At 35.3% G+C, this 66,510-nt stretch overlaps 3 protein-coding genes across 6 annotated transcripts; 1 reads left to right on the forward strand and 2 right to left on the reverse strand.

The window, feature by feature from the left end:
• Nucleotides 1-2,737: 2,737 nt before the first annotated feature.
• Nucleotides 2,738-60,007, forward strand: LOC118064500 (chymotrypsin-2-like). 3 transcript variants are annotated; one of them, XM_035079144.1, is made up of 9 exons: nucleotides 2,738-2,766; nucleotides 2,853-3,020; nucleotides 16,858-17,212; nucleotides 17,298-17,433; nucleotides 58,431-58,561; nucleotides 58,872-58,960; nucleotides 59,034-59,350; nucleotides 59,433-59,678; nucleotides 59,741-60,007. In XM_035079144.1, exons 3-9 carry the CDS (start codon nucleotides 17,196-17,198, stop codon nucleotides 59,882-59,884), a joined length of 1,080 nt encoding a protein of 359 aa, XP_034935035.1. In that variant the 5' UTR covers nucleotides 2,738-2,766; nucleotides 2,853-3,020; nucleotides 16,858-17,195; the 3' UTR covers nucleotides 59,885-60,007. The 3 variants fall into 3 exon arrangements, with proteins under 3 accessions (XP_034935035.1, XP_034935036.1, XP_034935034.1); XM_035079143.1 differs by lacking the exons at nucleotides 2,738-2,766; nucleotides 2,853-3,020 and adding an exon at nucleotides 16,327-16,599; XM_035079145.1 differs by lacking the exons at nucleotides 16,858-17,212; nucleotides 17,298-17,433 and having other exon boundaries at nucleotides 2,744-2,766.
• On the reverse strand, nucleotides 50,411-52,479 carry LOC118064499 (uncharacterized). 2 transcript variants are annotated; one of them, XM_035079142.1, is made up of 2 exons: nucleotides 52,151-52,479; nucleotides 50,411-52,060 (listed from the first exon to the last, which is right to left on the reverse strand). In XM_035079142.1, exons 1-2 carry the CDS (start codon nucleotides 52,404-52,406, stop codon nucleotides 50,460-50,462), a joined length of 1,857 nt encoding a protein of 618 aa, XP_034935033.1. In that variant the 5' UTR covers nucleotides 52,407-52,479; the 3' UTR covers nucleotides 50,411-50,459. The 2 variants fall into 2 exon arrangements, with proteins under 2 accessions (XP_034935033.1, XP_034935032.1); XM_035079141.1 differs by having other exon boundaries at nucleotides 50,411-51,466; nucleotides 51,542-52,479.
• LOC118064501 (uncharacterized) lies at nucleotides 52,704-53,476 on the reverse strand. The gene has a single exon (XM_035079146.1). The coding sequence runs from the start codon at nucleotides 53,474-53,476 to the stop codon at nucleotides 52,718-52,720; it is 759 nt and encodes a 252-aa protein (XP_034935037.1). The 3' UTR covers nucleotides 52,704-52,717.
• Nucleotides 60,008-66,510: the final 6,503 nt, after the last annotated feature.

Consider the following 66,510-nt stretch of genomic DNA (forward strand, 5'->3'; position numbering starts at 1 on the left):
TAACTTCCCAATTTACCAGCTAGCGGTTCCCCACAAAGGGACAATGATTCTCTTCTTGTCACAATTATCCCGGGGCGGCCATTCGTACAGGAGGGGGGGGGGAAATGCGGATAAGGGTCTCCCCGAAGTGACCAACGACCCGGCGTATAATGAAGTAAAGCTCAATGACCGTCATTGGTACTAGGGCATAGGGTAGCCTCACAAACAGTCATTACATGCCGTGTCTCAGACATTGCGTCTGAGTAACTAGATATGAACCAAAAGAGATTGGACCTTGAAGAGGTCATAGCTTATTTCATAAGGATTACCTTATACTTTCATTTGCAACTTATACCCGATCATGCGCAGAAGGCGCTCTGAGTCTATGAGAATGACGATCGATCACATGACCTTGAGTTCTATACTCCAGAGGGAAGACATCAATGATCACATAAAAGCGAGTACAAGCAATATATAGATGTTACATAAGAACATCTGTTTTTAGAAATTATTACTTTCAAGTCTTCGCGCTGTTTGTAGAGCAATTCCCTTTGACCGTGGGCGAGACCTTTATCATTTCAATATATATTATAGCAAACATTCTATGTAAGAAAAATCATATTTTTTACTCTGACTGGAGGAGTCCAGAAGGGACATCCAAAAATTCATTGTCATTTTAACTTTTTATTAAGAAACGAAAAACATTACTTAAAGTGGATATAATAATCAAAAGCAATGCAATTTTCAGGGTGTGTAGGTTTACAAAGGAGACAAACGACTGATATCTTTGAAACACACATATATTATGATTCGATTAACATTAATATGAATGAGATCAACACATACATAGTATCTTATAATGCTTAATATATTTAAGCCATAAACTAAGCATCTCAAACAAGTTTTAAAACCCATAATGATTTTAGTAAGAATTGTATCCCAGAATATGGCAGCATTGCTCAACATAAAAACGTATACTGTGAACGAATAGCGATCAGTAGGGTCACCGACCCAATCAGCATCTGGAAATCCTACAACTGGTTAACATGATTTAGTATAGACAAGGCATAAATTATTGGTTCCAGCTAGATAACTTAATACGCTTTTCGTTTTAATAATATGCCATTTTTTTGGGAAACTTCTGAACTGAGCCAACCTGTCTAACGGTATGCAAGATTTTCATTTGAATCATCATTTGAGCCATTATTTGATTAATAAAATATCAGTTCAGATGGTGGAGCGACAATATTACGCTTGCTCATTACAAACTTTTCTATGATATCTAAGATTTAGTTTCTTCGATTGACAACTGTTGTATTTTTGATCTGACTTATCTCAAGTCCTAAACAAGACTCCGCTAACCCCAGATCCTTAACTCCGAACTTAGCTGCAAGTCCTTGCTTTATTTCTTCTATCCATTCTATACTTTTAAAGGCAATAAGTATTATCATCAACATAGAATGGTAGGAATAGTACATTATTATCTCGACTTGCTTGATAAGGACATGATTTACCTATAGTTAGAATTAACTTGAGACTCTTTAACTTGGTATCTATACCAAAGGAAGACCCATAGAAGCCCAGGGCAATAGGATTTTATGTCGCAGTAGAACGCTCAGTACTAACTGTGACCACAGATGTCGCAGCAGTCCAAATGAGTAGGCTGCAGATGAAGTGGCCAGCAGTCAATGACCAAACGTCAACCGAACCAGTTATGAGCCAGCATGTAGATGAATGTTTTAATTTTTAGGTAATTTAGATAGCAGACAAACAATGATAATATAGATAAGAAAATTCATTAAAGAAGCAACTAGGTAAGCCACTAATGAGGGTCCGGTTACATTTTCTAAATTCTTGACTGTTTCAAATCAAGATATCGCTTTTTAAAGAATGCAAATTTAGAATATATGATAATGGAACATAATTTTTCTATTTTTTAAAATTAACAACTTTTTCTATTATTAAGGTGAAAGCATAAAAATTGGCAGCATTATACAGAACAGTCTGATGTATAATTCTGTATAATTGAAAGCCGTGGATTGAGCCCTCGGGCAATTATGAGAGCGTCAATTTTAGAGAAAAAGGTACTTAAACCATGAAGTTTTTACCTTTTAGAATTGATATTTTAGATCATTCATGTTGGTCGGTAGAGGTCAAAATGTTCTCCTGAATGGTGTATATATGATAGCTATTTTTCTCCAACAAATGCATCTGTTTCGCGAGAAATGAATAAAAATACTATAGAGCTTTGCGTCAGAGAACTGTCTGACTCACCAATGAGGGCCTACTTCCATTCATTTTCTACTTTTTAGTTTTAATTTTTACAGAAGTGTTTCATCGTTCTAGCCGATTTCAATGGAAGTTTTCGTCGAGACACTTCAAATTGTGGTCGGACGATTGATTTTTGCAATTTTCCATTTCCATACCTGTCCATTTCACCAGGTCCTATAATTGTTCGCTACGTGATTAGTTATTTAAAAATAGTTCATTTGGTCCTACTGTTAACATCGGTTATCAATTATTTAGTTAATGTTATGTAGTAGTAGTCAATCAAACAATACTTATTGACTTTCTTTCCTATTTTTTTTTAATTTTCTGTTTGTTGTGTTACGTCTATAAATTGTAATCATCTTAAGCTGAATTAATATTTATTTTCTCTATTAGTCTCCTTAGTAGCCATTAGGAAACAGACTGTCGTCAGACTTACGTATGTTGCTGTCTTTTGGTTTCTTAACGTAAGATCGACGTTAGACGTCATATGCTGCTGCAAAAAGGAAGCAGACTTACGTAAAGCTGTCGATAATTCTGACGTCAGATCTTGACTTCTAGAACTATTTCTACTACAATAACATTTGTGTATGTTTTATTTAAAGAGAAATAAGTCTTGGATCGAACGATGTGGTAATTCCAACTTCGCAACCCTGGAGCTCAAAAAGTTGCGCATCCGCCAAATCTGTTCTACGCATTTTGAAGACAGTGATTTTAAACTTGGCCCTCGAAGATTGCTGTTTCCGGAATCTGTTCCAAAAATTGCAGACAATGTAAGTAATGCTGCACATATTACTCAAGGAAATATCAGTATTGATCCGCGGAAGAGTTTAATGAAGAAAATGCAGAATCGAGTCCGAAGGCTTCCAATCCATTAGTAAAAAAATATAAATCAATTATTACGCGTTAAAAAAGAAAATGCACTCTTGACATCGTCAAATTTCAAGATTGAAGAAATCTTAAACCAATTTTTCACTCAAATCAGCCAAACAATATTTTAATTTTGCTGCTCCCTGAATTTTTGCAAATAATAAGACGTTACTTAACAATATTGACGTTACTACTGGATTGAATCCTGCATTTTTCTCTCTTCTCCGTAATAAAGTCGAAAGTATGAGTGAACATGAACGTGAATGTGTTTTGATGTAGGATGAAATGGCCATAAAAGAATCGTTAGAATTTGATGTCAAAAAAGACTTTGTGCGCGGGTACGTAGATTTAGGTTCATTAGGTCGCATGAATAATATTGCAAAATTAACCTTAGTTTTTATGTAACGCGGATTAACTTCATCGTGGAGGCAACCGATAGCTTTTTTTGCGTAAAAATGTCAAAGGTGATATTTTAAAATCCCTTGTAAATAAATGCATTGAAAATGTATTTTCGGTCAGTTTAAAGATTAAATTCATGATATGCGAGCACAGACCAATTGCAGTGTGATTAAGTTATCAGGGATATCATTAGATAAATTTCAATATGAGTGGAATTATAAGAGAGGCTATGATAGACCTCATATGTGGAAGTGTTTCCGTAATTTATTATATATACACGATTTTATTTTAAATGGAAAAATTATTTCATGGGGTGCAATTGGTGAATTATTAAATATCGAATAATACAACGTCGCAAGAGCATGCCATAAATTAACTATTCGTCATCTGGATCCGGGCCCGATGGTAAAAATGAGTGTGAAATTAGCAACACACGTTTTCAGCTATATAGTAGCGTCAGGCTTGAAAGCTGGCTGTTGTATTGGCGAATTGAAGCATCCCGCATGTTAAGCGACCGTGGAATTTATTGAGAGAATGAATTGTATAATTGATTGTATGAATGCGACAAGTATATGTGATAATCACATGTATCGTGCCGGGTTATACAAATCGTGTGATTTCGTTGGAGGATACTTGATAAGTTCGTGTAAATAGCTTTCAAATTTATGTCTGGGTAACGCTGCCAAAGCTCCTTCTTTTTTTTACCAATATGATAATCACCATTTATAGTATCTTCCAAGAAGATAAAAATGAATAGTTGCTAAAAAATACAGATATTGATACGCCAATGGATGTATTGTAGCTCATAGTGATGTAATTTATTCCGATATGCTTTGCGATAATGAAGCCTTTAATGATACGAAAAAGATTTTACAGATTGATTAGGACTTTCATTACATTTGTGTGCTATACAATACGTTGCGGGGTATCTTGCTTATCGCCTGTATAGACAGCAAAAGCGTGAATTAGGAGTAATAAAAAATAATAACATGACTCGGTACTAAAAGGGCAAATCAGTTTACGGAGTTGAGCATGATTCTCCAAAAAATATCGAGCTGAATGCACTTTATACAGTTGAAGATGATTCAACATTATCTGAAATTAATAAGGACAATAAGAACAAGTGTGGTTGTACAGTTCGTCTAATTCGAGACAACAGCAATCTAGAGGTAGCATCAGAAATTCTGATGAACTAGAGCGATGAAACACTTCTGTAAAAATTAAAACTAAAAAGTAGAAAATGAATGGAAGTAGGCCCTCATTGGTGAGTCAGACAGTTCTCTGACGCAAAGCTCTATAGTATTTTTATTCATTTCTCGCGAAACAGATGCATTTGTTGGAGAAAAATAGCTATCATATATACACCATTCAGGAGAACATTTTGACCTCTACCGACCAACATGAATGATCTAAAATATCAATTCTAAAAGGTAAAAACTTCATGGTTTAAGTACCTTTTTCTCTAAAATTGACGCTCTCATAATTGCCCGAGGGCTCAATCCACGGCTTTCAATTATACAGAATTATACATCAGACTGTTCTGTATAATGCTGCCAATTTTTATGCTTTCACCTTAATAATAGAAAAAGTTGTTAATTTTAAAAAATAGAAAAATTATGTTCCATTATCATATATTCTAAATTTGCATTCTTTAAAAAGCGATATCTTGATTTGAAACAGTCAAGAATTTAGAAAATGTAACCGGACCCTCATTAGTGGCTTACCTAGTTGCTTCTTTAATGAATTTTCTTATCTATATTATCATTGTTTGTCTGCTATCTAAATTACCTAAAAATTAAAACATTCATCTACATGCTGGCTCATAACTGGTTCGGTTGACGTTTGGTCATTGACTGCTGGCCACTTCATCTGCAGCCTACTCATTTGGACTGCTGCGACATCTGTGGTCACAGTTAGTACTGAGCGTTCTACTGCGACATAAAATCCTATTGCCCTGGGCTTCTATGGGTCTTCCTTTGGTATAGATACCAAGTTAAAGAGTCTCAAGTTAATTCTAACTATAGGTAAATCATGTCCTTATCAAGCAAGTCGAGATAATAATGTACTATTCCTACCATTCTATGTTGATGATAATACTTATTGCCTTTAAAAGTATAGAATGGATAGAAGAAATAAAGCAAGGACTTGCAGCTAAGTTCGGAGTTAAGGATCTGGGGTTAGCGGAGTCTTGTTTAGGACTTGAGATAAGTCAGATCAAAAATACAACAGTTGTCAATCGAAGAAACTAAATCTTAGATATCATAGAAAAGTTTGTAATGAGCAAGCGTAATATTGTCGCTCCACCATCTGAACTGATATTTTATTAATCAAATAATGGCTCAAATGATGATTCAAATGAAAATCTTGCATACCGTTAGACAGGTTGGCTCAGTTCAGAAGTTTCCCAAAAAAATGGCATATTATTAAAACGAAAAGCGTATTAAGTTATCTAGCTGGAACCAATAATTTATGCCTTGTCTATACTAAATCATGTTAACCAGTTGTAGGATTTCCAGATGCTGATTGGGTCGGTGACCCTACTGATCGCTATTCGTTCACAGTATACGTTTTTATGTTGAGCAATGCTGCCATATTCTGGGATACAATTCTTACTAAAATCATTATGGGTTTTAAAACTTGTTTGAGATGCTTAGTTTATGGCTTAAATATATTAAGCATTATAAGATACTATGTATGTGTTGATCTCATTCATATTAATGTTAATCGAATCATAATATATGTGTGTTTCAAAGATATCAGTCGTTTGTCTCCTTTGTAAACCTACACACCCTGAAAATTGCATTGCTTTTGATTATTATATCCACTTTAAGTAATGTTTTTCGTTTCTTAATAAAAAGTTAAAATGACAATGAATTTTTGGATGTCCCTCTCCAGCCTCTACTTCTACTTCGTCTGGCGCTAACAGAAGGACATCCGAACCTAAGACTACTGTCTCTATTGCTGTTATATGTGCTGATGCTCACCTTGTGCAATCAGCTGTTGCTGCCAAACGCAAGCTCGGCAGGTTGTCCTCATTCATGCTCAACTGCGCAAAAATACCACCGGATGCCATCCCGATGTCTTCTCGAGACTTCGAGGTCTCAGTTAATGAGCTGCTGCCCTCCAGGACGTTTCAGTTACTTGGGAAAGCGAAGGCTACTCTTAAGCAGATTGGCTTTAATTATGTATGGGTAAAAAACTCCATTGTCTGCGCCAAGTTCAAGAGTGAGGATATCACACATGTCATAAACAGCCATGATGACATTGCTAGGTTGGCAACGATATACTCATCATCTACCAGTGACTAACTCATATGGCTTCACCCTAACTTACTCTTCATGCCCTTGTCTAGAAAACCTCTAGAAACGCAACCTAATCAGCAATCTTCAGCAGTTCTTAGATGACCATACTACCTATCTCTACATCTACTTTTATATTGCACACACTGAAATTCGGCCCTGTGTGATATCTTTCAATGTACTTATTTTGAAGGCAAATATCTGTGACTTCACTTAGCTGTCTTATTATATAATCGTTTATTGTCTGCATCTATAACTATTTTACTGTCTCATGTAACTTTTTGTTTGATCATCTCTCAATTTTTTTTGAAGAAACTCAATATGGTACGGCCCAATAGACACTCTCAAGAATACTACGTCACATTTTTTGTAAAACAATATACATATGATACGAATCAATTCAATATTGTAATTAAAACAACTCATATCTTGGAAATAAATGCGTTTGGACTATTCAAATATGTATCAATTTTTTTTACATTTATTTATGTCTAGCGGCTGTTATAACAGAAAATATTTCAACTATTATTAACTTCCCAGTGGGAAGTTGTCGTAATGGGTCCGATTTCGCGAATCCCGAATTTTGACATATCTCCACGTTTTAAGGTCTCCAGAGTCGAATACGATCGTTTTCCAGTGGACGTCTGTGTGTGTGGATGTGCGTATGTACGTATTTGCGTTTGGAATTATTTTTCGCCCCGATTATTTCGAGAACAAAAAATGATATCGACGTGGAACCAATTGCATTTGACACGTAATTGCGCAACTTAGAACTAATTAGGTTTCCAACAAAATTGGTCTAGCCATTTTTTTTGCGGAACCAAAAAACTAGCAAAAATAGAAAACGACCTGGATTTTGTAATTTATAAATTATACCATTTTTTAGACAAAATTTCAAAATCTTTTAAAAAATATGAATATTTAATGATAAGAATACTTGTATGACAATATGATGACAATATTTCATCGAAAAAAAAAATTTCAAAAAACACAATCAGCAATGAAAGAATTTTAAACTCGAATCAGTTTACTTCTAACGCACAATTTTTTCTTTTACTGAAATGAAGTAACTAACCATATCAAATAAATAAAAACACACTTATTCGTTTATAACAATTCCATTTGTTATAACGAATGGAAACGGGTTCTATTCGAGGTGTTTTTTCATTTCTTCCACTGGGAAGTTGGTCGCGTGGACCTTTCAGGTCGCACCCAGACCACTGCAGAGCACTGATATTTATAATTATTAAAACTTTCAATTACGGAGTGTCGTTGTTCAGTGTGTATTCAGATTTTTAAAGCAAAAGATTTGTTGAAATACTTCAAAATTAGTCATAAAAATGATCCGAATGTAGCATATTGATGTATACAAAATAATTGTGGTCGAATGTATTCACTATTCATTAAAATGTCATCAAAATCTTATTGAATATGTAGAAAATAGTGCTGTCGAAAATGAAAAATTTGATGAAGACATGATCGAAATTATACGAAATAATAGAAGTGAAGATTATCACAATGGCGTTTCAAAACCTAGTTGTAATAAACCTAAATAACGAAACTTGTATGATAACATCATAAATGATAAAATTTGCACAATGATCCAACATTGGCGCTTTCAAAAGCAGAAAATATTATAAAAAGATTTTATGATCTCGTTGACAACAGCTTACTTATTTCATTAAATAAATTTATCGATAGTTACATTAATAATTCGAGTATAAACGAGAAATTTTCGTGTGAATTTTAACGAATTTGATAAAATTTTTCTGATAAAATGAGTGAGCATGAAATAGTCTGTGAATTAGAAAAACAAAATTATTATTTTAAGCCTCAAAGATTCGTATTTCAACGTTATCCAAATATCATATCAATAAAAAAATTTCGTTCTGGAGGATCTTTAGCTTCATTACCTTTAGTGTTTAAGAAATTTTTTGAATTACCACAGGTCTATAAAAAAACAATTGATTACATAACTAAATTAAAAAATGATAGACAGGGATGAGGGGATCTTTAATAGAGAAAGTGAAAACGTGTGATTTATATAAAAACAATAACAAAATTTATTAAATGAAAATTATTGAAAAATTATAACAATAATTCAATTGTTACCAACAGATGATTGCTTTTACTGGTCGAGACGAATTACAATTAATTGGTCCTTAGTCGATGCTCCAGTCAGCGCAATTATTCACTACTACTTGAGAATTAATTTGAATATCAATTTAAAAATAATTTGACGATCAAATAAACTTCATACAAAAATTTACAAACTTTGAAATATTATCAATACAATGTTCAAGACAAAACAAGACTTACGATTTCAAGAAATGTTCCACGACGATCTGATCTCGATCTTACTTTTTCGACAACTGACTGATGCATCAAACCTTACGTATTTATTTAGCCGAATGTGACATAATTAGAAGTCCCTTGCTTCAGGCGCGCACAAGTCCCTTTGCATTGTTTTTTCCTTTTCTAGAAAGGCGAATGCTCTTCTTACGTCACGTACTCTTTTTTTAAAGTTTTATTGCTTTTCGCCACGTGGGTTTTCCAAAAGCAATAAAATATCTAAAAAATGATTTCCTCAACTATTCTTCGAAATCCTTTCTATTTTAACGAACTCTTAGGAAAACTCAAAAAGATAACTTGAGTAATAATCGTTAACCTCAATCCTTGAGTTTTATAGCTATTTATTTTTAGCTTCTCTTAAAATATATTTTAAATAATTATGGGAAATAATTAAAATACATTCAGACATTACAACTGTATGAAGATGAATTCGAGTGCGAAAATCCCCTTGGGTCACAAAACCGTCAATAAAATGACGGGAGTTTATGTTTCTATCCCATGTTTACCACCTAACATTCGCTTAAAACTAATTAACATCTTTTTTGTACAAATTTTCTTATTCTTCCGATAGAGAACAGTGTGAATCAGGAGATATATGTATATCAGGGAATGATAAGTCAATTTAATGAATTAGCTTCCAAGGGTATTACTATAAATATTTCAGGGAAATTAATGTAAACTTTCATTTAGCACTCATAACAGGTGACAATCTAGGCCTGAATGAAATTTTAGGATTTTAAACGTATTTTAATGTAGGTACAAATTTTTATAGATTCTGCAAAAGAGAACATAATACAAACCCTCATGGATATACATTACGTAACTGTATTATACGTACAATTAGAAATTATAATGAAGATATTCAATTGAATGATTGTCAACAAACAGGAATAAAAAAAAAGTGTCATGAACAATATCAGCCACTTTCATGTAATAGAAAGCCCATGCGTAAATCTGATGCATGGTGTTTTAGAGGGTGTAGCGCGATTTGAAGTGGAAATTATTTTAAATAAAATTATTCTAGAATATAAGATGATAACATTACATGACTTGAATGAAATATTGAATGACTATCATTTCGATCATCAATTCAATAAACCTCCATTTATAACGACATGTGACTTACAAACGACAAGTATTAAAAAGACAGCAGCATAAATGGAATGCTGAAGGCTGTGTGAAGTTGGCGGCCAAAGTGGGGAAAAAAATTTTTTAAAAATAGCAAATTATAGCAAAAAATGCGTACATTATTGTACCCTAACTATTTTTTTTGTACCTTTTTTGTTCGAAAAATATTCCGAAAAAACATGTTTTTTTGAAAAAAAAGCATTTTCTCAAAATTTTTTTGGCATTAAAAGGGTGCAAACGATTGTACCCTTAAAAAACTTGATTGTACCGTTAGAAAAATTCCAGAATAATTGACCAAGCGGTACATGATTAACAGAGAACAAGTTAACTGCATCGAAACTACGTGTCTATTGAAGAATACCGGATACATTGACCCGTTAATGACAGAAAGTAGGAAGAATATAGTTGTACCATATCTACGCACATGGAAGAATACTGTACTGTGTCTAAACAGTTTATTAATCATAGATATTGACTGAATCAGTCTAATCGCAATTAAACCATAATAATCGTGAAATTATTGATAACTCATTTTTGCTGGGGAAGTAGAAGGTTTAAATCTAGTACTGCATCATCTCCTACGGAACAGTAAAATTATGCTGCTTCAGAAAACTTTGTACAAACACCACGTTTCTCGAAAAAAGCCTTATCGCACATCGATAACAGAAAAAAAAGGAAATCAAAAACTTATTTCCTGAACAAAAGTACAAGTTTCAAATCCAATTTGTTTTGTCTACGACCAGCAACAAACATCCTACCATCTTGAGTACACTAGTACGAACGAACATACTCATCGACATAGCTCAGATGCAGTTAAATTGAAAAAAATTAGGACGATTGATGATAAATTGTTTATTTAAGAAGTGACAGGTTTATGCGTCGCACTTTCTTGTCTGCTAACAAAACTAACATTGTACCTCCTCTAAATAGCGAGTACAAACATAAATTCTCATTGAAAACGGCCGTTTTACACTTCCATAATAGAACAAAATGCAATCGTTGATAGCACATTTTCTGAATGAATGTGCACTATTCAGACAAATCTGTTTTTGTCTACTAACGATTACAAACGTTGTACGATTCAAAGGCAACTGGCACAAACATTAATACGTATCAAAATGGCCTGAAACGCAGTTCAACCGGGAGAAAGATAAAAACTGTTGACAATTGATTGTTTACTAAAAAGTATATACATAACGCCTTTCGCTTACACACCTACTAACAAAATTAAACATTGTACCTACTCCAAATAGCTAGTACAAACATTAATTGTCATTGAAACGGCCTAATTACACATCTATAATGAAAAAAAATGCAATTGTCGATAGCCCAGTTTCAGAATGAATGTGCACTATTTAGACGAAATTTTTTTTTCGTCTACTAACGATCACAATTATTGTACGATTTGGAGGCAACCTTATCACACCCCTATCAATTTTTTTTTTTCATAAAACAAAAATTTATTTTAATGATTTTTTTTTTGAGATTCAAATAGAGAAATGTTATTAAATATATAAATGAAATAGAAATCGCATATGAAAGTACACCATTTAAAATTGTATGTTACGGGAGATTCGAACTTATGACCTCTAGTTTCGTAGTAACGTCCGTCGCCTAAACCGACTCGGCTATCGGCTTATTGAGATATGTTTCACTATTTTCATTATTTGAGCGTATATATGTATATAGTTTTCTGAATTACTAATATCAATCATACATGCAATTCAAATAGGAAAATAATAAAGCACTTCATTACATAACTGAGAAAAATGTATGTATAAAAAATATTTCTTTCACAAATATAATATATTTGTATACAAGTTTATGCCAATACAGAAAATCAAAGTTGTATGAAAATAGTTTATTTATATTTAATGAGGGCAAAATATCTGAAAGTATTTTTGTTTTTAAAATGATTTAATTATAAAATTTGAAAAAAATATTGATAATTATTATTAGTCTTCATTGTGAAACTTACATATGTTAACATATGTTTCTAATAGTTTACTGATTTAAATAAGTCAATTTTCTATTAATATAACCATATATAATAATAATTACGCCAGAATGTAATTAGGCTGATTGAGAGTTTTTCTATAACAATTACGATAAGGTAATCACAGCAGCTACTGATCGGGATGAATAGGATTTTCCCTAGAAAAGTATTATATGTGTTGCAGCTTGGAAATAACTATGGAAGTTGAACCCTATCAGTTTTAAACTAGTAGTGAACTAGTCTAAAACTTGCTGTAGTACCTTATATATGAAAAAACTCTATTATGTTACTGATTCCCAACATCGCTAATAGGGATAACGTTGATGAATTTAGGCTTATCAATACATTACTTATAATTGAAGAAGTAGTAGAAGAAGTAGCAGAAAATCAATTATTAGAGTTTTTTGATAGAAATAACATTCTTGAAAGTCAACAGTGAGGATTCAGAAGCAAGCATTTGTGTGAACCTTACTTAATGATGTCTTAAGTAGATGGAGGAGGGTTTTTGATAAGGGTGGTATGGTTAGAGTTTTTTTTAATGATTTTGAAAAGGTATTCAATACGATTAATAGGAAGATTCTTCTAGAAAAAATGTTTAATTACGGTATAAGGGGTAATGTATTTAAATGATTTAGTTCATATCTTGAGAATAGGACTCAATAGACTAAAATTAATAATATGTTATCAGATAAGCAAAGAGTATTACATGGTGTACCTCTAGGGTCCATGTTAGGACGTTTGTTATTCATTTTGTATATCAATGATGTAATTGAGAAATCAAGATCTGATGGTTGTGAGTGCAGGTTGTTTGCTGATGATCTGATAATTTCTAAGAGTGATAGCTATGCTAACATTGAATCATATTCAAATAAAAGTCTAGTCGTGTTAAGTAAATAGATGAAACCAAATACTTCAATAACTAACATTAAGAAGACTGTGTTTATGTTAATATGTGATTATCGGCTACTAACAGTTACAAACATTTTACCATCTTGAGGCAACTGGTACAAACGCTCGTACTCATCGAAACAGCCTGAATGCTGTTCATTAAAAAAAAATATCAGAGCTATTGACAATTAATTGTTTCTGAAGGCATATAAAGTTTATGACCTGTATTCTCATATTTATCAACAAAATTAGACATTGTACCTTCTTAATGTAGTTGGTACAAACATAAATTCTCATTAAACCAGCTTTATTGCACTTTAATGACAAAAAAAAAAAACAACGACATCACATTTTTTGAACGGATGTGCACGATCCAAAATTAGTTTTGTATCGTCTACTAATCAATACAAACATTATACTATCTTGAGAAAACTGGTACAAACTTTCATAATCATCGACACAGCCTGAATGCAGTTTAATCGAAAAGAATTTTGGACTTATCAATAATTCATCGTTTTCAAATAATTATAGAGTTTATGCCTTGTATTTTTTCTTTCTACTAACAAAATCAAACATTGTACTGTCCTTAAGTAGTTGGTACACACTTAAATTCTCATAAAAACAGCTTTTTTGCACTTTTTTTTTCGAAAAAAAAACGTCTTCGATCGCTTATTATTTTAATGAAAGTGTACGTTCAAAATCAGTTTTGTATCCTCTACCAACAGTTACAGACATTATACAATCTTGAGACAACTGGTAGATACGTAGAGATGATCATAATCGGACTGATTACAAAAACTTCCCACTAGGAAGTTAAAAATAGTATTGAATTCGACTCTATGTGCATTATCGCTATGACATAAGTAGAATTCGAGAAAGTGCTACAACACTCTTAAAACAGCGTAGGAATACAGAAAATATGACATTCAGTTGAGAAATATATAAAGAATCAACGGAAACTCATCAATAATAAACATAAACTTCTTACTTACAATTGAATTAATAACGAATGTGCAGATGAAAAAAAAGAAATATTGGGTCAGAGTTTTATGACTAAAATAGTTAAGGCAGCCGTAAAGCTGCCGATAAGAGTGAATACTTAAAGCTACTGAATAACAGAAATTTTTTTTCCAATTTTCAGATCGATTGAAGTATCAAAGGATAAACTTTAATAATTTGAAAATTAAAAGTATCATCATCAGTACGATTCTCACATCTATTCGAACTCCAAGAAACGAATGTCCGCACTGTAAATCATAGTGTTTGAAGACGAAACACCACGATATTATACACCTTCGGGCTATGTTGATGAGTACGACTGTTCCTACCAGTATATTCATAATAGTACAAGATTGGTTACTGTTTGTAGATAGAAGAAAACTGATTCCCATCGTTCACATTCATTTAAAAAAGGTGCTAACATTAGTTTTTTCTTCCGTTATTTAAGCGTAATAAAGCTGTTTCAATGAGAATTCATGTTTGTACCAGCTATTTGGAGTAGGTACAATGTTAAATTTTGTTAGTAGACAAGGAAGTGCGAAGCATGAACCTGTCACTCATTAAATAACCAATTCATCATACGTCCTCATATGTTTTGATTGAACTGCATTTCAACTATGTCGATGAGTATGTTCGTTCGTACTAGTGTACTCAAGATGGTAGGATGTTTGTTGCTGGTCGTAGACAAAACAAAATTCATTTTAAATTTGTTCTTCTGTTTAGAAAAAAAACTTTCAATTTTTTTTTCCCTATCATTGACGTTCTTTTAGGCTTATTTTACGAAACATGGTATTTGTATACCATTTTTAATAGTCCATACAAACTATTTAGTATTGTTTAGTAATAGTTTGTATAAACCATTTAGAAACAGCACAATTCTAATGTTTCGTAGGAGATGATGCAGAACTAGATTTAAACCTTCTACTTCCCCAGCAAAAATGAGTTATCAATAATTTCACGATTATTATGGTTTAATTGCGATTAGACTGATTCAGTCAATATCTATGATTAATAAACTGTTTAGACACAGTACAGTATTCTTCCATGTGCGTAGATATGGTACAACTATATTCTTCCTACTTTCTGTCATTAACGGGTCAATGTATCCGGTATTCTTCAATAGACACGTAGTTTCGATGCAGTTAACTTGTTCTCTGTTAATCATGTACCGCTTGGTCAATTATTCTGGAATTTTTCTAACGGTACAATCAAGTTTTTTAAGGGTACAATCGTTTGCACCCTTTTAATGCCAAAAAAATTTTGAGAAAATGCTTTTTTTTCAAAAAAACATGTTTTTTCGGAATATTTTTCGAACAAAAAAGGTACAAAAAAAAATAGTTAGGGTACAATAATGTACGCATTTTTTGCTATAATTTGCTATTTTTTAAAAAATTTTTTCCCTACTTTGGCCGCCAACTTCACACAGCCAATGCTCAATCCTTCATTTAGGTGTATTAATTGGAAACTTAATAGAACCATTACCATGTTATCATCCTTTGTACTATTATGGGCAAATATATATTTATTTACGAAAAATACTATGTCTAACATTACAAACTAGTATTACACAAAATGATATTCGTCAAATGAAACAATTGATCAAGCAGCATCATAAATTGCAGTACTTGGTGTATGCGTTTTAAGTCTAAACTTTCTTCTTTAAAACAGTTTGCAACAATCAGTAGCAATAAGATAAATGTATGTAAAACAATTATAAGTAAGTAACAGCTCAGATTGAGTTATTTATTTATAAAAAATGAAAAATTCATTATTCTTTATAACTTTATAATTGGTAAACTAACATTGTGTGTTATTGGTCTTTTTACCCCTTAGGTCATTCGACCCTCAAAATTTTTATAATCATCTTATTGTATCTAAATGAATAGAATTCAATCATCCTGTAAAGGGGAACTTAATCATAATTCATAATTAAAATAAATAAGGCGAACGTGGGGTAAGTTTTTTGTAATAAACATTCATTTGAAATTTAAAAATTTTATTCCAAATTTAGCATTTTTCTTTTTATTTGAAGTCAATATATAGAGCAAAGAGCATGGTTACACTCTGTTAGATGCTAACCTTCTCCAAGTCCTGTAACAGCATAACTTCATGATGAATTTAATCATCATTACCATTCAAGAAATTATGAAGAATCATCGACTCAGTAATAATTTCTGTTAAGCCAGTGAAGGATGTTCTACCGTAACGATGACTTAGGTTGATGTTAAACGAAGTTGAGTATCATCTAACAGGGTGGGCACTCTCTCTCTCTGACGAGTCACTAGTCTAAAGCTTGCTCTAGCTACACCCTATAACGAAAATAAAAAAAATTGAAAATCTATCAAGCAAGTGAAACAAATTATTTGTTTAAGGCGGAGGATGTCGAAAACATTTTGCAAAACATTTATATTGAAATATTTTGTAAGCATAATTTTACAAAAATTTTTTATTATATTATCGAGTTCATTAAAATAAAAATAAATTTGAAGCTTATTAGTTATACTAGTTTAAAGAAAGAATTGTATTTCATATGTATGAAATCATAGATTTTATTATCATTATCTTTATAATTGAAAATTGATTATTGTATCAATCTATCATTATCGCAACTGCAGTAAGAATATTTTAATATATAATGCATTATTTTAATAGTTTATTTATATTTTAAATCGAATCTAGAGCCGCAATATGCTGTGTTGGAGCCATGCGTGGAAAAAAGGGTCGAATGATGGGCTGATCGTACGAAGAAACAGTGCAAATCCTGATCAAGTCGCAATATGCAAAGAAATTGCTCTTGTCATTTCAAAATAGATGAATTTTATTAATTCGAACCCAAAGAATGCTGAAGTCATCCATTTTAATTTCATACTAATCATTGAGTCTAATTGAAACCACAATTGCAGTTTTAGTACACCCATATCAAGCAGCGAAACTAACACCTTCTTGGTTCTTTATTGAAATCATGCCGAGTTCTCATGAGGATATTTTTGGGTATACTAAAAGCAAAATTATTTTAAATGCAGCTGAAGAGTTGGTAAGGAATGCCAGTTAAAATAGCCGACTTTCTTTGTACAGAACTCATGCTGGATGGCTGTTAATTAGAGATATTATGATTTTAGGAACTGCTGCTGTCGGAAGGGCTATTTCCTAGGCTGCATCTGTTATGGAGAAAATTTTCCAAGATCTAACAAAGAACTAGAGAGTGAAAAAGCTCGTGAGGATGCTTTTACTTGGCAAGTTAAATTAGAAAGACGTGTAAGAGCACTCTCAGCTATGCATAGCTTTTTATTGTACTGTCTTGAACTTATTAATGATAATATTATTCGAGTTGATTACTATTTCCATAGTCTAGTAACCGTAAATTTGAGCCCTATGCAATCGTTCATTAATTATAGAATGATAATAAAAAATTTCTGGTTATATATTCTTGTAGGGGATGATGAGGAGAGTATTTGTGCAAATTTTTATTACTCGGAAACAATAAGTACTATTGTTTATCGAATGTCAAAGTTTGGCAAATTGCGTTCCACCTTTCGTCGCTTACGTAGCGAGAACGAAAAAAAAAATGGAAAAAAAGTTAACATCTTTTTTGTAAAGAATCGAATTCTCTACAGAAAAAGCCACGAGAGCACCTTCTATCGTGGACAGGTGAAAAGGTACAGCGCCATGAAGGCATGCTAAAAATCGAGCATCTTGGGCGCTCTGGCAGAATATGCCGTTAAGCGTCTTTTTAATTAACATTAAAAAAAAAATATTTCCAACATCTGGAAAAATTCTGGAATGTTTTGAATCGTTTTCTGAATATTTCCCAATCAAAATTAAAGAAAAAGATGAATTTCTCAATTTTTTATAGTATCTGAAGCGTCTTCTTTTTTTTTTTCATGAACTTTGCACCCTTATATTTTTTTTGTTTATGGGCACATTTTATAGCCAATTTAGAAGCAGATAGGATTTTTCCCGCTCTATAAAATGGCCATCTCAGTTTTCGAAAAAAAATTTTTTTTTAATACTGAAAAGAATCCAAATGTTGTTTTTGGATTCTTTCACCCTTATTTCAGGGGTGAAGTTCCTTTTCAATATGCAAATTATCTACAGAAAAGTTTCATATCTTTACGTAAAAAGTATGAAACAATTTAAAAAAAATTTTTTCTTTTGCATTTGTTATAGATAAATTTTATAAACAAATGCGTAATTTTTAATTATTTGAAATTTTTTTGATTTCAATTCGAAAGTTTTTTAAAAACAATTATCAACAAAATGTTAGATTCATTAAAAATTGATTTGTAGTATGTTAATTTTCAATCGTTTGTAAAAAAAATACTCCCAATAACAATTATGGTTATTGAACAATTTATTTTTCAATAATAAACGATGCTCTTTTTATGATGCATCTGAAAAAATTATAATATTTTTTTTTAATTTTTGTTTAAACATTTTTTTTTGTTATTAACAATTTTCTTTGGTTAATGTATTTTTTACAGTTACTCAATCATTATTGCAAACTATCTGTCACTTCTTTATGTTTTAAAAAAAATTTTTTGTAATTACTTATTAGTAATTATAATAAATTTTTCGAAATTTTTTTAATTTTTTTGAATTGGTAAATCATTTTTTATAGTTTTTCATGGAAAAAATGAATTCTACGTACTTCTCTCAGGCGATTTGGTACATTGTACGTCTTTTTTCAACAATTTTTCCTCAATCTAGAGTATTTTTACGTTTTTCAAATATTTAATTCTACACGTTGCAACAGTTATTGCTAACGTGACCTTCCGCACTAGAAGACCCCGCCCCTTTACAATTGAAACGTGTAGAATTAAATTTTCAAATGGTATAAGATGTCACATATTTTTAGTTATATAGTTAGAATAAGTACTTTAGGATATTTTTGAGTTAGTTTTTTGTAGATTCTCGTGAAGAGAACATCATGAGGAAATTCTTGGATGATTACCTTCCTATAGTCCTCATTAAAATAAAGACTCCTTTAAAATTTAGATATCAACAATCTAAATATTTTTTTAGTTACCTATTTCCCACTATCACCCTATGGTTATATTCTTGAAGTTGACCTGGAATATCCCGAAAGGTTGTATTATCAACATAAAGATTTACCGCTTTGTACTGAGCATTTTCAAGCACCTGACTCAAAGCAACTAATGACAACTTTATATAATAAAAAAAGTATGTTCTCCATTACAGAAATTTACAGCAATGTACATCGTTAAGATTAATTACAGCGAAATTCATAGAGTATTCGAATTTAAGCAATCTCAATGGATGAAACCATATATAGATTTACATACAAATGAAAGAAAAGAGGCAAAAAATGATTTTAAAGAAAAAATTTTTCAAATTAATGAATAATGCTGTGTATAATGTGCGGAAACATAGAGGGACGGCGGAGGTTGTACAGAAATTTGTGACTATCCTGTGCCACTATTGTGTGAGATGGATTTACAGGATCTACGCGCAAGATCTAGCGTAGAGAGTAAGTAAGAAAGTAGAGAGTAGACAAAAGAAGATGAAAGTGAGTAGATATACAAGGAGAGTTCTAGATCCACCTGTAATACCAGCTGAGGTGAAAAGTGGGTTCTGATCCGCACTAATTACCAACCGCGGTAACTTTTGGTGGTGAGTTATCGACTTAGCGATCGCGATAAGTTATCGACAGCGATTTTTACCGATCCTGATTGGTGATAAATTATCTTTAGCGATAATACCGATCTCGATTAGCGGTAAATTATCTTTAGCGATAATACCGATCTCGATTGGTGGTAAGTTATCGCCAGCTATAATACCGATCTCGATTGGTGGTAAGTTATCGCCAGCTATAATACCGATCCTTGATTGGCTATCATTCTTCTTAATTTGTAATACTGATTTTTTTAGGAAATTAATGAAAACGATGTTGTATACACAATTTTTTTATAACAAAAAAAAAACTACATTTGATTAATATATCTATAGTCTATTATTCGATCATGTAAGATTAAACAATAAGCTGATATGTTAGCAGGAAAAGCTTTTGATGATTCGAACTCCAGTCGAACATTAACTGATCCTGATTTTAAGGATACATTTTGTTTAGAACAATCGATTACTACAAGTGGTGCTATTTCAATAAATTGTCTTTTCGTGAGCAGAGGTTCTGTTCCTTTATTATAATATGTTGTTTGAAAATCTTCATACATATCATATGATAAGGCAAATTGATCGGACTTATGTCAATTTTCATGTTACCATATGGATAGCATTGTGAATTGAGGAAAAGTTTTACATCCCTTAAATCACAATGTTCGAAATGACTTGCATCGTGGCTTTTACAGTTAAATTGATGTGTTTACGACCCATACGTGTTTGGTTGTGTTCGACAGCATTGGATATTCATATAATTCCCATGATCTGAAACTCACTGAAATCGATGGGTCTTTTGCAATGTAACTTAATGATTCCACTTTTTTTATGTCTGCAACAGTGACATAAGGAATTATCCATCCAATTTTTATAAGCGTGATCGTTTCTTCAGGTGCCGTTGCAGCTTGTACAATTGCATTGAGATCGGTATTTGAACGAGTAAGTATTAATTCATGTTTGGCATTGACAATTATGCGATGATAATCTTCAGCAAATTCCAATAGCATATGTAACGGTATCGAAACATCAAAGTATCTATTATCATTAAATAATCTTTCATTATCAGTTACCCAACCTGCATTATCTAAATAATTTTTTTGACCTGGATGAAGAAATAGATATCCCTTCATGAGACTTGTAAGACCAACATTTTTATTTCGATCAATTTCAACACCATTCAATTCATATCGTATTTCTTCAAATAAATAGCATACGGCCATATTAACGAATCTTGATGTTACTGCTACTGCATTTTCGATAGATTTTGTAAATTTCCCCATAATATGAAGGGAACTTTTGCTTGGCAACAGACATAAATCTTAATGTTGAACTGAGATATGTATCTCATCATTATTATTATATGTTGTAGATGCATATGGTTGATGAGCATGCGAGCATGCACTTCAATGTGTGCAATAGACTCATCAAATATGACACCTTTGCTTATTGCTAATTTTTCTTCTTCCATGGTAAAAGACATGCATGACAGTACACTTTCACTTTAATTTCATTGCACTTTTGCGTATCTTTAGTCCCAGACTTTGTAGAAATAATCGATTTTGATAAGGTAATCGTTTGAGTTTTCTTCGATGACTGATGGGATTTAGGCATGATATGTTAGTTTTATAGCTTCCCCCTACTATTGGTTTATAAACAATCCCGATCACCTGACTGATTTCAAATGCAAACGTATTGTTACAGTTTCACGACATAAATTTACGAATTGACCGTCTTGATCAACAATGCACAGTTGTAAATTATGTATTGTTTGTACGGTGATTGGAAGATAAATGACGTTTTATGGAACTTCAATGATCTTATATCCTCGTGGAACTGATGGAAAAAATTCATAAATTGTATGTACCAACTGATTATTCATGTATGCTCCTGTCGTAATATTACATTCGATCCTTAATGCATTAATTTTCAAGATAGACACTGGTAAATCTGATGTGTGAGTCAATTTTGGTGAAATAAGTCGTGGACTAAAGCCCAACAAACTACCAATAGAATCATGCGGTTTGAAATTTATTGTTGCATTTTCACTGTAAACTTCACTGTGTAGTTCATTATTATTGGGCTTAATAGAAATCGATAATTGAGTATCAGCTTTTTTTAAATAATTTTCAATGTCTTCAATTTCATAGCTTCCTGTGGGTATTTCAATACTTTTATCTTCACCATTGAGTGTATAATAAAATTTATTATTGCCGTTATCAATATTTGGAATGGAATTGAGGGTTAACAATTCTACTAGTCCTAGGTTATATTTTTTAGATAATGATAATTCAATTGGTGGAAAATAAAACGCTTCTTGAGTGGACGTTTGTCCAGATAATGATAACGTGAGTGAATCATCCATGACTGATACTTATTGGAAAGTGCATATTACTTTTATACTTTTCTACGTTAAAATTTAAAACGCAAGTGTCCGCAATTATCTGTACTGTAATCTTGATGTTTTTCATGATTGTACAGTATTTTATCAACATTAAGATACTCATAAGCTCATGTGGTGGCTGCAAATTGCCAAAACTGTCATAATATATGACTTTATTACCACGTTTTTTATATGCCACCCAATGTGTTCCAGGTCCAGTTTTATCATCGAGATTAATAATTGCTGATTCATTTTTTCACGGTGTAGAATTTGGAAGATCATTTCGCATAAAAATACCACGGAAAAAGGGTATTTTCATGATTTTTGCATATTTTTCAAGTTCAATATCAGTCAGTGCACGATGGGGTAAATTTGAAAGTTTTTTTTTTTGCCGGTTTTAAGTACAATCCTAATCCTCTCTTGTGCGGTTTTAGACGCAGACCTTTATCCAAAGCTATTGCTTCCATTTTCTCGTTATGTCGTTTAGCTTCTTCTAATTGACGTTTGGCGTCTCTAGCATCATTAATTGCTTTTGCAATGCCAGCAGCGCCACCTGCTACAGCACCAACTGCACTTAAGCCTGCAAATAGAGGTATAAGAGGTAAAATACCTCCCAGTTCTTGCGGCATTGGTATAATACGTGGAACTTTGATTTTTTTCTTTCCACCAGCATCGCGAACAGTCTTTCGTGCAGCAACTAATACAAATTTAATAGGATCTGAGCTGGAATTTAACATAAGCTTTGCTGAATTAACAACTTTTTGCAAATGTTAAACTTCCGTGTCCTTTTTGTTTTTCTCTTTCAAACCCATTCCTCATTTCGATTTAACTTTCATGACGTTAGAAATTCCTAAAGGAGCAATTCGTTCAGCAATATCTACGTCTCTCGCGAAAACACGTTTCAAAGATTTTTCAGCAAGTATTTTATCAGCTGCGTTTCTAGCTTCAATGTTATCTCGATTTTGCAAATATGCAATGTCGTGTTCTTTACAAGCAGCATCCAATGGATTGATTCCTGGATCTTCACATGCTAATCTCTCCTTTAATTTAGTTCCCGGACCACAATAATGATATCCGGGTATATGAAGTTCGAATGGCAATTTGTTTATAAGTGTGTTAACAATACCAGCACCTCGTTTTTTGATACGTCTTTGCACTATTATTGTTCAAGAACGACTAACTCGACACCTATGAAGGATGTAAATTTATAGCTAAAATGTCATTCTAGGTCAAGATGAAGTTCAATCAACAAGACATTGAGTTGCCTGTAATTATCTTTGACCTATTACGAGACACAAATATCAAACGTCACGGACGACTTTTACTAGTGTCCGTGGTGTTATTTGTGGTCCATCAAATTGTGAAAAAACAAATACTCTTTGAGCACTTATTGTACATCCAAATGGCCTACAATTTGAAAGTATTTATTTGTATTCAAAATCATTCAACCAACCTAAATATCAGTTTTTAAAAAAAATAATTGAACCAATTAAGGTATTAAATTTTATGCTTTTAATGAATATGAAGAAGTGGTAAAACCGGATGAAGCAAAATCCAACTCAATTATGATTTTCGATGACGTAGCATGCGAAAAACAAGATAATATGCGAACCTATTTTTGTATGGGACGACATAGAGATATTGACTGCTTCTATCTTTGTCAAACTTATGCACGAATTCCTAAACATTTGGTGCGTGACAATACGAACTTTCTTGTACTTTTCAGGCAAGATGACATGAATCTAAAACACATTTACGATGATCATGTAATACTGACATGATTTTTTTCGTAAATCTGTATTTAGATCTACATACTTCTTCATCCATGGTGATTGATTAAATTTAAGGATTCTATGGATTTTGGTTACAATTATTCCTAAATCGAGACATTGTTTAAAATTTCTGTAGTAAATTACATATTCAAGTTTAGGTAATAATGGCGTCATAAGTTTGCTACTATTGCTGTTTGGAGATTTGTGGTGTTCAAGACACAATGGCAAGTTTTTATGATGCTCGTGTAAGATTTGTGGAAACGCTAAATCAACCTCGAAAATGTAACTAATTGAAGAATCCTTGGAGATATTTTTAATTATCTCATAGATATTAGAAATATTGATGTCATCTCCCACCCATTCAAATGATCCAGTCGGTAGATACTCACTCATTGCTGAGCCATACAAATTATTTACATCGAAATACATGAAATGTGATACATTGTCATTGGGGTTATGATCATTACACATATACGGGTTATCGCTTTTGCATATCTATTTGAACACTGTGCCATTCCTCCTCTAATACCTTTTTCTATGAAATTGAGCATTTCTACATTGTCCAAGAGTTCGAGTTCAATTTTTGTATATTTCAACATAACATCAAAGTTAATCCAGGTGCATTGTAGTAATGTAACGGATCGAACTCATAAGTGTAGAGACAACTTTGTCTAAAATTTTGAAAAAATGTCTGCTTACCGAAGAACGTATGTTTTTAAATATAAAGCTGAATATTCACCGAAGGTGTTTAGTTGAAATTGATCCCAAACGTGGTGTGCATGTTGGTAATCGTCATCGGAAATGTCCGAATCGTTGAGTTTCGAATAGAATTTTGATTTGTCAGGTAGTTGTCGTTCAAGTTTTTTTCAACTGTCAATAATTCATATGGGAAAACACAATGTGTACAAATTTTACGTGCATCATGGAAATAATATTGGATGTTCTAAGTTTGAAGCAGCCAAATAATCGGTTTCTAGTGAAAGAATAGGCGGCTTTTCCAATCCAAAAAAATTGGTCTGAGCACACTTTGTCTGTGCTAACACAACGAACTTCCCATTAGTAATTGTTTATAACAAATTTAAATAGTTATAATCAATGTTTGTTGAAAGCATCCAAATCCATGTGATGAACACATTACTTATTCAATTAATACAATTTTTAATTGTTTATACCAAATCCATATTGTTATAAACAATACGTAATTGTTAAAAGTCTATCTCATCATTAATCATATTACTTCGTTGAAAACATTTGAGTCCGTGTGATATACGCATCAGTTAATCGATAAATACAATTTTCAATTGTTTATAACAAATTCATATCGTTATAAACAATGCGTAATTGTTGAGAGTCATATTTGGTTGTGAACAATTATGTCTAGTGAATATCAACTCAATTTTCGAATAAAATTGTTATTGTTTGGCTTAAAAGTATTTTAAATAACTTATTAAAAAAAACGGCTCGATCGAATTCGTCCAAATTTCTTTCGGATCTCCTTTATATTAATATCTTTCGAATTAATTTTGGGTGTAGTGTATATCTCAATCCGTTCTTGAAATATTGGAAAACAAAAAAATGCTGACGTCCGTACATACATACATACATACACACACACACACATCATTCTAAAAATATGTCAGTATGTTTTCAAATATCTTGAAACGTGAAGATATGATGAAAATTTAAATTTCATAGAAACTTCTATACATTCTCCGTGTACTTGTCAAAGATCGAAACCGTATTTACGTGAAAGGAGTTGAAAAGGAAAATGGTTAGAGAGTTTAATTGACAGCTCAAAAGTTGTCATCAATTTGAGTGAGCTTGAATGTCCTTCGCTTCATGCTCTGAATATGAATCATCTTAAAGATTGTGGGGTGCATAATGGAAAAAATTATTTTTGCCGCTGAATCTCCTGACAGAAATTATTTTGCCACTGAACCGGCTTACTATGCTTCATTTAAAATACAAATTTTCGTCTTCATCCATAATATCTACGCGTTTTCCATAATTATTATGAATTTATTAATGAAATCTATATTATTAAATTAGTTTCATCAACATTCGACGATCAAAAATTATTTTTAATGATTTCAAATAATTTCTAATAGTTAGTAATAGTGAGGAAATATTTTCTATAATATTTAATTGTTTATAACAATACATTATTATAGCTAATATGATTATTTTATTACTACCGAGCACAGAATGTTTTTATGATCTATTTTTAATAGAATTCAGTTCTTTTGATTCATATATTAAAAAAAAAAACATTGTAAAGTTTTTTTTTTTTTCCTTTTTACTGACCCGCCTCCCCTGCACTAAGCCACGGGGCCATTGTACTGGGTCCAAACTTATAGTAAAGGCGGTCTTAAGTATTTATAGGTTGGTACAGCCCGGCCTCGTAACAAACCGCAGAAGCCTGTCCGTCCCGACCGTCTCGAGAATGGGTGCGTCGGTTCCAAGGTTCTTTAACAGGCGCTGCCTGGGTTCTCTTAGCCCCAAACATTCCCTTATCATGCGGAGAGGCGTCTCCTCTTCCTCACTACACCACTGGCACGCGGAGTCCTCTCCGCGTCCCAGCATCTTCATTTGACGTCCAGTTAGTCCCTACTCACTTGAGTTGTGGGTTTCCTGACGAACGCTCTGGTGTGCCTCATTCCCGCGGTCTCCGCCCAGTAGCTGGTAAATCTTTTGTTGATCCACTTATCTCCCAGCGCCTTCACAAGTTCCCCGGGAACGTTAATCTCCACTGGGCCCTTGTCACCTCCACTGCTAGCGCCAATACGGGCCAGCCTATCAGCTTCGGTGTTGCCGCGTATACCGCAGTGACTTGGTATCTTTAGCAGCTTTAGTTTATTGCGGCATGCCGCTTGTTTCAGTACCCTTCTGCAGTGGTCCACGAGTTTTGAACAGGTAGCCACTTGCGAAAGAGCAGTTAGGGCAGCACAGCTGTCACTGCAAATATAGATATGCTGCCCAGTGCAATCCCTTCTGGTGATATGCATAGCGCATAACAGGATTGCGTACACGTCTGCCTGGAACACGTAAGCATCCTCGCCCAGGGTGTAGGATTCCTCCACCCGTGGTCCCCCGCACCGGCTTCGGCCTCTCTCCCCTTGAACTTCGCACCATCCACGTACCAGACAAACCCCTTAGAAGTAAGCGATTCCTCACCTTCCTCTAACCAGGTCCGTCTGTCCATGAAGATGACTTCGTATCCGGGTGAGAATTCTAGCTTCCTGGGGCAGCGATCAACCTTTTTGCCGCTGAGTCCCGTGGGGTCCTTCGAGGCCAGGATCACCGCATGCCCTGCTCGAAAACTCTCTCACTGTCTGTAGACTCTGTTTAGTTGCCTCCTGCAGGCGTTCCTCCTGACGGAAGTCCATCATACTATGGAGGGGTAGGTTAGTTGGGGAATGACAACAGCTGTGTACAGCCATTTTATTGTTTTCGGCTTCAGATCCCATGTGACGCTGAACATTCTTCTGCAGGTCCAGAAGATAGCCGTGGCCTTCTTGACCTGCTTGTCCACATGTGCCCTCCAGTAGAGCTTCCTATCTAAGGTTACTCTAAAGTAGCACACTGTTTCCGAACATCTCAGCTGTTTTCCAAAGATGGAGGGAGGCCTGAAATCAGTCCGCCTTCCTCTTGTAAACAAGATCAGTTCAGTTTTGCTCGAGTTGACTCTGAGCTCCCGAACCTGGCACCATCTCTCAACGACGTTGAGGGCTGTCTGCATCCTGAGGGCAGACTTCTCAAATCGTCGCCTGTGGCCGTGATGGCCACGTCATTAGCGTAACCTTGAACGCTGAAGCCCGCTTTTTTCAGGTTCGTAAGAAGTTCGTCCGCTACCAGGGTCCACAGCAGAGGGGATAGGACACCTGCCTGCGGGCAGCCTCTGGCCACTGCAGCTCGAACTTCCGTACTTCCTAAATAGGTGATTGCTATTCTATTGGCGAGTAAGTTCATAATCCAACATGCAAGCGTAACGTCTGCTCCGAAGTTCTGAACTGCCTCACCCATAGTTTTGAAGGGTGTGTTATCAAACGTCCCTTCTATGTCCAAAAAGACCCCAATTGCCGGCCTGCCTGTCTCCAGGACTCTCTCTAGGCCTCCTACGAGGTCATGGAGGGCAGTCTCTACAGACTTGCTACTTTGGTAGGCGTGTTGCAGGTTAAGGTAACAGTCCACAAGTCACTCCAGCTTTTTTAGGACGAAAGAGGTTAGACTTATGGGCCTGTAGGCCTTTGCTTGGTCGTAGCGGTCCTTCCTCATTGTGGGTATGAATACCACCCTGATCGTCCGCCAAGCCTTAGGTATGTAACCCATGGCAAGGCAAGATCGGTAAATATGTACCAGTCTGCGCCATTAAATGAGGAGCTTCAGTATGCCCTGATGATCGTCGACCATCTCTCCTTCCGGAGATTCTAGGCCTCGGAGCGCCACGTTCCTGCCGGGAGTAAGCAGCTTGCGGATTCTGGCTACCTCAGGTAGGGCCTCCAGTCTCTCACAGGAAGCTTCTTCAGGCTTGCCTTTTTACTGACTTGATCATAGACCTGGATTTCCTCCGTGAGGTTTTGTATTCAGTCCATATCTGATCTGTCTTGAGCTTTTTTGTCCCGTTGAAGAGTCTCCTGGTTTCCCTGCGAGCCTTTTCAAGCTCCCTGTTCCACCATGAGACTCTTCTGCACTCCTGCATCACCCTGGCTGGGCATGAGCAACTATAGGCCACTGCAATAGCGTCTTGTAGGTCCAGCACTGCCTCATCGAGGCTAGCCGGAGACCCTACACGCCCTTCCGTTCCGGGTTCCCCTATGAGTCTTTCTAGTTCCTGCTTAAACATGCCCCAGTCAGCACTTCTTGGGTCCCTACGGAGTTGCGGTTCCACATTGCCCACCTCCCTTGTCAGAGTGAGATTAATGCGCCGGTGGTCCGACAGAGTTTCTTCTTCGTCCACCTCTCACTTCCTGACGAAATCATAGATTTTCGCTGTAGCGACAGTTATGTCGATGACCTCCTGCCTGACCGAGGTAACAAACGTAGGTTTGTGCGCTCTGTTCAGGACTTCCAGGCCGTACCGAGTGAGGTATTTCAGCAAGCTAGCCCCTCTCTCGTTAGTGTCACTGTTGCTCCAGAAGGTGTGATAAGCGTTGGCATCACATCCTAGTATGAGCTCACAGTTCGTCCTTCGGCAGTACTCCACGAGTCGTTTGACCTCCTCAGTGGGTGGTGATTCAACAGAGTCATAAGGGAGGTATGCCGAGCCGATGACGACTTTAACCGGCTCCCTCCCCAGCTCTTTTTTTACCTGTACTGCCGCCAGATGCCTTGTGCGGTAAGGGCTGAGCCTCACAGGGTTTAATTCTCGTCTCAGAAAAAAGCATGCCCTAGGGTTCCTATCACCTTTACTGTTTATAAAGGATCCGCCTTTGGCGTCTCTCTTCAAGACCTCTCCCTCCCTGCAATAAGGTTCTTGGATCAGGGAAACATCTGTGTGCATCACCGCTAGGTCCCGACAATGTAGTGCCGCGGCCGTGTAGCAGTGATGTGCGTGTGTTGGGAATGGGATTTGGGATGCCGGAGCGTAGGAAGAAGTTAATTCTGCGTAGGAGGGCCAGCCGTCACCGTCCCTTTTTGCGCCCTCTCCCGTAGGAGGGTTACCGTAGGTTCTGTTCCAGGCCTTACCATATCGGTCAGCCTGATCTGAGACAGGACTCTCCTCACCTTTGCCAACTCCTGGTTCTTCATGAGTCTCCCCTGTGCCCTAGGAGTTGGCGTAACACGTCCACTGGTCTGAGGTTTGCCTTCTCCACAGTGCGCTTTCTCAAGCCCCTGTGATCGCTCCCTCAGAGGTGGGGGGTTGGTGGGCCCTCCTAGTGTTCCCTTCTCCTTCAAGGTAGAGGCTGCATGCGTTTCTGCACGCCTCCTCTTTCCTTTCGGAGGTGGTACCACCTTGGAGGTCCCAGCCACCGGTAATTGTCTCTTTCCGGGTGTGGCCTGTTTCCCCTCCACAGCCTTTGGCGCCTCGTAAAATCGAGCTCTGCCTAGGCCGCAGTAAGGACTCATTCCTAACCCTTTCAAGAGCTTTAATGACTCGTCATTCACACCAATGACCAAGCTAGTCAATGTTGGCGTCGCCTTCGCGCTCCATACCCGCCAGAGGTTGGTATGCAGTCCGGCGTTTTGGCCTTCGAGCCTTTTTAAGATCACCGCCGGATCCACCGGTGGCTCGGGAAACGTCGCGGTGACCCTGGAGAGTCTTAGAACTTTCTCCCCCCCTTGCTGCCTACTGAGGGTCGCAGAAGGATAGAGGTCCAGAGCGATGGCCACCCTCTTGCCTCCCGCAGCCGCTTCAGCAAAGCTGCCAGGCCTAGGTGCTATGCGAGCCTTCATTGCTCGACATTTTGCGTCGGGGGGGGAATTCTCCGACCTCTGCCTTTTGGTGTTACCCACGTCTTCGGTAGAGGACCCCGACTTGGTGGAGCTAGTAGCCCCGGTATTAGCCTTAAGGTCAGTCCCGGTTCCACTGGAAGTTGCCTCGCCTCCAGAGATTCCGCCGGTTACCACAGGGGCCCCCGGCTTCCTCTGACTTGGCTCAGCCTTCGCTCCGGCTGTGCTAGCCCCGGATTTCTCCAGTTTCAGCAACTAAGCCTTTTCCCTCTTTTCGCTGCCCCGGAAAGTTTTTTCTTTTTAGGGCGTAACGGTGGATCAGGTTTATCGAGATTCTTCCCCTGATCCTCCTTGCCAGTAGCAGGTCGTTCCTTACAAAGCAGCTCGGTTTGCACCTCGCCGTCCTCGCTGGTTCGTCCCGCCTCGGCTTCTCTAAGTCCTATTTCTTCTGACGAAGAAATAGGACTCCCACTATTCCTAATGTTGCTAAGGTCATTCATTCGAGTCCCACGAGTATTGAGGAAATAAAGGTACACCTGTGCAGAGTCTCTCGTACAGGTGAGGCCAGCTACAATGGGGGGTCGCCTGGTACCCCAAGGGCATCGTTTGCGACACAGTGTCCCAGTGCCATTCAGTCTTCATCACGATAACTCACACCTTGACTTGGGGAGTTGGTCCACGGTGCCTCTTAAAGTGTGTACACACCCAAGCTGCACTTGCCAGCAGCTTCCCTCGTGTTCGCACTCGGTACTCCCCGGACAATGCTCCTATTCGCCACCTGGAGACGCGCCCGATATGTGCTCAACCAATGTTCCACTCACTCATTTCTAGAGATCACGGAACCCCGGGGAATTATTAAGTTACTTTTAATAATCAGTGATTATTAATTGCAACTTTTAAATATTTTCTTTATTATAAAAAAAAAAAATGTCATTTATAAGTTTTTTTTTGTGAGAATTCTTTCTTGTTGTCGAATTCTTTTCTCTATCTATAATTTGATGCCGAGTAAGTGATCAAGGCCTCTCTATATGAATTCAAATCAAAATCGTTTAATGACTTTTCACCATTGGCCTATTTACTAATATAAACATTTAGCTATAGTGTATGATGGATAGGACAAAATATTTAGTTCATTCTCGACAGTAAAACTGATCAAACCATACCAAGTAAGTAGTGACTTTTTCTTCATTCAAGTATAAAAAGTGTTTTTTTTTTTCAAAATTTTTTATACATTAACATGATTATTTATTGAGTGTAAATGCGAATTTCAAGAATTGTTAAATGATCATTCATCAGGTGGGAGATTTTTTATTTTAAGTTTAAAAAAAATTCTATCATAATCGTTATTACTTTTTAGAAAAAGATGTGCACTTTTATTTTCCCGGAGGCCTGGTTCGACCTACCGATCAGCTTCCTATAAATTATAATTTTAATGGCACTAGAAGATCATTGGGAAGAGACGGGGGAGATAGAAGGCGCTACCCTCACACTTTGTGCTGTGACGGCTACCTGCCTAACATTCTCCAGTAACGTCATATGGTTCCGGATAGAAGGAGACATCTCCGTCGTGCCACCACCTCCAAGCCAGGAAATCATCACTGTCGAAGACAGTGATAGGGAGCTAGAAGTTCTACCTCATTCTCCAGCGACTGTGTCATCGGAGGATAGTGGGGTAGAATTCCTATCTCCTTCACCTCTAACAATTGATGACGATAATTATGATGATGATTCCACTGACTATGATAATAGTTATGATACTGTAAGTCTTGTTTTATAATTAGTTTTTCTAGTTTTATTTATATGGAAAAATTATTAAAGGAAATAATTTTGATTCTTACAGGTAGATTAATGCTACTTGGGAACCATCATTTAAGGAGTTATTATTTTTTTCTATAGAAAAAAGAAAAATGTATTACAATTTTTATTATAGAAAAAAGAAAAATATATTAGAATTTTTTTCTTGATAAAAACAAAAATTAACTTGAAAAAGAAATTGTTTTCACTTTAAAACCTCTCCTATCATCTAACATCCTTGAGACACATCACCGCCATTTTTTTTTACGGTTATTTTTCTGCTGATGATTAAATTATAAGTAAAGTCGGTAAAAAATCGGTATCATCGCTATCGATAACTTATCGCGGTCGTTTAGTCGATAACTTACCGCCAGAAGTTATCGAAGTCGGTAATTAGTATGGATCAGAACCCACTTTCCACCTCGGCCAGTATTGCAGATGGATCTAGAATTCCCCTTATATATCTACTGACACCATCTAATATAGTTGAGGCTGCTCATACACCAGGACCGCAGGGTCAATCTCCTAGCTCGTCTCTCGAAGATCCGAAAATTGATGCGTTAGTATCTCCGATGTTTAGAATGGAGATAATGATGGAAACTTTGTTTCAAAGGGCGACCTCAACACCGCAGGTTTAAGGTCAAACTCCCTTATCTAATCAAAATCCCGAATCTTCAGGCCAAAGGAGGCTAGAACCTCCATACACCACATCCGATAAAGTTAATTTTCGTCACCATACTGCATTCTCAGATAATCCCAGTGTTCAAGGTCATAGGGTTAGCTACTCTTTCAGAGAGGAAGCCTTTTATACCCAAAACACAATAGCTTATTGGAATCTTGAATTCACAGGAGTAAAAGCGGATGAGGATCCCATTGCTTCCTTGGATGAGGTGGAACATCGAATGTCCTTGACTGGTCTCGAGAGTCAATACTTGATGGTAATGAGGCCAGTCTTAAGAGAATATGCGTACGTGTGGTGAAAATGCCATCAACATAAATTGATGTCTTGGGAAATACTTAAAGTCCGTTTTGCGGCAAATTTTCAATCTAATGCCAGAGGTAATAAATTGCCGTCAGAAACCTATACGGCTTATGCCCGCGTGCCTTCGATTACCACACGTTTGAGAACCCGAATGCTAGTTGGAATACTATTTATACTAAAATCATTAGAGGATTTGCGACCCGTATAAGACATTTGGCTTATCGGTAAAATTTAATAAATAGAGAACAATTACATACTTACGCTCGTAGATTGGACGGTGATCCAGACCTAACTAAAGGTCGAAATAATAATGAGTAACGTAAACAGCATGATAATATTGATAAAAAGCTTTATAAGCCTGCGCTTAAGGCTATCACTAATACAACTAGAGGAGCATAGAGTTCAGATGATAAAGGTAAAATCGTTAACGGCATTTGCTAATAAATAAGACGCGAATAATTGAAAGATCGACAGACTTACGTCCACGATCTCAGAATTTGTCGGTAAGATTAAATTAAATGACACTCCAACTAATATAGAATCGATGTGCTACAGTTGTAATGGTAAATGACACTCCGCCGATAAATGTACAAACCCTCCTTCACCAAAACCTTGGGGTAATTCAACGCTACCGCACCCTGCAAAAAACTAGGTGAACTGATCCCGGAGAGCGTAACTCCAGGGGTCAGTAATGGAATTACGCAACCATAAGGGACAGACCGCACCATCGATCTTATTGACATCATTATCATGTCAGCTAATAGAATGAAATCTGATATAAATAGGCTAAATAAAGAATGGGATAATGTTGAAAAGAATGTCAAGGTAAAGGACAAAGACATTATTGATAAGGGTAACACATCTTCATTAAACCCCTTAAATCTGAACAATAAATTTGATCCATTCGTAGAGAATGACCTTAATGAAATCCCTCAAGGTTACATAAATCCTAATCCATCTCGTAATAAGGAAAAACTATCTAAGGAAAATATGAATCCTAAAAGAACCTCGAAAACAATCGAAGACATTCTGCATACAGAGAAGATAACATATGATTTCCCAGCATAGTTGATTGACTCTGAAGGTTTTTCTAGTGCTATGCAAGTTTCAGGTCCATCTGTCAATAAAATATCTCAGCGAAACCTAACATTGAATCATGAGAGAAATCTGGATGTCTTTCATGACCTATTCAAAGAATTCAAACATATGTTAAAAAGTAATCTTCCAACTGTTGACGTCAATGCTCTTTCAACTCAAACTCGTATTGAGTCTCGGTTAGATAAATACTTTGATCGTCCTGATATAGTTGTCTTCTCGTGTTTAGACAGTCTTATTAAAAATCGATCGTTTCTCGATAAAGACCGGATGGAAAGGATTCCCCGAAGTAGCCACGAATCTTTTGTTACATCTCACACTAATCCTTGTACAATATTCGTTGCACCTTCCAAGGTCACCAGGCAACCTTCATCTTCGCTTCCGATATCATTGCCATGTGTTCATGTTTGCATGATCCGGAGGGGGGGGGGAGCTAGCTCAGTAGAAAACTCAACTTCTTCATCGCCGGAGAATACTCCTCATGCTCCGCCCATAAATAGCTATAGGCTGACACACCCACTACACTCTATAGAGTTAGATGTTCTTTTACTGTTAACAAGGTCACCTTGGCTGCACTAATAGATAGAGGTGCGGAAACACGCAATTAAGATTGTCTACACTAATGGTCACCCTGTGAGTGCAACTGGTGAGAAATCTCGCTATGACCTTGCAGCTCTATTTTTGTTGAAACTGAGTTCCGTCGCTCATTTTCTTTGGCTTCTTGTCGTTAAAAATTTGTCAAAAGAAATGATCTTGGGCGTAGACTTCTGTAAAATGGCCAAGATCAAAAATCGACTATGAGACGATGCAATGGACCATGCCAGGGTATGTACTCTTCAAATTAGTTTAGCGTGAAGTTTCATCGTTGTTTGAGTCCAACGAAAATCCTCTTGCCTCTCGTAGTACAGATGAACAACACCAGTCGAATCCTCAACCTAAAGCTAAAGCAATTATCAAGGTCACAAAAACCACGCAATCCTGATGTTCTTTGTATCTCAATACACGATAAAAGAGCGGATGCTTTCCAATTACTAGAGTAGAATAGTCGAACTGCCACTGGATCCTGTCGCTTGGTCCGTCATAGAATCCATATTATTCATAGTGTGAGGCCTTTCCGGCAAATACCTAGGAAGCTATCAGAAATTAAAATCAAGGCTCTTCATGAGCTCGTCGATCAGCTAATACAACTCGGCTATATCACTTGGACGGATAGTATCTGGTTTAGTGAACCTCTTTTGGTAGCTAAAAAAGACGGATCGTGGCAACTTTGCATAGATTACCGTAGCTTAAACGCTCGAACTTTAAAGTCTGAATATCCATCACCAAATCTGCTTAGAATCCTGCAGAAAATTGGTCGTCCTAATTTCATCTCGACGGTCGTGGTCAAACGCCTTCCATCATATCGAGATCGAACCAGATGACAGAAAGTACACAGCTTTTGACGTCGAGGGCAGAGGACAGTTCGAGTGGGTCAGAATGCCATTTGGTTTAACCGGCGCTCCTTCCACCAATTGTCGCCTCGCCGATATCACGCGAGTAAAGATTAGGGATCGCCTCCGTCTGACTCATCCGCATCTTCCAATCGAACAACATATTTTTGTATATCTCGATGATTGGGTCGTGGTAAGCGAAAATAAGGAAGATCATGAAATTCTTTTGAAAACATTGTTAACTGTTCTGACAGAATTAGGCTTCAAGTTGAATCGTGAAAAATGTAAATTATACTGTAACAGAATTGAATACTTAGGCTTTATTGTAGATAATGGTAGCATACACGTGAGTAGAGAACTCATTGCACCTATCCTTGACTACCCGGTTCCCATGGACAAAACGCAATTGCGTAGATTTATTGGCTTTGTGAACTGGTATTACCGTCATCTCAAGGACATGGGTACCACCATGGCTCCGCTTCACGAATTGACCAGCCCCAAAGCATGTGGCATTGGACAGATGAAGCGCAAGAGGCGTTTCCCGAAACTAAGGAGGTGTTGGCTAATGCTCCCACCTTGTATCCGGCTGATTCATCGTTGCCGTTCCGCCTTTATACCGACGCTAGCGATGTGGGAATAGGCGCGATATCAGTCCTATACGACGAAAAGGACGACAAAGAATATTTAAATTGCTGTATTTCGAGACAACTTCCAAAAGCGGAACGCAATTACCACACCTCTGACAAGAAGTGTTTGGCTGTCATATAGGCGGTTACTAAACTGCGCCATTTCACTGAAGGCAGTCAGTTATCAGCTTTCAATCTTAAATTCATCCATTGCGTGGTACTCGTAATTAGGCACCAAATGCTTTGTCCCGTGTTTTTGAGGGTAACCTTTAACCGGACCCCTTTAATCCTCCGAAGGCATATGAAGATATGCCAGAGTATTCCTTTAACCTAGCTTCTATCACGCTCCCTCTTGAAATAGCAAGGGCGAGGAATGTTACACCAGCTTAAATCACCACTAAATCTAAGGCTAAGAATAAAAACATTACGATTCAACCCAACAACATAAGTCCTAATTCACAAGGCCCATTTACGTCCTAACTTTCTAATAATATGCCGAATCATACTAACATAGTACACCAATCTGATAATTCTCAAGAGGTCATCTCACAGACAAATCCTCAAAGTAACTTAAAGGAAAATTGGTGTCTGAAGGATGGTCACTTGTACTTCTACACCTTCAACTTAGAATCTACTGTGTCTGGTAGTTATTGGAAAAAAGTTCCTCCAGATTATGAGTCTATTATCGACATCCTTCATCAAGCCCATGATGAGGTGACTTCAGGCCACCTGGGCGTTAATAAAACTTATGCTAGGATAAAGTCTCAATATTATTTCCCTAATATGTCTCGTATGGTTCATTATCACGTCATTTCCTGTGAAGCATGCTTTACGCATAAATATAATCAACTGAAGGCCACTTCACATCAAGGTCATCGACCCATGCTGGCACCATGGTCCATACTCTCTATTGATTCTATTGGTGCTTTTCCAATCTCTAAAAAATTAAAATAGATTGATCTCTTTCTTTGTGACATTATTTTCAGTTACGGTATTCCTTATCAATTCATCCTTGATAATGGAACCGCGTACGCTAATAAGATGATGAAATCATAAACGAGTTGCGACATTATGTAGAATTATGCAACGCAAGGTCAAATTAAAACGAGACCTACAAGTGAGGGCGAACGTATACTACCCGAACAACAAGCTAAGAGAGCTGATCATGACCTTCCGAGGCCAGTGGCGACATCTATATCGTCTCTACGTCTGAAGAAATACTCATCACGCCATCTGTGGGGGGCAAACTCCTTGGTCTGTTGCAAGACAAGTCGAATACCACCAACACCAACCGTCGGCATAGAAGACTTTTCAATGACCTTCCAAGGTCACATACACCAATGACCAGAAGCTTCGGCTAAAACGGCGCTGCGAGGATAGAGTGGGCGGAGCCTCCAAATAGAAGGGGGTCTCGCCGAACGATGCCTCAAGCACGCCGACACCGGAACATACAGGCAGTTAGGCTCCCGCCGTCGCTAAGACAACCATGAAGGTACGCCGCTTATCAAGCACTTAAAATAAAATCGCAATAAAAGTTGAAAGTTAGACCGGGAGTCGGAAAACGAGGTTGGGAGTGTGGCTCCTCGGAAAATATCATCATCAAGGAGCTTAGAGAGTAGCTGCACGATCACCACCATTTCCAAGAGACGCCGGGTAATCACGGTGCATCTCTAGGACTCCTAACGATGCTTAACGCCAAGCCTGCAGTCGCGACCAGGGTGGGATTCCAACATCTCCAGGGAAAGGACACTCAACGGTAAGCTCACACCCAAGTACTATTGTTATTCAAGGGAACCGGGTATGCTCAGTGATCAGACTTTTCTACCAGAACCTATGTTTTGAATCGAACTATCCCAGTATGCGTGTCTGCACTTACCTTTCGGAGATGTTATTCTCGATATTCGATGCATGTATGATTATGCGAAGCGGAATACAAAGATAAATAGAGCAGACATCTTCTGCATCTGCCGATACTGAAAGTGGTGCATCCACTGGTGAGAGCGGTCTCGGTGGCAAGTTCTCATAAGTATTAGGGTAATCTATAATTAGTGATGGAGTAGGACTTTCCTGGATATGCCTCCAGTAATGTTTCTTTGCCCACCAATATAGGTGACACCCTTGGTGATTCCCGTATCGGCGGTGGTATTGCCATAATAGTGACTGCTGAGGTCACCGGTGGTCCCATTGAAGATACTAAAGCATCGCAGATCGATGCGAAGATGTTTACTACGTGATCGGATGACGATATTCGAAACCCGGAATATGGTCGTGCTACCATTATCTACAATAAAGCCTAAGTATTCAATTCTGTTACAGTATAATTTACATTTTTCACGATTCAACTTGAAGCCTAATTCTGTCAGAACAGTTAACAATGTTTTCAAAAGAATTTCATGATCTTCCTATTTTCGCTTACCACGACCCAATCATCGAGATATACAAAAATATGAAGTTGGTGGCAACTGAGCGTTCACAGCGTTCAGCTGGTGGTAGAGGTCCGTGACTTCGTTTCTGAGGCGCCTATTTTCTTGGCTATTTTAGCGGCCTTTCTTCGTTAGTAGACTCGGCCTCCAGGAATAACAATCGATTCTGGTGCCAAAACCCCGGCCGTGGTGTCTGGATGAGTCTTAACCTCGGCTAGACCGCAGGTAAAAGGTTCAGATAAGTCTTCCCTTGGAGGTAGAGTTAGCTCTGAAGAAGTTTCTGGATCATTCGCAGACTTTTTCGTTGCGGTTTGTGGGGCCTCATGTTTCTCCTCACTAGGATCCATCTGTAATAGAAACGTTTCACTTAGACTGCCACCACGTAGTGAAGTATATATAAAGGAAAGTCGAAGAGAAGAAAAAAAGAGAAAGAGAAGCAAGAGAATTTCTCTTCAATTTATTTAAGAGAGATCCTGTTTGACCACCCTGCTACGATCACTCCTCCTCGGGATTTTTAAATCGGTGATATAATATTTTCTCACCTATTTCTATCTCCTATTTTCTGGGTATCTGATGAAACGCTTCGCTTAGATCGACGGTACTGATGTACTGCGCTCCATGAAGAGCGTCCAGAATACCCTGTAAGTTCGGCAAAGGCCAGGCAGGCTTGACAGTCTTTTCATTCCATTTCCTGTAGTCTACACATAATCGGTGCTTGCCGTTTTTCTTTATGACGACAACCGGAGGACTAGCCCAGGCACTGTTACTAAGGGTTGATGCAATGGAAGTATGTGCTGGGGAGGAGAGTACTAATGATTCCTCGACGTCTTCATCTTCTGTGTCTTCCTTGTACTCGCTATCAGATAATTCTAGATCCTCGACCCTTGTTTCTTGTCTATTACCATGAGAGACAGCAGTGGGAGTTAGTGCTACTCTAGATTCATTCAACGACTCAATACTATTCAAAGCCGGCCTCGGAGCGGTGTCATTACCTCCCGTGCCACCCACAGATCTTCTCTGAAATTCCTGAACACCTTTACAATTACAATTATTTTTGGTGGTTCTAACAACCCAGCAGGAAACAAAAAAATCAACGCGTTCGTTTGAACAATCGAAAATCGAATGACCATCCTGTGCACAGGGGTAACAGCGTAGCTTGCGTTTGCCCCCGTCTGGGCTAGACTTACTTCTCTCCCCCTTTCGAGGCTTGCGGGTATCCTCCTGTGTCGCAGGGTGGTCCTTTTTGTTTCCCGTTCCCAGAAGATTTTGAACCAACGACTTTATGATTCAAAGATTGGACAAGACAAGTTGAAGGCTGGCCAAGTTCCTCATCACTTTCGATCTCGTCGACTGTATTCGATGGAATTTCTCTTCTCTGTGATGAAATTGCCCTAGTTCGACTGCGGGTGGAAACCGATGCACCAGAGCCATCGCTTGGCTTTTCGCGACCCTTAATCTTATTTATAATCGTCTCAGCAAGTTAGAGTTCCGCGACATAGGCCCCATAGTCTTTAAAGGAGTAAGGGTGAACAACGATACTTAGAAAAGCAGGTTGAAGACCTTCATGCGTTGCTGAAATTTTTTGGATGTCTGTCATTGGAATCTCCATTTGGACCAACAATGATTCTATTCCTCAACGTAACTAAGAACTGATTCCCTAGGCCCCTTTTTAGGAGTTCCCGTGCTTAGAGTTGAGAGTCGCTCTGAAGAGGAACATAATGATTAAAAAAATCTTCACTAAACATTTCCCAAGAGTGCCAGAAAGCATGGTGTAACTCGTACCAAGTACGTGCACTCCCCTTGAAAATTCGCACGAAAGTTCTTTTAGCTTCGAGAAAATCCAAAGAATCATTTCCAATACAGCGAAAAAGGGAATGCAAAAACACTTCACCTTCAAGATCGCCTGGATATTGTAATTTCGCGCTACCTCTCTTCTCTTACCCCCTCGCGGATTCTTCAAACAATTTAATCAAACATAGGTATAGTGGCTTAATTTTTTTTGATAATTAATTTATTTTCATAAAATCATTGATTTTATATGCTCCTTCCAATTTAATCACCTACAATGTTTGGTTCAACTATTGAAAAATAATGAGTAGATGAATTTTAAAAGATCTAGAGAAAAGAAAAATATTTCAATTCATGTGTTAAACAGGCTATAGATTTGTTATTAGCCACACTAAACTTTTTTCTTTTCTTTTATTTCACATCTGAGATCAGAACTTACTGAACGTTAATTTGACTTATCATTTCAATGTCCAATTTTTAAAACAAGAATAGAAAAAAATGTCTAGTCATTGACATGCACAGTGTCAGAATAACTTATACAAAATATATGTTCATATGACAATTAATCACAAGACCGTAAAATAAAATAAATGAAATAGAGAAAGACAATCCAAACATAGTGTTTAAATTAATAATAATTTAAGTTCTAAAAAAAAAACAGATAGCACTTAGTCAGAGAATTGGCTTACATGAGTACAAACCATTAGATTAACTTGGAATCCCACAAAACACAGCCTCCTCCTTTAGAACTGTACAAAAATGTGCGCCAAGCATAAATTATTCCTATCAAAAAGTTATCGAATTTAAAGCATTTTAGAATATTTTTATAATATTTATTTCTTTTTAAATAATTCAAAACAAGAAATAGAATCCATCGAAATGGCTGACCCTCCAGCATTAGAAGATGCTGGCTGAGAACCAACAAATCATATTGGAGCAACAGCAACAAAATCAGCAAATTCCGGTGTTGCTCCAAGAACAACGACGACCTCCGACAGGCCCGAGCGTCTCTGTTTCAACTCCAAATGGAGCTGTTCACCCAGCAGGCTCGAACGGCAATGGACTCCCCAGGAATTTTACAGAATTCAACACAAAAACTGCATTTCTTTACAGAAAATTACTGAAATATATTGCATCTACTAATTCTCTGCAATTTGGTTCTGTTTGTAACGCATTTCAAACAGGGTAATTGAGATTAATTTTGAAAATTGTACACAAAAACGACAGCAAATATAAAACGACGCGTATTCTGCTATTAAGCAAAATGCGTTAAAATAAGACACTTTTTGAAAAATAAAAATTACCAATCAAAGGTCAAAAATTACAAGTAAAATTACATAAATTCCATCAGAAGATAAGTATAAAAATAACTTATGACTACAGTTAAAGTCTTGAAAAAACTGATTATTTTTTGATTATTCACTGATCGTTATAAAATTATAAGAGAATACCCAGGTAGAAATATATCTAGCACAAGCTTGAATTAGCCAGCGACTGGCCAGGGAAACTAGCTAGCCGCGAGCTAGCAAAGTGACGCCTATTCTAGCCAAACGCAAGGTTAAATAAACAAAAATAATTTCTCCTTATTGTTAAAAAATAGATTAAAAATTGTTAATAACAGTAGCTATTCGTTACAAACAATCAAAAATAGATTTCTCGAGTTATGTCGCGAATCGTACCGATATTTCTAGCATAAACACATTATAGTTCAGATTTAAGAGTGTCTATAGAATTAACACTTTTGAATTTGCAATGTATGACAAATAGCGTATTCAGTTTCTGCTCGAAGGCGCTTAGAGCAGAACCGAATATACCTGAACGGAATAATTTACAAATTATCTTCATCTTGAGATGATAATAATGATAACAATAATTCCATTACCAAGTCCATTTAATGAATTAACTTTTTTTTGATATAAATAAATTTGAATTCACAAAAAGAGTAAGTTATTTATACTGACAGCTGATTTTAAATAGGGCTATTTATACATTCAGGATTTTTTGTATGCATTCGGCTATATTCGGTTGTGTTTCGGGTGCCCCCGACCGGATACGCCAGAAGGTATGCTTGCTTGTCGCTAAAGGATTGGTGCAAGTATCTTTGAATTTGGCGCCTGAACTCTCACAACCGCCACTATTGCAAATTCGTTTTAATGTCGCTGCGCAAAATTGGCGCTGGCTATCATTGTCGGTCAGGTCCTAAAAATGTATGGATTATACCTATACTGGTGATGTATGATCTATTATTTTTTATAATGGAAATAATTTATAACAATTGTGGTTTTTAGTTAAAAATAATAAAATCTAATTCAACAAATCAACAGAATGGACACGTCAAGAAAAAGAAACTTTTTACGAATGCGAAAATGACGAGCAACGAAAAGATTCCGTAAAGAACTGGAAATACATGCTCAAGAACATGATCGCATTTCAGATGATATTAATGGATTTGCTGAAAGTGATGGAATAGAGATGAGTGATAGTTTCTTTTCACAAAATCACAATGAAGCGAATGGTATTTTACACAGTATTAGTGACAACTTTTTTAATAACAATGAAGTTCAAACAGAAGATAAGAGTGAAGGTTATGGATTTGGACGGAAAATTATTTTGCTACGAAGATGGGCAATACAATCAAGAGTTCCTCACATTCATTTGAATAGTCTTCTTAGTATTCTAAAATCAAGATTACTACCAATGTTACTATTGTCATCGAAAACATTTTTAGAAACTACTCAAACTCAATATTAAATTATTCCAATGGAAGACAGCTTTAAAAACAGTTATTTTGGAGAATATGTATATTTTGGTATAAAAACAGGTCTATGTTTATGTGTGAATATCAATGCACATCAAAAAAGCATAATTAACCTACAATTCTATTGTGATGGTCTGTCATTATCGAAGTCAAGTTTTCGATACATTTGGCCGATTACCTGTAAAATACACTTACATTTAGTGAAATATCAACCTTTCGTAATTTCATTATTTTCTGGGAGAAGTAAACCAAGATACGTTTATGAATATCTACATGAATTCATTGTTGAAGTTAATGATTTATTATCAAATAGTATGATGATAAAAGAGAATAAATATAATATTTTAGTAATGTGTTTCATTTGTGACACACCAGCTCGGGCATTTATAAAGTGTACTAAAAGTCATAAAAGTATTAACGCGTGTGAGCGATGTATTATCAACGGTGTAACTACAGATAATACGATGACTTTTTTAACTATCAACGATAATGTTAGATCAGATGAGACGTTTCGAAATTTTACAGATCCTGATCATCATACTACAGCTTCACCAATGTTGCTAATTAATCCATCGATAAACATGATATCATCCTTTGTTCTGGATTTCATGCATTTAGGATTTCTTGGTGGAATAGCAAGATTAATCGAGTATTGGTGCTTTAGGAAATTTAATCGGAAGTCCAGCCAGAACAATGAAAAAGAAAGATCTCGCAGATTGGAATCTTTAACACCACAAATGACCGCAGATTTTGGAAGAAGATTGAGAAGTTAAGATGATGTTTCAAAGTGGAAAGCTACTGAGCTTAAATTTTTTTTATTATACGTTGGGCCAATTGTTTTAAAAGAAATTTGTGACGAAACAATTTATGTACATTTTTTATTATTTCACGTGGCTTTAAGACTTCTACGATCCCTAACAACTGCTTCAATGTCTACAGATATTTCAAACAAGCGTTTAAGAATTTTTGTACTATTTACAAGAAATCTATATGGAGCTTCGTTTTTGACATTGAATATTCATAATTCAATCCACTTGTTAGTGATGTTCTCAATATGAATTGCAGTTTCAGTAAAATTGCTGCTTTTCCGTTTGAAAATTTGTTAGGAAAATTAAAAAGGTTTCTTCGTTCACCAACGCATACCTTAGCTAAGTTGTCTCGGAGATTATATGAACAATCTTTAATTAAATCTCCACCAGCTTTAATAAATAGCATAAATATTTTAAAGAAAAATCAAGATAAAATTCATAAATTGGAATTTAAAGTACATTCACTAGAATTGAAAAAACCAAATAATGTTGTTGTTTTAAAAAATGATAAAGTATTTTAAATTTCAAAAATTTACCATTGTAATAATTGAATTAAAATTGAAGGTAAATATTGAAAAATTAAAGATTCATTGCATAACATCCCAATAGAGTCTGTTGTTTTAAGAATGTGGAAACTTGAACAATATCCAGAGTCATTCACTGTAGTTAAATCAATTTCTGAAGTTAAAAATGAGATTATGCAATTCTCTTTACGACTTTAGTGAGAACTGAAAAGCAAAAATTTGGAATTTCTTTATTATACAAATATTAGAATAAAAACAGGAGCATTAGTGTCATTGAAAATGACTAAGTAAATATTTTGTAGATAATACTCACTATGAAACTTTAAATAATGCAGTAAACAAAAAAAATTATTTGTGTAAACTTTGAATGTCTTAAAATTTTAAAAAATTGACCAATCAATTTTGACGCTATTTGAGGCCATGTTGGGCTGAAGTCTACGTTTGTTTCCAAACGTATGTCCGATATGAGATCATTATGTTTGTCTCTATATGCGGAACAGTGCAGCAGGAAGTAGTCCACTGTGTCGTCATCTCCCTAAATGTGCATGAAATATGCCATGTCCTGTATATATTGATGTCATAAGGTTGTTCAGGCGTATCCAATTATTATCAAGTCAATCTGTTATGTTTGGGAAGAATTGGTATGTTTTGCGACCCGTTTCGGACGTATCCTATTCTGCCTGCCATATTTTGAGTGTTTGTAACCTGAGGTTCATCATCGGCGTCGACGATTCTTCTGACGTATTGTCATTTAGAGAAATTTTGACATTGTTGTACGTAACTGCTTCGCCGGTACGAAGTGTATATCACGTATTGAGATCACCGATCGCTAGGCGGATAGGCGGGACGCCTACCGCCACGCAGAGGCCGTCCCTCGGGGTGGATGCACGAGCGTGCGCAACAACTCTCAAGACACCCCGCTGCGCCGCCGCAAGCGCCAGCCAATTTTTAGACAAGTGTGGTAATTGAGTCTTCAACGCAGTCTCATTTTACGGAATAAATTTTCCGCTTGCGTCCGTCGTTTGTGAATATGAGTAGATATGTTAAGCTCTTTGCAGAACCAGACCCTCACGTACCTAACTACCTCTGGGTACTTAATTTTGTTACCCTCTATAATGATCTTCAGCGGTTTACATTCGTGCCTGTCTTTCTTTCTTCTGAGGTGTGGTTTATATTCTCGGTAGTTGAGATTGTTTTTATCCCTGTAATTTCTCTTGCCCCTAAGTTCTATTTCTCGCTTTATGGCGATTGCCTCTGTTTTGGTTTTTGATAACCCGAGCTTGGTATTCTTGCACCAAGTGAGTATTGTGTCAACGACTGCCTGTTCTTTGGCTTCAAGGGTTTCTCTAGAATTACCATCTATAATGACAATTAAATCGTTCGCGTACGCTGCATAGCGTTTCCCATATTCGAATTGATCAAGTGTTTTTAATAGATCATCGAGCATAGTTTCCAGCACAGATCCCTGAGGGCATCCACGCGTGGCCACTTTTGTAACTGAGCCAGTTCCTCATGATAAGCTAACTGTACGATCTGTAAAGTAATTTTGAATTACTTTGAGATATTTTTAGGACAGTTTCGTGACTTTAGTCCCTCGAGGACTAAGGGCCACTATACATTATCAAACGCGCTTGAAATATCGAAGTGCAATGCAACTACGTTACGTTCCGTGGACTCTTGTACCGCTCTTCGCACCGCCAGTAACGCATCTACCGTTGATCGCCCTTCCATAGATCCATATTGGTGGTCTGAAATGTTTCCTTGTTTGAAGACGCTAGTTGAAAGACGAATTTTTATAAGTCTTTCAAAGATTTTGCCTAGTACTGATAAAAGACATATAGGGCAGTATGATTTAGGGTCCGCTACATCCTTGTCGGGACTCTTTAGGAGCATACGAATTGTTCCCTCCTTCCAAGCCCGAGGAGAGACACATTGAGACAAGCATTCGTTGAATAGTGCCAGAAATCTTTCTGGGAGGTATGCGATTGCACGTTTAACAACCTTCACTTCCAGCAGGTCTAGTCCTGGAGCTTTTCCGTTCTTGAGCATTTGGACGACTTATTTGAGTTCTTCTTTGTTGAATGGTTTTGCATCATCTGTGTTAGGTAAGTTGAGAGCGTTTATCTTTATCTTGCTCTGTTCATCTGTATCCACTTCTGGATGGTCATTGACCACGTGTACTGCCAGCAGTCGCTCCGCTGTTTTTTGAAAGTTTAGGGTTCTATTAACCTCTTCAGTACGAAGTGCATTCATAACTTTTCCAGCTCTTTGTTGTCGCCTTTTTTATCGCTTGGGAGTACCTTCTTACCTGCTGGCGGTATCGAAGTCTCGCTGTCGTGATTTGGTGGGTATCTGCACCAAGCTTTTTAATGCGCTGGTATCTATGGCGCAATCTATATACACTACGCTTTAATCGGGACAAGTGGGTGTTCCACTAGGGATTCGCTTCCCTCGGGGCTTTCCGACGCGGCATGGATTTTTCGCAAAGATCTCTTGACCCATTTCCGAGAGTGTAAGTGAATCCATCAATGTTCATCGGAGAGTCCAGCAAAAAGTGTGCTCTCTAGCTCGGACATCAACTTACCAAAGGCTTCTCAATCAGCTGCTTTGACATTAAACCGTCGAGTTGCCTCTGTGTAAGTTTCACCCTGCACTCCACTTGGACCAAGCTGTATTCCGATGGCCATATGGTCTGATCCCTGAACCTACTCTTTTTCGACTGACTATTTGCTAAGGGACTGTGACAGTCCCTGAGTAGCTACGGTCACGTCTATGTATGATTTTTCGCTTGGGGAGCTGTATGTGCGAGTTTTAATTTACCATAAATCCAATTAATTCATGAGTTTACAGGGAATAACCGAATTATTTATTTAATTATTTTATTTTCGAATTTCCTACCGAACGCTTTAATTATTTATGAATATCAATATATTTCAATTTCCGTGGGAAGCTTGATAAGAATTTTCTATATATGAACAAGTGCCCTGGTTGTTGATTTTTCTTTTATCAAGGTTTTTAAGTAAATAATTCAAAAGAAAGTATTCAATTTGAAATCTTAGTTCTCGAAATTTCTAGAGAGATTAGATAGTAAAAGAATATTCTATTATCAATTTTTTAACAACCAGCGATGTTCATTCACAGCCAGAAAAGAAAGGACAAAAGAAAACGAAAAAGAAACCGGTTTAACAGATTTCCACACGTCTAGGGCGCCAAAATGTAACAAACTCCGTGGTAGGTCACCTGTTGTACATGACCAACTAGGTGAAAACCATGAAATTAATTTATCAATATGAAAGTTATATATCAATGTTATAACCTGAATCTAAATATTTTTTTTTGTTTTTATTAATAAATACTTTAATAACAAGCGGTTGAAGCAAAGGAATAGAAGTAACAGGAACACAGAAGAAAAGGAAAGTAAGCAGGTGAAGAGAAGAAAAAAATCAATAATGAAAAAAATAGAGACGCCAGGAAAAGGATTTACGCAAAGGCAGCTCAGGTAAAAACCATGTGGGGAACATAGAGCTTTAGAGCGCATGCTAGATAGGCACAGGTGAATCCTGCGTGGGGGGGGGGCACTAGACGTTGCAAGGAGAACATTGTATTATCGTTGGTTGGAGTGTCTAGTGGTGGAACCAGGAAGTTCAATTGTTGTTCCTGCACATTTTTTGGATGTCTCGACGAGTATGCAAGCCCCGGTGGACCAGAGGGCTGGGTTATCTAGAAGAAGAGGAGCTTCAGTAAGCCTGAATATCTTCATACTTTCTTCTATCTCTTTCCTTTTGCTATATTCCCTAGTGCGTGTGAGTGCGAGAGAGAGAGAATGAGTATAGCCTGGTACTAGTACATGCGTTGCGGACCATCTGTCCTTTTTCCTCTTGGAGGAATTTACTTTGTTTTGAAAAATAAAAGGCGTCGAGAACGTTCTCGCGAATGATCGTCTAATCTTCATTAATTGCAGAGCGATTCATTATTATTATCGTTGACATTGAAATTTATTTTGAATATCAAAGTTTCTTTTGCGATTAAGGCAAATAAGTAAATAAGTAAATAAATTAAGGTAAATTCAGTTGAATATCATTATTGTTGAGTAATTATTTTTGATTTAATTGAATTGTTCTTTTTTGAGTTTGTATAAATTAATGCGTTTCTTTAATTGATTACCAAAATCTCACTGGTTTTACACTTTATAAAAATACAGTTTTTTTTTTAATTAATAAACTGCTCATGATTAAGATTAATTACTGAGTAACATTTTTTTTTGTGTAATTTCTAATTAGATTTAATCAGATCGAAAACATTAGATAGTATTAAATTCCAAAATTGGCTAAATTAAATAGATTCGGCTTGCTCAGAACAGATCTTATTAAATATAACTAAAACTAGTTCCAGCGGAAAATGTCTATTAATTAAACTAAAAATTATTTTAAATTTAGATATTATAATTAAATAATGTAGTTGTAATGCCGAAAAAAACTTTTGAGGTAAAGTAATGAAACTTATTAAGTAGACTCGATCCTGCACCCTTGTAATCGTAGACTTGCATGGTCACTACTATGCTAACCTAAGAAATTTGAGATACTATTTTTTAATCACTTATTTGTATAACTACGGCTATTTATTCTTATTACATTCCTTACAACAATAATCAACTTTTATTAGATCTGATTTTTTTTATCAATGAAAATGATGTGCTTTTCTTCAGATTTGATTATGTTAACTAAAATATTAAATCTAATTGAATAGAATAATTCTATTGACTTAACTAGATTTAATAGTACATAATCTGATTAGATATGATGAAATTTACATGTGACACAAAAAGAAACTAAAACTAAAAACTTCACAGTTGCAGTAATTGTGAACGAAAAAAAAATATATGGGAGCATAAGATATTTTCTGCAAACAAATAATCAATTGAGATTTGTTTCAAATGTATTTAAAGATGAATCGGAAACATTTCTCTCCATCAATGTACTAAAATCAGAGTGCAAGACATAATTCCCATTAAACAAACCAATTCTTTTATGATACTTAGGGTTGATGACATAAAATGTATACGCCATATTACTCGGGTTAAAAATTACATTTGTCTGCAACCAAACTCAATTGAGATGAAAGTGTAAAAAAGTTAGATAAATATTCAAAAATTATTCTTGTCATTTTTTAGAATTTTTTAACATTACAAAACTTTTGATGCATCAAATTTTATCGACCGGAATTTATAAAAAATTAATTCCAACCTGATTCGATTTGATTTAGTATAAAGATGAAACATTAAATCAGATCGGATCAAACTTTTTTTTCAGTCGTTAAATATTATATTTGATGGGATCTAATTGAGTATAAAAATAAAACATTAGATCAAAACAGATTTATAGTTTGCCTAAAACTAGTGCGCAAAGATTCATATGCTTCAATATATCTATATATTTCCGCTCGAGGTGCCTTAATAGGATATACTTTTATTTGATCTATTTATTTGCTTGAAACTAGTGCGCCAAGATTCCTGTACCTTCATGTATTTATATTTTTCTCCTTGAGGGGCCTTAATTATTGTGCTTTGAGTTCCTAAGGATTCCAAATGAGAAGTTAGATGTCTAAGCAGGCTACATTGTATCCCGATAAATTGCTATTATTATAATTCTTTTTTATTTCAGAAATATATTTTTATTAGTAATTAAAAATCACTCTCTAAACGTAAATAAAATAAAATTACTAAAAAAATGAAGCAATGGATGATTGCTACTTTGAGGTAATTGTCACTAATTCAGATTTAGCAAGCAGTTTATGTATTAATCAAAATAAATTTTTATTGTGGGCGAAATAAGACTGTATAAAAGTTGAGTTTAACTTCCGTCGAAATCACACATTTATTATTCAACTTTAAATTTTTTATTTTTTTTGCCTTTCTTTTCCTTCTTCTTATCTTCAGCAGGTTTAAAAGCATTTATAATTTCCTGTTGTTTCACCTGTGTTTCAATATGAACAACGTTGGGTTTCCTTCTATATCGATTTACCGCAGCAGGTGGAAGAAATTCTATTTCCATATCAGAAACAGTAGAACTCGTTGCAACAGAGCTGTTATTTTTTTTTGTATTAATTTTTAATTGAAACGGTTTTATAGGTTCATCAAGTTGCGGAATATCAGTATCTTTCTTTTTAATTGGATACATGGTTACATAATAAACTCCTTCTCTTCTTTGAATATGAAGAGTAGCGGGAGGTTCGTGTTCTTCCTTCTCTTCTAATTTTTTTGAGTGACCTTTTTTCAATAATATAGCACTTTTACTTTTTAATTTTTTCCCTCGCATATCGGTTGATGATATTAATGACATTTTACTTTTCTTCTCTATCAGCCCATCTTTAACATCTTTTATTATCTCACGTATTTGACGAGAGATAGCACCAGGCTTCCACCCAACTCGTGGTTTCATTCTTCCAGTCACTTCATATCTCGTCCAAAACCATCCCATGTTCGGTGGGACTCTTTCCAGCCGATCATTACAATTTTTATGACCGTAAATAAATTTTGGATATTTTTCACCTCTTAAATAAACATAACGAATTTTTCTAGGTTTATTTTTTGACCTAAAATCACTTGGAGAACTGGAAATCATTTGTCTTTTCCTCCGCCTTAATTTAAGTTGTTTCTTTTTTCTGTTATCGTTGGATTTCTTCTCTTTGCTTGTATTTAATTCAGTTTCAGTGTTAACTGTAGTTAATGATCTTTCACGATCAGTTTTTTTACGTCTTGCTCTACACATTGACTCTTTACAAGGGCCAGTTTCATCCTCCCCACTCCATTCACCTGTTTTGTAGTTATCCTTTCTATATGCTCCAGGTATAATTGCTTCTTGAACAATTCCATCTCGACCTGGTACTGCTATTGTAAATGGTGTAGCATTAATCCACGGTGACGTTGAAATTGATTTAATCGCTGGATAGCAAGGCTTACCACATTGTGGATTTACGATTGATGATTGCGTAGAAAACCGTCTTGACATTTCTACGAGCTTTTCTTGTTCTTCAAAAGCTCTACAGTGAGGACTTTTAGATGAATCAATCACATGTAATCCAGGTGGATCCAGAGCTTTATCAGAAGAATCAAAAAATTCTTGAGCTTCCTCAAGTTTTCGAGTAAGACATTTGGCGGGAATGCATTTTTTTTCTGTACAAATTTCTTTATAACTCTCTAAAGATTTTAAAGCTTCTTCATTCTTGAGACAAGTACAATCAGAAAATGGAGAACATTGGTAATTGTTTGATTTTGAAACTTGAATTGGATGGCAAAATTTTGATGACAAAAAATGAGTTCTCAGCTCATGATAATCATTAATATCATCATTAGAAGTATCTTTAAATCTTTCACCTCGTTGTCGTGCATCCTCAACATTCTTGAAACATTCAGTTATTCTCCAGTTGTTACATTTGCAATTTTCTTCTTCAACACCTCCACCACCTCTCATTCTCTCGTCTAGACAGTACATACGATTGTAAACCTTATTACTTGGCTGATTTTCTACACAATAGGTCGATATAATACGTAGTACCTTGTCATAGTTACCATTGTCTTGGTTCTTAGTAATACGGGAATGCATCGTTCTTGAACAGCATGATTTCTTACAGCCACCAGGACAAACAAGGAAGTTTTTGTTAGATTTGTGATTATCAATATCTTGTGTATTAGTAGATTGTTCCGTTATTGCAGATTTGCACCCGCATGTGGGTTCATTTGGATAAGTACGATAAATGAGACTTCTATATTTACTATTATTAAGTTTTTCAGCAGCAGTTAACCTTTCGAATTCAAAATTATTCATGCCAACTTCGGATAATTTAAATTCGTGAATTTAATATTTCGTTCAGAGAAACTATTTATTTAATTTAAATGATTCTTCACTCATAATTTATTTTTCAAAAAATACATTTTTAAAATACAAATCGAATATTAATACTTCATTTGACAATAAATTTTTATCCTTGTTGACAGATTGTAAAACTTGAATTTCGTACAAGATTAAATTGTCATGGCAACAGATTTCTACAACATCGACTGTTCAATTCAGGAACATTTCAACTTTCTAACTTGGCTTGATGAGGCGCAATGATGTGTTTTTATTTGTAGACTTCTTCACCTTTTTCTTTGAATTAACTTGTCTTTTTTCTTTTTGTTATGTTTCTTTGAAGATCTACGACGTGGATTTTCTTCTTCAGGTGACTCTGTGGGTTCTATATGAATTTCAGAAATTCCACTATCAGCTTTTTGTTTCTCTTCTGTAGTTTGACTAGGTGGTATCACACGTTGCACCAAGTACCGACCCTCTTCTCTATCATTCTTAAAGACAAATGAGTTCTCTTCCATCTGATAATGTGTAGTAACGTATTTTCCTTGACAACCGATCTTTATAACAAGATTAAGATTACCAGATGGATTTCCTCCTGGATCTAAAAGTCCAAATGTACCTTGAAGAACATAAGGTTTCGGCAAATGATCAAAATCATTCGTGGCCATCGTTATTTGATCACATACACAACCAGTAAATGGCAATGTTACTTCAGCAATAGGATATGTATCTTTCAGACAGAATATACCAATTTTAAGAGGTGTTTTTTGCATTTCTTTAACAAGATCTTGCGGTTTCTTGCTGAATAAACATGATTTACCTGTTAAATACGAAATCTTTCCTGTTTTATGTTCTGCATTAAAAATCAAATTAGTTGGGTCGAAATCCATTTGGGTAATAGTAAATATTGGTAATGAAAGAAATTTGATTTTCAACAGCAGAGGAGCACCTCCTGATTCATGAATTTTATCTTGAGTCAGTTCCAAGTCTTGAATTAGTATTTCAAAAAGGTAAAGTAATTCTTCTTGACTACCAAAACAAGTCATAATTAATAATGAATGATCTTCAGAAGAACAAATTTAGTTGATCAATTAAATTTTACTAATAGTCATTACATATCAATTTAAAATTAAATGACTAAATAACAAAAGACAAATTATTGTATATATAAAATTTCATTTAGATTATTGTGAAATGAATATAATTTGATTTTGCTTTCAACACATTTTATCTTTGAGATTGAAAGTAAATATTTATTATGAATTTAATCGGATGTTCATTTCGAGACTTTCTAATTTTTTAAATTTTTAGGCTGTTTGATGTCATGTTGGAAATCTTACGCCATATATAGTTGATGAGTCTAACATTAAAAGTATTTTCTTATATATCACCGGTATTGAGATCATCACAATGATCCATCCTTAAACATCCCTACATCCTTTCTCTTTTTGTCTTGCTCCAATACAGTCAACGTCTCACGAAAATAAGCTGAGTATGTAGATCCTATCAAACCGACATACATCGCGCGAGGGTTTTCTTCTTTCTCGCACGACAGCAGGTTACGAGAGAAGGTTCGAACTCTCACCGCATGATCCACGTTATAAGACACATCAATGAGTTGGTATACATATCACTATACCTGTAGAATACATGTTTCTCCGTTATGCTATAAAGATTCTCAGAGTAGACACCTTTTTCTCTTATATTCTCAATATTTCTGACTGTGTCTTTGGAGAACAAAATCGTGCGTTAATTCAAGAATTATAATGTCAGAGTAAGAGTCACCTTGAAGAGTAGTTTCATATGGGGACTTTAAAGTAGGAACCTAAAACTTGCCATCGGTATTTTTCTTTTTCTCTCTCTTTCTTTCTCTTCATCGTGGTCGTCTTGACAACGTGCTCAAGTATGCACTAATTGGTGCGGTCATTCGGACACAGACAGGCGAGGCCTCGAAACTCAGCGAACACAATCAAACATGAGAATACGCGCTTGGTGAACAAGCCGTGGCCACATAGACAGACGTAACGGCGAGCTAGGAAACCGAGGACACACCACACTGGAGAAGCCAGCCGAAGTTAAATTCCAGCTAAGCGACACGGCGGCTCGTTAAAATGCTTCTGGGGGTTTCGGACGCCAGACGCTCGGTTAATTGGTGATTAGCGATTAAAACGAATCGATCCTTCTTGAATGGCCTCGCCAACAGACAAAGCCACAGTAGTCACTAACGCATGATCAGATGACGATTATCTCGAAAACTTATTTATATTTTTTTACCTAGATACCATGCTCGGAAAAAAATTCATAATAATACCAATTCAATTCTTATACGTTCATAATATAATTTATTGAATGATAATAATAATGGATAGTTTGTTGTGTAACTAGGAAGAGAAGTATACTGGAATAAGTATAGTAAGACATTTGAAACGGTGGATAAAAATGTCTTCTAAGGCAAAGACAAAAATAGTCAACGCGTAGTATAAATTCTTTAATATGTCCACTATGTTGTGAATATGATTTCTTTATCTATATAGAAACAGTAGAAAAATTAAAACTTAAATGTGCAGAACAAAGTTGATATCTTGAGATAATCACAGTATCAATTGCATGCAAGGTTTGTATTGATAAATGAAACAAGTAAAACGTATACCATTGCTAATTTCTATGTAAACACATTTTATAAAATATTAATTTTAATTGATCTGATTCTTTATGTTTTTTTTTATTTCAATAAATTTTGTTTCAATTTTTAATGCAGTTTACGCTACAAAAATTTAAGTAAAATCATTTTTTAAGATTACTTTTTTAGAGGAAAAACAAAATGCATCTCAATTGTATTTTTTTTAGGATAAATATATTTTAACATTCAGAGATATTAAAACAGGCAAAAATTTTTAATAAATATTAACAACATGTAGCATTCGACTAAATATCAAACTTATTGATCACTTGATAACCTACATGTAGAATAACGATATAACAATTAATCTATACATATTTTAAAAAGATAAATAAAAAAATACCCACTGTGAATGAATATTTAATTATTTATATTCATTAAACAAAATTTGATAACGTTTTATTTGTGTGATAGGAACCATTTTATTTATTTTAAATGCATACTCGAATCAATAACTTATCATTGATAATTAGTTGATTACGTTAAACTTATAATATCATTTAACAGGTATCCAAAATTTTTTGTGTCAAGTACATGAAAACGAATTTGATTTTCGAATAAAGAATTAAGTCAATCAACTTTTTTATACTTAATTAATTTAATTAGGTTTTTATACCTTTTTTAGGATTGATCCCAACCCAAATAATTCGTTCCATTATGAAATATTTTCTCTGTCATCCAACCGATAATAGAAGAGAAACCTTTATCGTGCACCGAGCTATATCCCACGACATTATTCCTTCCACACCGTGTTGTCGTAGCACGAAATGTATACTCGTATATCGTGTTATTCAATGTTTACTGTCTGTACATCCATGAACGAGGTTCTTAAGAATCCATTCGTATAATTTTCTTCTACTAGCAGTTTGAGTAAAATTTGCCACTGCACAATAGTTTTTATTTAATGGCTTGAAAGTCAATCGGAAAGATGTTCATTCGAAGTTATTACTGTAACTAAATTGGCTTAAGTAATAGAGGTGGAACTGAGAAATACATGTAGTAATAATAAATAGAGAAAATGTTAAAATTAGTGATGGTGATTGTTGGGAAAGCAAGAATCTACTGGAAGATATTTTTGATGATCTAAAATCAGAAACAATACCAGGAAGCTGTAGATGGAAAAAATGATGAGTATCTTAGTATCAGGATGAAGAGAGAGCTTGAAGCTCGTTTACTCTTTTCAACAGTGAGGTCAGAGGGCGATAGCGGTACTGGTATGCTTTTCCATCGAAGGAAGAAGGCACTTCTTATCCTTTGAACGTTGTCTACATACCACTTTCTGATTCTTCACGACTTTCAATCCATTAGAAATAATCTCAATACACCCGAATATACAAAAAAAACTAGAAAAATCATTGATTTTGATTTAATTCCTAGAATGTCTTCATTACACATTAAAGATATGATCTTGACGGTTTTTTTCTATATGATGAAAAAGGTAATGTGATTTTTTATTTATCTAATTTAAAGGTATGTCTACCTTTATAAGAGTCCAAAAAAGTGAAGCGAAAATGATGATGAGATGGAGAAGTATGAGATACAGCAAGTACGATTCATCGAGGTTGTGTACTTATTAATGAGGCAGCTGAGGTATGGGTTCGGGTGCGTGCAAAGCCTTCATTCTCTCTCTTTCTTTTACATGTTCTTGCTTCCTCAGCAAACCACAGATTGACAAGGTACTCACAAGAAATGTGAATTGCCCAGGAGTCGGTACGAAGCCGCACCAGTAGTACGAAAAATATGGCTCTTTCTCGTGTCTTCGCTCGAATTATTTTTCAATTTTCTGAGACCGGTATGTCCGGTCGCACGATCGGCTCCAATGGTTCTTATGTTGAAGCATATCATACTTTTATATACCTTGTACCCATGCCTCCATGTACATTACCACTATCTCACCTTCATTTTATGCCATTAAAGTTTGCACTCAAAGAGGCCCTAAGAATTGTCGTGACTGAATTCAAGCTGAAAACTATAAAAGAAAAATTGACTCGTCTTGCGCACAGCATTCTCCAAGAACTAACAAAGACAGAAAGAACCAAATGAAAGACGTAAAGTTAATGAAGGTAAGTCACGATATTAAATCGAGAGCATAAATATATACGCGGCGAGAATGTGGGGTAAGCCGTAAGGCACACGACGCCAAACAGATAGATCTAGCCATCGTGCCTTGTTATTACTGTATAAACGAGCATCTGTGAGAGTAGTATGGTGTTCAGATCTAAGTAATACAACATCCCCGAAGTAGGTAACCTCTGAATGCCTTGAAATTGGGCCTAACATTATTTCGCCGACTCTCACAAAGAAGTCTGCCAGACGAATTAGTTAATCTTATCTAAATGCAATGAATCTTCATTACAAAATAGTAGTATAATTATATTGAGAACTGGGAAAATCATCAGTCAAATGGAAAGTAGAAAATTTTTAAGTCATTTACGTGCCAAGAACATAAGGTGTAATTTAACACATCATGACATGGCGCCACATTGTAACTTGTAATTTCAATCTTGCTGAGATAGCACGTTGTATTCAAAATCATAAAGGATTCGAAGGAGATACTTAAGTTCTGATCGAGTCTTGATTTTGATAGGATACTTAGATATTGCTATTAGTTATTATTTACTCATTTTTATCCTCTTCAATGAATCAATGAAAATAATTGCAAATCAATGACTATTCATTGACTGCCAGTACCGAGTATATCACTGGTTACATTATTCACTTATTTAGAGTTAATAACCAGTGAAAAGTCACTGATTCATTTCAAGGTAGTCTATTTTTTTATTTTACAGCAGTTTTTCATATTATTTCAAAACCTATACAACAGTAGAAAGGCATGCTAAGTGCGCCAGGAATGATCAATTCTTTTATATTTTTCATCAGATGTTTAGTTCTTTCATCATATTTGTACGAAAAAAGTTTTAGATTTAATATAAATGCGTAAAAAATTTTATTGATATTCTAAGAAATCTTTTATATTTACTCAGATTATCATCAATACTGATTGTGAGAAAAAATTACTGGTGTCAATGAAATATTTTACCAGTCTCAATGATTTAATTAATTTAATGAATATTTCATCCATTGAGTCTTTTATGCAACTACTTAACAGTGAATCATTTGGTATAAATTTTAATAAAAAAAACATTTTTCCAAATCATTTATAATTTTACTGAGTTGATAAAATAATTTATTTAAATTATTCAATAACATTGTGGGATTTCAATGACAAAATCAATGCATCATTAATCAATATTTGTGATAAAAAAATATTATTATTAATGTTTACAATAGTTTATTGACACTGTTTTATTTTTTTGCAGCTCCACTATAACTTTCCCCTCATACCAATCTTACAAGAGGTATTGGTATGTCAGGCTGACCACGCATTACCCATAGCTACTGGCATCGTACGTGCGTGCACAAGATTAAACCATTTCAATTGCTGCAAAAGGTGGTTATCGCTATACCATATAATAAGCTTGTGTCAATTCCCTTACCTGACATATCAAGAATCGATGTGTCATCTATTGTGCTTAACCTAATAAATTACTTCGTTTACTAAATTAATAACAATCCAATAACCATTTATCATGCATACCTTACAATTAATTATTCTTGAAATGATTTAAAAAAAATTATTTTATTGCGTAAATGTTATCAGCTGAATACATTGACAATTAATAAAAAAAAAACTTCATTAAATTAATTGAGCAGAAATTTTTTCTATATAAAATAACATACTTTATACATAATTCATGCAGTAAACATTTCAAAATCGTCCAAATGGCTTCGTCAGTGTTCCTCACTATCAACATTGTTATTCTTGGAATTCTCACTATTTTCAGTACAGGTAATTACTATTTATTGTTCCTTTTTGAAGCATAATCATAAACTTCTTCAATTTCGGTATCTATTAACAACAGCTAACGCAAAACCGCCATCTAGAATTCTTCGTGGTTCCGATGCTTTTCCGGGAGAATTCCCCTACATAGTTTCTTTGAGAAGATGGAATATACACGTCTGTGGAGGTGCTCTTATCAGTCGTCGACATGTCTTGACAGCTGCTCATTGCTTCATTGGAAGAGTTGATCCTCCTTATACCGAAGAGTTAGTTATCATTACTGGAGCATCGACAAACCGAGCCATTGGTCAAGTTCAACAAGTGAAAAAAGTCACTCCTCACAATGACTTTGAACGTGGATCTACAAGCAGATGGCGTCATGATATCGCTATTGTTACGGTAAAAAGAAAATTGAAATTTATTAAATAATTTATATTTTATTTGTATTTATTTATATCAATTTAAACTTATTGACTGACAGTTGGAAAATGAAATAGTTGAAAGCAATTTGCAAAAACCTATAGCTCTACCAACTGAAGATACTCCTGGAAATGTTTCTGCTGATTTATGTGGATGGGGAGTAACATTACAGAATGGTGAAGAATCAGAAAGTTTGAAAAAAACAAAAGTCAATATTCTTACTAACAATGAATGTAATGAGAGAGATACGAGAATTTTAGAAACCCAGATGTGTGGTTTCAATGGACGACAAACTGGATTCTGCAATGTAAGTTTACTGTCTCTTAACCTGTTTGAAACTATCTAAACAAGTTTTTTTTTTCATCCAAGGGTGATAGCGGCAGTCCTTTAGTTTATAATGACCAAGTGGTAGGAATCGTTTCATTTTCTATTTCATGTGGCTTAGGATATCCTGACACTTACACAAGAGTTTACAAATATTTGGATTTTATTGGAAATGCTACCAAAGATTAACTCACTAGGAAGAAGCTTCTTTCAAATCTAAGTCTCACATAAACTCTATAGATTATTTACAATTTATAAAAATCATAGTAAATAAATGTTGTATATTTTATATACTTTGAAAATCAACTTTATAAAATCAAATGAAAATGATATTGTTATCATAGACAAATTTTTTTGTATCATCAAATAAAATAATCAATTAATTCAAAGTCTTTTCGATTTATTCTATCAATTATTTTAACATTATACTAAAAGTGTGCAGTTTCAAGTGTTTTAAAAATCATAATAACGTTAATCAAATGAATGACATCATATTAAAAAACTTTTAGTGCATTGAAATAAAACTTGAAAATTTGAAATTCATAGCATTTTCGTTATCTTCAGGATCTAAAGACAAACATAAAACCATTTGAAAATTTGATTTATATCATTTTTCTTACTAATCACTTTCTGAACATTTCAATTAATAATTCTGAACAATCATCTTTAACATTTCAATTATTCTCACGTTCAACGTTACAAAGTAGCTATTGGATATTATACACCTCTTTACAAGTATCAAAAAGTATGGCTTGTCTCATGAGTTGATCATTTACCATATAAAATAATCATTTATCAACAACACAATTTACATTTATGTTTGAAAAACTATTATCAACTAATTAGTTAACTATTCAATCAATATATATTGCAAATGTAAAATAAAATATTTGAAAATAGTTAATAGACATTTTAGTTTGATAACAGTCATGATTGATCATGCTTGAATTTTGATTATCATCCTCAGTGAATGTTGAGACTGAATTTCTCACTAAGAATTTTTAAGTTATATACAAACCTATATAACCAGAAGTTATATAGGTTTGTAACGAAAATTGTGATCATCTATCTATTAGAAATAGCGCATCTTGTTCATTGTTTAAAGAGTAAGGAAGCAAAGAGTTGGCAGCCATGAAAAGAGAAAAATATTTGAGGAGAAAGGAAGAAGGGGATAAATAAAAAAGAAAAAAGTCGAGCGAGGGAGTGGACCATGGTGGGGTCATGACCCGTAGCCCGAAGGCATAGCGCCGGTGAAAGGCCCAGCGGCTATTCTCGTGATGGGCCTTCTTTCCTTACTAGTTGAGGCGCACCCGCGCGCGCTATTTCAGACTACAGAACTCGTCTGCACAAGATCCCTGACGCCATTGCACTGTTATACACGAACTTATTGCTCAGAGAAGTAATCGACCGTTGAGAACTGCAACATCAGCAGAAAATAAAGTGATTGCGCAAGTCTGGTTCCTCCCTCGGGCCTTACTTGACGCTCCTAGAGTTGCTACCCATTGACGAAGATGTAAATAAATCGTTTTAGCATTGGTATTTAGAGGATTGTATAAAATTTTTCAGTGTCTCCTTCACTGCCATTGCATCCCTCACAAACAACTGTGGATTCTTTTCAAGGGTCTTCCAAGTCTCTTAATACATACAAATCCAAGAGTAAGGCCCTACTGATTCTTCACACGGCTCTGATCGGATGATAATTGGATAGATTACGCAGAACCTCCTTCATCCTGATAGCATCGCGTTTATATCCCCGTTTTATGTGTTATATCGCGCCACCCTTGCCTTGTGTACACTGTACTCTTACATCTAACTGAGCGTTATCGCGACAATGCCTTGCACGTTTCTCAGTTACTAGTGTAGCTAGCTTGAAGAAACCAATGCTTGAGTTATATTAAGCCTGTAAGTAAAATGTTGTTATTTGTTCAGACGTGGATTTTTTTTTGTTTACTAATTTTTATTTGGAAGAAACAAGCCTTTCTTAAGCTTACTGCCGAAGTAATTGACTCCTTCGTCAGTATTATAAAAGAATAGATAATTAGTAATCATCACGAAGAGCATAACTGAGGGGGCAGCGTCAGACCCCAGCATGATTTCGTGCGCAATCGCGAAAAGCGGAACGAGATCCTGGCAGGCGATGCCTGAAGCAACAAGAGAAAGAAGAGGACAAGAAGAGTCCCACCAAAGAGAGAGTGCAGCTGATACGCCTTGAGAGATACTTGAACGAAGCCAATCGCCGAAGAGACCCGTGGCTGTGGGAAAATAATCTCGAGAAAGAAGTCTACTTGGTGTAAAAAGTGTAAAACCGACGATTAACTGCAGCTTTGCGCGCATGCCCTTGCTTCTGCACAATCTTTTCTTGCTTTATATCTTATTTCTTTTCCATTCGATGTCGTCATTTAGAGCTGTCTGTTTACCGTGCCCATCAATTTATCATTTGCAATCGAATCCGTAACTCTTCATCCATCAAAGGGGAAAGCAGTCAAGGGAGACTTGGGGGCTTGCTGTGAAATTTATTGTCCCACACTTATAGCTGGATATATCTGATACATAATGGTGACGGTATGTACATACATAGCTTCATCCACAGCGAATGGTCACAAAATAAATGCAAGGGTCCTCACGGTCACGCGGCAGCAGCAGCTCCGTGACAAATTTATTGAGTAACGCCGTCTCACGTGTTGCAGCATTTCCTTAGAATTTTGCTTCCATAAACTACGTTATAGTGCAGAATTGTTTATGTGCAATCTATTCCTTGCCTCGATTTTGATGGAAGGCTCTCATCATGGTCATTGCCAACTTGGTAATAAATTAAATCTAGGAGAAACGGACCTATTAGCGTGCCATTAGTAAGGTTGGCCATGCGTGACTACTGTGGGCATCACATTTCAAAATGCTGCGTAAGGGGGTTCTATAACTTTACATTCTTCTGGTCAGATCGTAAGTCCTCATGTTTTGTAGCTTCCGAGACTCCATTTTAACCGCTGTGCGGACGACGACCCTTGTTGCTCTCTAGAAGTCTGGATGATTCGTTCTAATTAGCACCCAGGAGTTGCAAACTGTTAGCAAAATGTTTCCTCTTCTTTCGAATACTTCTTAGAGTATTGTATTTTTTTTTTAACATAAAATAACCTATGGGTAGCCATGAAGAAATCTGGAATATCGTTCCCAAGGGAGTCTTCATTTATTTGTATTTTTTGATTTAGAAAAATTCTCAATACATACAATCTGCATTATGTACTGTGCAAGGTATGAAATTTTTGATAAGATAACGAGATAATTAATCGGATTGATAATGTAAACTCGTTAGCAAGTGATTACCATTATTAATGATTGCTAATAATATTCAAACCCTTTTTCAACTTCAGTATGATATTCACACTTGAAATAACAAATCGTTTTGAGACCACAAAGTCTTGGTCTGATGATTCTTCCTGGGTGCTGAGATTTGTGTTTTTCAAAACGAGTCTTAGTTGCAGAGAATTAAGTGAGTAGTCGACTGGAGCTCGATGATGGTCGTCAGAGAGAGGGTTGAGGGCCATCGAACGAACAGTCTTGCTCTCAGGAGCGTATGGGATCGATACATCATGGGTGCACAGCAGGGGGCCTCCCACCGATACGATCTACTCGCTCTCAGTGTAACCTCTCTCATATCGTTTATATCCTTGGTAAAACGTTTATCGAATGAGACCTCACTAACATCATTATACATTGTGATGTTCTTTCCAATATAACTGGAACGTTTGTTGGATTTTTGAATGAATATTTTTTTCAATTTCGCATTAATTAGTAAGATAATATCATGCATAATGAGATCTACAAAACAATTTTAAGTGTTTATTTACATAGAAAAAATTGTTCTAAAACTATTTATTAACTCGTAAGAAACATTTCTAAGATCACTGTAGAAAATGTTTAAAAATGTCTTTTTAACTGTTTCATAATTTTAAAGGAGATTCTGAAAAATAATATATCACAATTTTTGTTACTTTTTTCAGAAAATAAATAAGTATAATAATTTACAAATTTTTTAGTTGGGTCGAAACAAATTCTATGAAACTAATTTTATTTGCATTATCACCGAATCCTTAAGTGAGCAAGACACTTGTCTTAATTTCTCGGACAGGTCATAAATGTTAGCTTTACGATCCTAGGGTAGATACATGGCTTTCAAGTCCACAGAATATGCAGTAGGTATAACAGGTCTCAAGTAGACAAGTACACTGCGCCTTACGACTGACACCATGAGAGTCGAGGGAAAGAAATGCACGCAATATTGCCAGCAGAACGACCGAGAAGCGAAGATAAATCGTGCTGCAGAACAGGAGAAAGAAGAAGACGAAGAAAAAAAAGAGAAAGAAAAGGAGAAGCTGCATATAACCCGATGAGGCCAAGACTTTTTTTATTCGAAGAACTTTATTCGCATTTCCGAGTCAGCTCGTTATGATAAGTCTACAAGACATTACCGAATTACCAGCAAAAAAATTTCAAACATTAATTAAATACTTAATTGTTTTTAATTGCTTTTGCTTACTTTAATCTTAATGTCTATGGTAAATTGTTTAACTATTTATTTATGTAATCATGTGTATATACATGAATATAAGCTAATAGTGAATAATTTAAACAAAATTACTCTACCTATCCCTGAATTCCCCCACTAACGCAAGTGTGTGTCCCGTTTCACAAGGTACTTTGCAGACTCCTTTAGGTTTTACGATACCAATTACCTGAGCGCTGCTGTACTTACGAGAGTATATTGGACCTCGAGGCCACCGTAGCTTCTTTCCACCAACTCTTTCTCTCGTCGTCTTTTGCTTCAGAGCTATGCCGTTATACATTGAAGCAATTTTCTTCTTCAGAATGGATACTATCGAAATTGAAACAAATCGAGATGTCATTAAAATAAATAACTACTCATATCTTTCTATTAAATGACTAATAATATTACTCTGTTTCAAATTTTCACCTTGAATTGGGCATTTAAAAGTCTTTCAAACTTTTCACTTGATTCATAAACTAAGAAATGAGCTTCATAATTCTAGTAATTCGAGTAAACTTCGGTCATAAAATGGTACAGAAGACTTGAAAATTTTTAATTTGCTATTGTTACTGTTTTGACTTTTGTTTAAGTATAAATAAAATAAACCATAAAAATAAAATTTTTAAGAATGTAGACAAAGATGCAGAGTAAATGACATTCAAAGAACACAATTGATAACATAAATATCATTTACTCGAAATTAAAAAATTGATGTATTTATATTTGTTAATCATATTATTGTGATTGTAATTTACCAATAATAGTTACTACTGAATATAAATGAAGTAATAATTAAATTGTGTTTAAGTAATAAGATTAATTGAACTATTCTTTATTTGGTATAACAAATATAAAAGTTCTTGATTTAGAATAACAGAGTTGCAAAAAAAGAGAATAATAAAAAATAAAAAAGTCATTGATTTGTAAGAATCAGTATTTATACCAAAATGGATTCAGAAAAGAAAAGAACAAAGTATAGACTAACAGATGATCGATAAGTTTTTTCATTTATAGTTCATAAATATTACACTTCATCGCTAAGACTTTAAAGAATAAAAATAAATATTTTGGTATGTTTATTTGATCTAAAATAGACATTATTTAATTAAAATGAAGAATACATTTTAAAAATGAATCAGTAAATATTCTTAGAGAATGCGCGAATACTCCATAGTTGATATAATTAAAAATCCGATATTGAAAACCCTTACTTCTTTCTTTTATTTATCTCGAGAATGATATTCATAGCACAAATTTGTCTGTCCAGTCAAAATCAAGATGTATTTACAGATACAAGTACTTCTAAAAAAATTGTCAATTGTTGGAGAGTTTCGTTTTCAGAAAAAGTATTTTGAGGTTCATTATGTATTCTTTTCATTGCAAGAAAAAATATTTTATAATTCAACATATGTATAATGTAGAACTCTTCATTATCTTCTGATATATATATATATATATATATATATATATATATTGTTATGTCGTAGATAGGATTCAAGTTTTCAGTCAATTTTTACACATACAAATTTATTTGAATAGTCACAAATTTATTGTCACTCTTAAAACTTTATTACACTAAATGTTCAACATTAGAGATTATTATAATCACTCCTATTTGTGATCGAATATTTTTAACTTCTTAACAATTTTATAATTCTTATCTTTTACAATGAATCGAGAAAACTTTTTAAATTTCTGATTCTACTTCTGTGAAGGTTTTCTATAGACTGACTGAAAATGATTAAAATACAAAAGTAGTTTTTCGCAAAAATATTACTACGCTTGAGAAAAATTAGTAAGAGAGTTTCACTAAGTCTTGAGACAGAGGCGCAGGAATATTTATGTCTACATAATTTTGATATATCAATGGTATAGAGTAGCTACGGCTTAACAATATACAGTCGACTCTCGTTAATTTAAGCCTGTGATAATTCGAACCTCTCTATAATTCAAAGTTATCACGAGTTCACTACAAAATTTTTGTATATTTCAAACCATTTGATATTTTCAACACTTGATAATTCGTAATATTTTAAGAGTCTCTTAAGTTGCGAAATAATGAGAGTCGACTGTATTTATATTTCATTATTCAAAAATTAAGGCGCCTCGAGCGGAAAAATATAGGTATATAAAAGTATATGGATCTTTGCGCACTAGTTTTAGGTAAATAAGTAGATAAAATAATGAAATACCTACAGGAAAAGATTCGTGCAACAACAATCTATGGAATGAAACGAGATGAGGACGATTGGTTGAAGAATAAGCAAAATAT

The sequence above is a fragment of the Chelonus insularis genome, unplaced genomic scaffold (assembly GCF_013357705.1).
Source record: "Chelonus insularis isolate UGA/USDA-ARS -01 unplaced genomic scaffold, ASM1335770v1 contig_21_pilon, whole genome shotgun sequence".
Classification (NCBI taxonomy): domain Eukaryota; kingdom Metazoa; phylum Arthropoda; class Insecta; order Hymenoptera; family Braconidae; genus Chelonus; species Chelonus insularis.

Excerpts from the sequence above, each read along its gene's own strand:
- LOC118064500 (XM_035079144.1), top strand. Across the intron at positions 58,562-58,871 it reads CATTTCAATTGCTGCAAAAG|TAAACATTTCAAAATCGTCC; the intron begins GTGGTTATCGCT and ends TAATTCATGCAG. Across the intron at positions 59,351-59,432 it reads ATGATATCGCTATTGTTACG|TTGGAAAATGAAATAGTTGA; the intron begins GTAAAAAGAAAA and ends ATTGACTGACAG.
- LOC118064499 (XM_035079141.1), bottom strand. The coding sequence starts at position 52,406 with ATGAATAATTTTGAATTCGAAAGGTTAACTGCTGCTGAAAAACTTAAT. Across the intron at positions 51,467-51,541 it reads AATCGTAAATCCACAATGTG|TACCAGGTCGAGATGGAATT; the intron begins GTAAGCCTTGCT and ends TTACAATAGCAG.
- LOC118064501 (XM_035079146.1), bottom strand. The coding sequence starts at position 53,476 with ATGACTTGTTTTGGTAGTCAAGAAGAATTACTTTACCTTTTTGAAATA.